This window comes from Loxodonta africana, chromosome 4 (genome assembly GCF_030014295.1).
Source record: "Loxodonta africana isolate mLoxAfr1 chromosome 4, mLoxAfr1.hap2, whole genome shotgun sequence".
NCBI classification, from domain to species: Eukaryota; Metazoa; Chordata; class Mammalia; order Proboscidea; family Elephantidae; genus Loxodonta; species Loxodonta africana.
In genome coordinates, this window is record NC_087345.1 from 103,507,473 (window position 1) to 103,579,561 (window position 72,089).

Consider the following 72,089-nt stretch of genomic DNA (forward strand, 5'->3'; position numbering starts at 1 on the left):
TTTAAATTTTCCTTGGATTCTGTATGAAAGTCCCAGTATGTTGTCATTGCTTTTAGTTGTGGTTGAGTTGGCTCCTACTCCTGGCAACCTTATACGTAACAGAACAAAATGTTGCCCAGTCCTATGCCGTCTTCATGATTGGTGTAAACCCAATAAAAACCAAACCCGATGCCGTCAAGTTGATTCCGACTCTTATCGACCCTATAAGACAGAGTAGAACTGTCCCGTAGGGTTTCCAAGGAGCAGCTGGTGGATTCAAACTGCTGACCTTTTGGTTAGCAGCCAAGTTCGTCCCAGTATTAAAAAAACAAATCAAACCCATTGTTGCTGAGTCTATTCTGACTCATAGTGACCCTATAGGACAGAGTAGAACTGCCCCATAGGGTTTCCAAGGCTGTAATCTTTACAGAAGCAGATTCCCACATCTTTTTCTCAATGAGCGGCTGGTGGGTTCAAATTGCCTACCTTTTGGTTACTAGCTGAATGCTTTAACCACTGTGCCACTAGGGCTCTTTAGTCCAGCTATAATGTCCATAAATTCCCATTTAAAACTGCACATATCCTAAATATCTATCAATACAATGAAGCTGCTACGAAATCAGGTAGACCTCTAAGTTACTTTTTAGTACTGTCTCAGAAAGTTGTCTATGAAATGAGAAAAAAGCCACCGGAAGAGCAAAATAGGTAGTATCACCCCATGAGGTGAAAACCTGTGTGCTGGGTATATGTGTATGTGGGCTTAAAATCTGAAGTAATCCAGACCCAAATTTTTATACTAGTTACGTTCTTTGGAATTGAAATTGTAGAGTAAATATTTAATATCTGTTTTTAGAAATTTTTTTTTCAAAATTATTCCCTTTGATTTTAATGTAGCTTGATTTGATCTCTCTGACTTGTAACCCAAAGAATCTTCACACAACAGTTAAGACATGGAGATACAAAACATCAGTATACACGTGAATATTCATTAACTATTTAGTGGGAGATGGGACATAGAAGAACATTTGGTTAGAAGGGCATTGATTTGGAAGGATAATCAAATACCACATCGTGGTGGATCCGGTATGTATCCAGGCTCACCTCTCTCTGTATAACCTCAGGTTCTGGGAATAATTGAGGGCAAATGATTATTCCTGTGTATATGCAGTAATTCTGATGATAAGGCCTCCATTTATAATAACATAAAAGACTGTTTTGAATATTTAAATTATTTTAAACTGAAATTTTAAAATCTAACCTGGATTTAGTGGGGGTAGGTAAATGTGCTAACTTGACCTTAATAAATGCCTCCAGTTGATTCTTACCAACTTATCAATCTATAAACATGTCCATTCACCATTTAATTGGCATGATGTTTAAAAGAAAGTGACGGCAAACTCAGCAAAGATATTTAAAACATTCAGCCACTTATAAAATAAAAATGTGTCATCTAATTTATGCAAACCCCCAAGGAATAAGAAAGTGACATTATTTTTGTGTAAGACTGTATATAGGCGGGGCCAAGATGGCTGACTAGGTACAAGCTACCTCGGATCCCTCTTGCAACAAAGACTCGGAAAAACAAGTGAATCGATCACATACATGACAATCTACGAACCCTGACCATCAAACACAGATCTAAAGAGTTGACCTGAGTGACAGAGACTGAGAACGAACAACCACGGGCAAGCAGCGACTGTTTTCGGAGCCTGGAGCCAGCGTCCCAGTCAAGAAACCTTGGCGCCAGGCTTTGGACTGGGCACAGGGGAGCTGAGCACGGCATCCTGAGATGGCGCAAACACAGGACACAGCCCTAGCCCCCAGAAGTGACCTCGGGGGAAGCCCAGCCAGTGCATGCAGACAGCACAGCAACGCAGCTGACAGGAAGAAAAGTCACCAGGAGGCAGCAACTGGTTTTGGAGCTGGGAGTGCAGCGTCCCAGCCGGGGAACCTTGGCGCTGGGCTTTGGACTGGGAGCGGAGGAACTAACCACGGCTTCTGAGACAGCGCAAGCACGGGACACGGGCCTGACCCTCTACCCAGCCAGGGCACACAGTCAATGCCCCCCTCGGGAATCTCAGATAAAACAGTCATCCCAAGCAAGATAAGTAACTTTGTCTATATTCCGGGGTGCTACTCTCTCCTATTTATCTGAATCCTCACCTCCCCTTCCCAGGCAGCTTCATTAACATTGGAATTTCCTGAACCAGAGAGTGAACAGAGCTGCGGTTTTTCTTTCTTTCCTTCTTTTTTTTTTTTTTTGGTCTTTTCCTAACCCATTTTCCTGGCCTGAGAGAAGCAGTTACAAAAAACCCAGGGACCAAAAATCCTTCCCTAACCGGACTAAAAACACAGAAACAGCTCCAGCCACGTATATGTGATCCACAGGCTTAGGCTTTCATCCCTACAGGGAACAAGGTGGCTATTATAATGCAAAGGCATTTCTGATAGGGATCTGACTGTAATTGTTTTAGCGCATTACTGGAAAGACAAGTTTCCCAGGTCTGATATCTCTGAGTATTCGACAGAGCCCTCACTGACCCACAAAAGGGAACTGAGGGCTGAAGCTCCACCCAGACAACCTAGCCTCCTGCCTTAGGAGTCTAAGGAGGGTGACACCTACCAATCTATAGAGGTACTTGTACTGGGGGCCTAAGGTAGAGCTGCACAGCCCACCCGCCAAAGTGCTTTAGGAATAGAGACACACCGACCTCACTGGCATTTGGCGGAAGCCTGTCAGCATCCTGCCCGCCCCCCAGAGTGTGAACCCCTGCTGCTACTAGAATCTGGTGCACACAACTATCACCACTACTTCTCTAGGTGGATAGATGACAGTCTGCACCACACACTTGATGACTGAAAATCGGATTCTACTCAAGAATAGTGAATGGACTCTTAGGCTTATATATCTGGTAACAGCCCAAACCAGCTGGTAATAGGACATAAGTGATTCAAGGGCCACAACAATCAAGACAGTGCAATCCAGCAGCCCATCTATGTATATTGAAGGAAAACAAAACAAGATAAGACTCAGTGAGCAAATATAGAATAAATCACTACAATATCTTAGAGATGGCTTGGAGACAGCAGTCAATATCAAACCACATAAAGAAGCAGACCATGATTGCTTCTACAACTCCCCAAACTAAAGAATCAAAATCTTTCCCAAATGAAGATACAATCTTGGAATTGCCAGATACAGAATATAAAAAACTAATTTACAGAATGCTTCAAGATATCAGGGATGACCTCCGAAATGAAATAAGGCAATCTACAAAAAAGAAAAAAAAATTTCTTTTTTGTAGATTGCCTTATTTCATTTCGGAGGTCATCCCTGATATCTTGAAGCATAGGAACACACTGATAAAGCAGTTGAAAAACTCAAAAAGATTATTCAAGAACATAGTGGAAAAATTAATAAGTTGCAAGAATCCACAGAGATAGAGCATGCAGAAATCCAAAAGATTAACAATAAAATTACAGAATTAGACAACAAAGTAGGAAGTCAGAGGAGCAGACTCGAGCAATTAGAATGCAGACTGGGACATCTGGAGGACCAGGGAATTAACACCAACATAGCTGAAAAAAAATTAGATAAAAGAATTAAAAAAAAATGAAGAAACCCTAAGAATCATGTGGGACTCTATCAAAAAGAATAACTTGCATGTGATTGGAGTCCCAGAACAGGGAGGGATAACAGAAAACACAGAGGGAATAGTTGAAGATCTGCTGACAGAAAACTTCCCTGACATCATGAAAGACGAAAGGATATCTATCCAAGATGCTCATCGAACCCCATTTAAGATTGATCCAAAAAGAAAATCACCAAGACATATTATCATCAAACTTTCCAAAACCAAAGATAAAGAGAAAATTTTAAAAGCAGCCAGGGAGAAAAGAAAGGTCTCCTACAAAGGACAATCAATAAGAATAAGTTCAGACTATTCAGCAGAAACCATGCAGTCAAGAAGGCAATGGGATGACATATATAGAGCACTGAAGGAGAAAAACTGCCAGCCAAGGATCATATATCCAGCAAAACTCTCTCTGAAATATGAAGGCGAAATTAAAATATTTACAGATAAACACAAGCTTAGAGAATTTGCAAAAACCAAACCAAAGCTACAAGAAATACTAAAGGAAATTGTTTGGTCAGAAAACCAATAATATCAGATACCAGCACAACACAAGGTCACAGAACAGAACATCCTGATATCAACTCAAATAGGGGAATCACAAAAACAAATTAAAATTAATTTTAAAAAGAAAAAAACCCTCAAAACAGGGTATCATTGAAGTCAATATGTAAAAGATCACAATAATCAAAAACAGGAACTAAATACAGGTGGCATAGAACTGCCATATGGAGAGGGAAACAAGGTGATATAGGACAATACAAGTTAGGTTTTTACTTAGAAAAATAGGGGTACATATTAAGGTAAACACAAAGACGTATAACAACTCCATAACTCAAAACAAAAACCAAGAAAAATGTAACGACTCAGCAAACATAAAGTCAAATACTGTGAAAATGGAGAACACACAAGTTACAAAGAAAAACATCTCAGCACAAAACAAGTAAGTAGAAAAATGAAATTGTCAACAACACACATAAAAAGGCATCAAAATGACAGCACTAAACACATAAAAAGCACATACTTATCTATAATTACACTGAATGTAAATGGACTAAATGCACCAATAAAGAGACAGAGAGTCTCAGACGGGGTAAAGAAACATGATCCGTCTATATGCTGCCTACAAGAGACATACCTTAGACTTAGAGACACAAACAAACTAAAACTCAAAGGATGGAAAAAAATATATCAAGTAAACAATAAGCAAAAAAGAGCAGGAGTAGCAAAATTAATTTCCGACAAAATAGACTTTAAAGTTAAATCCACCACAAAGGATAATGAAGGACACTACATAATGATTAAAGGGACAATTGAGCAGGAAGATACAACCATATTGAATATTTATGCACCCAAAGACAGGGCTGCAAGATACATAAAACAAACTTTAACAGAACTGAAAAGTAAGATAGACACCTCCACAAGTATAGTAGGAGACTTCAACACACCACTTTCAGAGGACAGGACTTCCAGTAAGAAGCTCAATAGAGACATGGAAGACCTAATTGCTACAATCAACCAACTTGACCTCATTGACTTATACAGAACACTCCACCCAACTGCTGCAAAGTATACTTTTTTTTCTAGCGCACATGGAACATTCTCTAGAATAAACCACATATTAGGTCATAAAACAAACCTTTGCAGAATGCAAAACATCGAAATATTACAAAGCATCTTCTCAGACCACAAGGACATAAAAGTGGAAATCAATAACAGAAAAACTAGGGAAAAGAAATCAAATACTTGGAAACTGAACAATACCCTGCTGAAATAAGACTGGGTTATAGAAGACATTAAGGAGGAATAAAGAAATTCGGAGAATGAAAACACTTCCTGTCAAAACCTCTGGGACACAGCAAAAACAGTGCTCAGAGGTCAATTTATATCGATAAATGCACACATACAAAAAGAAGAAAGAGCCAAAAGCAGAGAACTGTCCCTACAACTTGAACAAATAGAAAGTGAGCAACAAAAGAATCCATCAGGCACCAGAAGAAAACAAATAATAAAAATTAGAGCTGAACTAAATGAATTAGAGAACAGAAAAACAATTGAAAGAATTAACAAAACCAAAAGCTGGTTCTTTGAAAAAATTAACTAAATTGATAAACCATTGGCCAGACTGGCTAAAGAAATACAGGAAAAGAAACAACCCCAATAAGAAACGAGATGGGCCACATCACAACAGACCCAACTGAAATTAAAAGAATCATATCAGATTATTATGAAAAATTGTACTCTAACAAATTTGCAAACCTAGAAGAAATGGATGAATTCCTAGAAAAACACTACCTACCTAAACTAACACAATCGGAAGTAGAACAACTAAATAGACCCATAACAAAAAAAGAGATTGAAATGGTAATCAAAAAACTCCCAACAAAAAAAAAAAGCCCTGGCCCGGACGGCTTTACTGCAGAGGTCTACCAAACTTTCAGAGAAGAGTTAACACCACTACTACTAAAGGTATTTCAAAGCATAGAAAATGATGGAATACTACCTAACTCATTCTATGAAGCCACCATATCCCTGATACCAAAACCAGGTAAAGGCATCACAAAAAAAGAAAATTACAGACCTATATCCCTCATGAACATAGATGCAAAAATCCTCAACAAAATTCTAGCCAATAGAATTCAACAACATATCAAAAAAATAATCCACCATGACCAAGTGGGATTTATACCAGGTATGCAAGGCTGGTTTAATATTAGAAAAACCATTCATGTAATCCACCATATAAATAAAACAAAAGACAAAAACCACATGATCTTATCAACTGATGCAGAAAAGGCATTTGACAAAGTCCAACACCCATTTATGATAAAAACTCTCAGCAAAATAGGAATTGAAGGAAAATTCCTCAACATAATAAAGGGCATCTATACAAAGCCAACAGCCAACATCACTCCAAATGGAAAGAGCCTGAAAGCATTTCCCTTGAGAACGGGAACCAGACAAGGATGCCCTTTATCACTGCTCTTATTCAACATTGTGCTAGAGGTCCTAGCCAGAGCAATTAGGCTAGACGAAGAAATAAACGGCATCCGGATTGGCAAGGAGGAAGTAAAATTATCTCTATTTGCAGATGACAGGATCTTATACACAGAAAACCCTAAGGAATCCTCCAGAAAACTACTGAAACTAATAGAAGAGTTTGGCAGAGTCTCAGGTTATAAGATAAACATACAAAAATAACTTGGATTCCTCTACATCAACAAAAAGAACATCGAAGAGGAAATCACCATATCAATACCATTCACAGTAGCCCCCAAGAAGATAAAATACCTAGGAATAAATCTTACCAAAGATATAAAAGACCTATACAAAGAAAACTACAAAGTTTTACTGCAAGAAACTAAAAAGGACCTACTTAAGTGGAAAAACGTACCTTGCTCATGGATAGGAAGACTTAACATAGTAAAAATGTCTATTCTACCAAAAGCCATCTATACATACAATGTACTTCCGATCCATATTCCAATGACATTTTTTAATGTGATGGAGAAACAAATCACCAACTTCGTATGGAAGGGAAAGAAGCCTTGGATAAGTAAAGCATTACAGAAAAAGAAGAAAAAAGTGGGAGGCCTCACTCTACCTGATTTTAGAACATATTATACAGCCACAGTAGTCAAAACAGCCTGGTACTGGTACAACAGCAGGCACATAGACCAATGGAACAGAATTGAGAACCCAGATATAAATCCATCCGCATAGGAGCAGCTGATATTTGACAAAGGACCAGTGTCAGTTAATTGGGGAAAAGATAGTCTTTTTAACAAATGGTGCTGGCATAACTGGATATCCATTTGCAAAAAAATGAAACAGGACCCCTACCTCACACCATGCACAAAAACTAACTCCAAGTGGATCAAAGACCTAGACATAAAGACTGAAACGATAAAGATCATGGAAGAAAAAATAGGGACAACATTAGGAGCCCTAATACAAGGCATAAACAGAATACAAAACATTACCAAAAATGACGAAGAGAAACCAGATAACTGGGAGCTGCTAAAAATCAAACACCTATGCTCATCTAAAGACTTCAACAAAAGAGTAAAAAGATCACCTACAGACTGGGAAAGAATTTTCGACTATGACATCTCCGACCAGCACCTGATCTCTAAAATCTATATGATTCTGTCAAAACTCAACCACAAAAAGACAAACAACCCAATCAAGAAGTGGGCAAAGGATATGAACACACACTTCACTAAAGAAGATATTCAGGCAGCTAACAGATACATGAGAAAATGCTCTCGATCATTAGCCATTAGAGAAACGCAAATTAAAACTGCAATGAGATTCCATCTCACTCCAACAAGGCTGGCATTAATCCAAAAAACACAAAATAATAAATGTTGGAGAGGCTGCGGAGAGACTGGAACTCTTATACACTGCTGATGGGAATGTCAAATGGTACAACCACTTTGGAAATCTATCTGGCATTTTCTTAAAAAGTTAGAAATAGAACTACCATACAACCCAGAAATCCCACTCCTCGGAATATACCCTAGAGAAATAAGAGCCTTTACAGGAACAGATATATGCACACCCATGTTTATTGCAGCTGTTTACAATAGCAAAAAGCTGGAAGCAACCAAGGTGTCCATCAACGGATGAATGTTTAAATAAATTATGGTATATTCACACAATGGAATACTACACATCGATAAAGAACAGTGACGAATCTGTGAAACATTTCATAACATGGAGGAACCTGGAAGGCATTATGCTGAGTGAAATTAGTCAGAGGCAAAAGGACAAATATTGTATAAGACCACTATTATAAGATCTTGAGAAATAGTATAAACTGAGAAGAACACATACTTTTGTGATTACGAGGCGGGGGAGGGAGGGAGGGAGGGAGGATGGGAGAGGTCTATTTACTGAAGAACTACTTTACGTGAAGAGAAGGACAATACTCAATACACGGAAAGTCAGCTCAACTGGACTGGACCAAAAGCAAAGAAGTTTCCAGGATAAACTGAATGCTTCAAAGGTCAGCAGAGCAAGGGCGGGGGTTTGGGGACCATGGCTTAAGGGGACTTCTAAGTCAATTGGCAAAATAATTCTATTATGAAAACATTCTGCATCCCACTTTGAAATGTGGCATCTGGGGTCTTAAATGCTAACAAGCGGCCATCTAAGATGCATCAATTGGTCTCAACTCACCTGGATCAAAGGAGAATGAAGAACACCAAGGTCACACAATAACTATGAGCCCAAGAGACAAAAAGGGCCACAGGAACCAGAGACTCACATCATTCTGAGACCAGAAGAACTAGATGGTGCCCGGCACAACCGATTACTGCCCTGACAGGGAGCACAACAGAGAACCCCTGAGGGAACAGGAGATCAGTGGGATGCAGACCCCAAATTCTCATAAAAAGACCAGACTTAATGGTCTGACTGAGACTAGAGGAATCCCGGCAGTCATGGTCCCCAAACCTTCTTTTGGCCCAGGACAGGAACCATTCCCAAAGACAACTCATCAGACATGGAAGGGACTGGACAATGGGTTGGAGAGAGATGCTGATGAAGAGTGAGCTACTTGTATCAGGTGGGCACTTGAGACTGTGTTGGCATTTCCTGTCTGAAGGGGAGATAGTAGGGTAGAGAGCGTTAGAAACTGGCAAAATTGTCACGAAAGGAGAGACTGGAAGGGCTGACTCATTAGGGGGAGAGTAAGTGGGAGTAAGGAGTAAGGTGTATATAAGCTTATATGTGACAGACTGACTTGATTTGTAAACGTTCACTTAAAGCTCATTAAAATTTATTAAAAAAAAAGAATGTATATCATAACCTACTACCAACATTTTTAAATTAAGGATTTCCTCTCATCACTAAAATGTGACAACCTTGTTTTCTCACTAAAGATTTGTACGCTCATATCTAGACTCCTTGCAGTTATGACTAATCCCTCAGTTGTATCGGTTTAAAAAAGATTTGATAGTTCCAAGGAGGTAGAGAAGTCCAATTAACTATGACAGTGATTTTTAAGCCCATTTTTATTGTAAAATGTAACACACATTCAGGAAAATTTATAGAAAAATGTACAATAAAACAAAAAATTACAAAGTGAACACACATGTTACCACAACACAGGTTAAGAAATAGGACTTGCCAGCAACCCAGAAGCCCCCTATGGATGGGTTCCTTCCAAATTGCATCCTCTCCCCTCCTCTCTAGACGTAACCACTATTATGACTTTATGATAATTACGTCCTTGACTTTGTTGTAGGTTTTTATTTATTTATTTTTACCACCTCTGTACACATCCCTTTTTCTGGACTTTCTATAAATGGATTTATACTAATCGTGTACTTTTGTGTCTTAATTCTTTTGCTCAACATTATGGTGATAAAGTTTATCTGTGTTCGTTACCTGTAATTTGTTCACTTTTATTGCTGAGTAATGTTCCAGTGTAAAACATACCACCATTTATCCAATTCTCTACTGACAGACAAGAACGTATAAAGCCTTTTTAAGGCCTAAGGGGGAAATATAACGTGGTGTGAACCTAGTAACTCTGCCCAAAACGTTATTTGAAACTGTATTTTTAGGAAAGAGGAAGCCCCAGGACAACATTATCCAATACAACTTTCAGTGAGAATAGAAAAAATAAGGCTCAGAAAATCACTTTTCTCTCTGTCCTTCTTTTTCTCTCATTTTTGCCCTGTTCTTAATTTTCATTCTGTGGAATATTTTATCAGGTCTTCCTGCATTTAGAAATCAGCCACTCTTTATTACTTTCCACAAATTAAAAAAGATGGCAGGAGGAACAGAATCTCTCACTTACAGGAAAACACATTGAAGGCATCGCTAGACCTGATGCTTTCCATAGGAATCCTTGAAACAGCAGCGCATTTACACTTGGTGTGAGAGAAACAACTGCTGAGCACACTCCCTGCGTGCTTTGTCCCTGTTAGGCTGTCACTACAGCTGGGCAACAGGTGCATAAGCACCTCTTTTTTTTTTTTAAACAATTGCAAATAGAGTTCCTGCCCTCGCCCACTTCTCAGTAGGTGGTCCTGAGCCTTAAACAGAACAATGCAGTAAGAATGTTGTCTCCTCCGTGACTAAACTCTGCAAATTAGGAATGATTTCTTTCCAGGATTAGTTAAACAAAAACAATTGCCATTTTCTAGCGTTGCAAAGTTGAAACATAGGATTGACTGCTTGGTGCTTGGGCAAAAGTGAGTGAACAAATGCTCAAAATCTTGAGAGTATTTGTGTGACATTCTACTTTGAGTGTTAATTAACACTGGAAGAAGAAAACTTTATAAACTTAGCAAAAGAATAAAATATATTTGACTAAAAATGTTAAATTCCACATTGATAAAGGGTACAAATATATTTATTACATAAGGAGGAATTTTAAACCAATTTATAAAAATGTTAAATAATAAATGGTTGTAGACACTTCCCAAATTATTAAAAATATCTAAAAATACCAAATACCTCCTCTCACTCGGCCCCTCACCTGCTTAAATTAGAAAAGTCTTGGGGAATGACTACCATTAGCCTGTCTTGGCCCAATCTTGGGGACTGGTGGTGGATGGGTAGTAAAATTGGCAGCTTCTCCTAGGAACAGGTGGTTGGGGAGAAGTCCTACCAAAAAAAAGCTTTTTTGCATTTACCAAGTAATATAAAATTTAGATCAATTTGTTTGCTTATCAAGAACAGATCATATAAAAAATAGTAAAAAACCACTGCAGTCATGTCTATCCCAATTCATAGCAACTTTTCTATAGGACAGGGTAGAACTGCTCCCACAGGGTTTCCAAGGAGCAGCTGGTGGATTTGAACTGCCAACCTTTATGGTGAGCAGCCAATCTCTTAAACTCTGCACCATCAGGTCTCCTAAGAGCATAACAGAGGGGTCTAATTTATACTGAGAAGGCAGAGAGGGACTTTTTGAAGAAGTAATGTATTTAAACTGAGACTTAGAGGATAATAAGAGTAAGGTATAGTAAATCTATGCCGGCAAGAGGAAACGAAATGTATAAAAGCCCTAGAAAGCAGAAAAGGGACTGACACGCCAAGGAAAATGTGTAGCATGGTAAGAAAGGGAGAATGATACTAGAAGAAATTAGAGATGTAGCCAGGGGCCAGATTACACAGCATTTTGGTTAGCAGCCTGAGCTCTTAACCACTGTACCACGAGATTTCCATATTGGAAAAAATGAAGTAATTGGCTATAATGTTATTTCCAAAATTTTGTGGTTCTATTAATGTGGTTTTTTTTTTATTAATGTGAGTAACAAGAATTTTCTGTAACTATAAATTTACATCCCATCTTGCTAAAAATTTTATAAGACAAATGGAAACATAAAATTCCAGGTTCTATTGGGATGAAGATACAAAGCATGGAAAAAGTAAAAAATCACAGCTTATAAAAATAAACATTTTTAATTTATAGGACAGGAATCAAGTGTTTTGTATTTAGGCATCTAGTGTGTTTTACTGCTTGTGTTTCAATCCCATTGAAATATTTGGAAGCCGTTCCCACCAAGCTGGCCAGTTCCCCTGTAGAGGATGAATAGAACCATCCAGCCCTGACTGACTGGGCACAGTGGTTTCCAAAACAGGAAACAATCTCACTGGGACATATCAACACCTGACACAGCAATTTCCTTTTCTGAATACACATATTTGTAATAAACCCAGGAACATTTCTGTACCCAGTTCACTAGCTAGAAAACCATGCTTTCGATGTTTTCACATTAAATAAGAGCAAACATGAGTTGCAAATTCTATTTCAACTTGATCCTTTTATCTCATCTGCAGTATTTCTGAATAATTAAGGAAAATGTTTATGTCCTAACTTATCTTGATTTTCATCACTAAGAATAAATATGTACAGAAATTCTACAGATTTGTTATTAAATACATGCCAATACTATGAATTGAAATTGATTGTATATTAGAATGGGTGGTTCTTATAGACCTTATTAAAAAAAAAAAATTGCTGTGGAGTTGACGCGGGCTCATAGTGACCCCATAGGGTTTCTAAGGAGTGGCTGGTAGATTCGAGCTGCTGACCTTTTGGTTAGCAGATATCCTACAAGGTATACGGAACCCCGGTGGCGAAGTAATTAAGAGCTTGGCTGCCAGGCAGTTTGAATCCACCAGCTGCTCCTTGGAAATAATACGGGGCAGTTCTACTGTGTCCTATTTGGTTTGACTATGAGTCGGAATCAACTCGATGGCAGTGGATTTTTGTTTGTTTACGTATATTACAGTGATGGTTCTAAGAACACTTCTTTCTATTCAAATCTTTCCTCTATCACTCGATTAATAAATTGCAGCTATTAAAACATTAAATTTATAATTTCAGACATTGATTTATAAGAGGTAATTCATTCTGGGTTTTGGCACAAAATTGTACTACTAATGTAATGCACAAAACATTTACTAATAAAAGGGCATATTTTCTTTCCCTCTCAGCTTCCATGAGGGAAAAAAAGTAAATCACTGTATACTGAAGAATATAGACATTTTCATTTACTTGCCAAGGAAAAACATATTGAACCTCAAACCAGATTACTTATTATGCTAATGACCTAGGAAAATTGGCAAAATTATGTGATCTAATGAAACTTAATTAAATTGGATAAATAATAGTTCATTTCCATCCAGGCAACCAACACCATGAATATTCAATGGTTAAACAGTATGGACAAACACTATTGCCATTGGAAACCCAGGCATAAGTATAATTGTTAATTAGGTTGCCTTGCCCTTCTTAAGCAGCGTGCCAGGCCAGTGGGGAATTGTGTGTGAGTGTTTGGATAACGCATCTTATCACAGTACAGGAAGGTGCTCCTGTCTCTTTGGACAGATGCTCAGTAAGGTACTGTTGAAACCCCATTGGAGAGGAAATCAGTCAATGAAAGAGTCCTTTCTTTCAGTGTCTCAAAGTGTTGGTAATCAACTTTGTTGGCTTCCACATCCAGATTTTCCATTGCTTTGCTCTGTGATAAAACATTTAGCCCTCAGTTCAGCAGTCTAAAATAAAGGAAGCTTGGTTGCAGGAATGGCAGCAGGTTTAATTAATCTTAAGGCACTCTGAAATCTCTGGCTAGGTGGCTGAGAAAATTGCACATAATGAAAGGTTCTGATCTTTCAGAAAGGGCAAGCACTAGGCTGAAAAGTCTTACCATGATGAGCACATGCCAGAAATGTGATAACTAGATAACTAAGAGTTACATACAAAAAGTTAAAAGAAGGTAAGTTAGCCTAGAAAGTAACACTAAGAAAATACAACCACCTAGTAGTCAGCAGAAGATCCGGTCATCTGAAATGTGAAGATCTGTAAGTACCTGAAGAATTAGAAGAGGGGAGTGTCTTGTTTGCAGGGTAACTATTTCTTCAGAACCTGTTGTGTTTTAGGCGGGGCTCTGAACTTGTTCATTCTGGCTGAGAATTTACATTTCCACCCCAGATATACTAAATCAGAATCTAGCTTAACAAGATCCCCAGGCGATTCTTACATATAACTTCCTCGAAACTTGTTAGAAATGCAGATTCTCAGTAGGGGTTTGAACTGGAATGAACAGGTTTGAAGCCCTGGTTGTAAGCATTCTATGGAGGAAGCTTATACATATTATTTTGTATAATTGTTGTAATACCCTTAAAAGGTAGGTATTATTTTCTTCTTGACAGATCAGCAAAATGTGGCTCTGCAAGTTTCCCTTACTTGGGAAAGGTGACAGCTATTAAACGGCAGAGTCGGTATTTAGTTTAAGCTCTATTCTGACTCCAAACTCTATGGTTGTCGCCGTAGGTTGCAGAGAGGATGAAGTAGTCTGAGTCTCAATTCTATTCCAAGAGGAGGGCTTGCTTGATACAGCTGTGTACAAAGAAGACAAATTATTCCCTGGAAGGCTTCACCCTGTGAGATTTTGCTTGTCTCTTAGGCTGAGGTGTTCAGATGCTGTTCAGAAGTGAAGAGCCCTAGAGAATTCCAAGAGAAAGGTAATAATTTCAGAGGCTATACTTGTTGGGTTGGTGGTTTTTTTATACTTGTTAAAGCAGAGAAAAGCATTGTGAACCTCACAAATGCTATATTATGACAATCACATGGAAGATGCATTGACTCCATTGTGGAAAATCTTAAGAATAATATAGCAACTCATTTGATGACTAAGACTGGACAAACTGCTTAAGAGGAATAGAATTATATTTGTATTACCAGCAGGGATGGATTATTAAATACACACACAAAGTAAGCAAAGTACTTATTTTGCCAACCAAATCATCTGTACTGAATGATTTCACTAAAGGTTAGTAAGTAAGCACAAATAAACTCATGCTTACCTTGCTTACTGGGTCATCTGCCCCTGTCGGGATTACATAATTGAAAAGAGGATTTGATTCTATAGGAAGGTGCTTTGTGGTTGGGAGAGAGACATATGCCAACCATACCTAGAAGCAGAATCTTTGATGTGGTGAAAAAATGTGAAATTGTTCACTACAGATGATTTGGTAAGCAACGTAAGCACTGTGTTTACCTTGCCTATTGGATAATCCACCCCGATTACCAAGACAAACCAAACCAAACCAAACTCACTGCTGTCAAGTCGATTCACTACCAGGATAGTCAATGGAAAAGAATGAAATCATTAAGATTACTGCATAATGAAACAGTTACCTATGATGTTTTTAAAAAAGTAGATGTTTTTTAGTGTCCATATATTTTATGCCTAAATCTTACTTTACCGTATAGATATTAAACTACACTTCCAAAGTGAATAATCTGACGTCCTTTAAGTGGCACTAGTTTCACTTAGTTTTAGTATTTTTTCAAACTTACATGTAACACAGTTTTGCCAGAAGACAATTTTCCTAGAAGAGAGAAAATCTGTGGATTTTTTAAACACATACTTTAAAAAAGTGAATAGATACTATAGCAATAAAAACATAGAACTAAAAGACTTTCTGGCAGAGCAAGTGCTTGAAAAATGCATTCCTAATTATACTACAGAAGCAACAGAAAAGGTGCTTTTAAAAAAAAGTCACTTATTTTTAAATAATTAAGAATTGGTATCAGATAATAGGAACAGCAGGATACCTGGATTTTAGTTCCAGTTCTTCCACCAACTACATCTTGGGTAAGTCGCAAACACAAAGGGATTGGATTGGGTGATCTCAAATGTCTTGTGCAGCTCAAAGACTCAATACTTCTAGATTTCCTAAGAGCAAGATGAATAGCTTATAAAATGTTTTCTCAAGCAAATGTAGGATCATTGCTGCTTGAGTCACTGAAATGTTCTCTGGACAAGCTACTCATGGAGGCACCGTATGATAAAATCCTTCCTTGGCTCTGTGTATACAGAGTGATGTCATGTTTTAACAGGCCCCACCTTGTCTGGTGGAATCACTTTATCAGCTGAGTTCTGGGCTGGCAGCTCTAAGAGGAGTACCAAAAGTAGGCCCTATATAAGATTCAAAGTTCTTTTGTGATGCTTCTTGAATAATTTGGAAAATCAACATACCCAAGCATTCATAATGAAAACCATCACTATCTACACCCATTTCATTTATGGCAGGGTCTGTGCTATGTAAGTAGCCCTGGTAGTGCAGTGGTTAGGAGCTTGGCTGCTAACCAAAAGATCAGCAGTTCAAATCACCCGCTGGTCCTTGGAAACCCTATGGGGCAGCTCTCCTCTGCCCTGTAGGGTCCCTATGAGTTGGAATCGGCTAGGAGGCAGCAGGTTGGTTTGGTTGGTGCTGTGTAAAACTTGCAGCTGTACAGATAAAGCTTTATTTAGCAAGGAATTTATAATCACTAAAAAAAAAAAAAAAATTTTTTTTTTTTTTAAAGTAGGGGGAGGGCTCTCATTGATGTTAAACCAAAAAAATGAAACCGGTGGTGGTTCAGCTGATTCCGACTCATAGTGACTCTACTGGACAGAGTAGAAGTGCCCCATAGGGTTTCCAAGGAGCACTTGGTGTATTCGAACTGCCAACCTTTTGGTTAGCAGCCACACTCTTAACCACTACAGTACCAGGGTTTCCTCATTGATCTTATAACTTTTATTATACTTATGCATTTACCCAGCGGCTTTCTTTTAGGAAGCCTTCTTGAAACCCTGGTGGCAGTGGTTAAGAGCTATGGGTGCTAATCAAAAGGTCAGTAGTTCAAATCCACCAGGTGCTCCTTGGAAACTCTATGGGGCAGTTCTACTCTGTCCTACAGGGTCGCTATGAGTTGGAATCTATTTGATTGGAATGGCTTTTTCTTTTTTTTGGAAATGTTGGCATTTAACCATGGTTGAAGAATACCAAAGTTTTCTATGTGGGTGGGGGAAACTGCTTTGCTACACAAACAACTGGAACATTCCCTCAGTGTAACAATAGGATGAACATAAGTAAATAACTTCACGTTTCCCTGGCACTACCCTATCTCTCTTCCTGCTCATCTTTTTTTATCTGTTGCTTTTAAGACCAAGAAGTATATGCAAGGAAAAAAAAAAAAAAACTGACAGACATGCAGTTGTCCTTGCCTAGCTTTTCATCCAATTTTGATTTTCTCACTTTGAAGTTATAAACTAATTATTCCCCATTTAAAGGGCTGAGCATTTAATTTTTAGTTTAGAAATAAATACAAGGTGATCAGCATTTACAGTTCATAAGCCAAATATATTGTTTCTTCCCTATGTTGCCCTGCAAAAAAATCAGGAAAATGAAGAACACTTATCCTTTACATTTATATCTGTACATTATAAATACAGTTCAGTTCAACAAACATGTACCATATACTATGTTAGTTACTGGGGATACAAAGTGAAAAGAAATAAGATTATTGCTCTTATGGAGCTCATAGTTAAATACAAATACAACTACAGTAGTAGTAATAGTAATAACAATAACATCTAACATTTATTGAGTCATTCTTATGGTGCCTCGCAGCAGAATACTAAGTGTTTTAGATGAATTACTGTAATCCTCCCTGGTGGCGAAATGTTTAAGAGCTTGGCTGCTAACCAAAAAGCTGGCAGTTCAAATCCACCAGCCGCTCCTTGGAAACTCTATGGGGCAGTTCTATATGGTTGCCATGAGTTGGAATCCACTCATTAGCAGCAGTTTTTTTTATACCCCTCTAGGAAGCCCTGGTGGCACAGTGGTTAAAGCACTCACCTGCTAATCGAGAGGTCAGTGGTTTGAACCCACCAGCCGCTCTGTGGGAGAAAGATGTGACAGTCTGCTTCCAAAAGGATTTACAACTTTGGAAACCCTATGGAGCAATTCTACTCTGTCGTATAGGGTAACTACGAGTTGGAATCCACTCGCTGGCAGTGGGTTTGGTTTTGGTATAGCCCTCTGAGATAGGAACTATTACTAACCCCATTTTGCAGATGAGGAAATTGAATATTGGAGGAGGTTTGGTAACATGTCCAAGGTCACACTGCAATGAAAGGCAAAGCTGACTTTAAACCTTGGCCTGACAACTCCAGACAAAAATAAATCAACAAAACCCTGCAAGTCTCTGGGCAAAAATATACAGGCATAACAACTCTTACTGCCTTCTTTATTATAAATATTTTATTGAAGTGTTTGTGCTCTTTGGAGAAAAGATCCTGAGAGTATGACTTTACAGAAAAATGAAGAGGTAGATTGAGATACATCTCAATACATTTTAATGACTTTGACAGTATTTAAAAAATAATAAATAAAAAATAAATAAGGAAAAATATTCTTTTAATTCTGTAATTTTATTGTTAATCTTCTAAATTTCAGATTGCTATCTCTCCATGGATTCTTGCAGCTTATTAAATTTTTCGTTATGTTCTTGCATAACCTTTTTAATTTCTTCAACTGCTTTATCTGTGTGTTCCTTGGCTTGTTCTGCGTTTTGCCTGAACTTGTTCCTGATGTCTTAAAGAGTTCTTTATATTCATCTTTTGTATTCTGCATCTGGTAGTTCCAGGAATACACCTTTATCCGGAAGATTCCTTGATTCTTTGTTTTGAGAGCTTGTTAAAGTGATCATGGTCTGCTTCTTTATGTAATTTGATTTTGACTGTTGTCTCTGAGCCATCTATAATTTATTTTATTGGTTTATTTTATATTTGCTTACAGTATCCTAGCTTCTTGCTCTTTTTTGAGGCTGCTTGAGTGAGTTAGCTTATTTTCACCTTTGAAGCTGTAACATCCTGTCATCAGACAGCTAGAGCTATTATCAGGTGTATGAGCCTAGGAGCCCGTTCACTTTTCATATATGGATTCAGCTCAGGTGTACAGGTAGTTGGTCACCAAGGGTAGGGTACAGACTCTGTCCTAGAGTCTTAGAGGGGCAGAGGTGATTGGTGTGGGTACAGGTATCTGGTTGTAGTAGGGGAGTCACGCTTTCAACAAGGCAAGAGGCTGACAACTGTCCTCCTAGTGTCTGTGAGGAAAGCATTCACACAGGTGAGTGGGTTCTGCAGATGGACTATGGTCACCCAGTGCTTTTGGTTGTAAGGACTGGGAGGTACCAGTTATCCTTGGACCCTTGTTGTGGATGGCTGGGTGATATGGGTGGAGCCACCAGTCCTTAGTCCCCTGATGTGGGTAGGTAAGGACCCTGTTTAATAGGCAAAGCAGTGTCAAACATCAAACACCCACCTCTCCACCACACAGCTGAAACAGTTGCAGTCTGCCAACAAGGGCCTATTCTCCTGAAATGGGCCCACGCAGGTCCATGCAGTGGTGAAAGGTATTCAAAGTCCATGGACCATTTGTGCCTGGACAGGAGCCGCTTCTGTCTTGAACTACCCAGCTTAGTGGAACTGGAAGATTATCTTTTCCCCCAATTGTGAATTTATTCCTTCTCCAAGGCTGGGAGAATGGCTCAGGGTACAAAGCAGAGCCTATCTCAGGCCCAGGGAAATCAACAGCCACCGAAGCTGGCTTGGGGGCTGGGAGTGTGGTAAAATAAATGCAAGTACTTAGCTTTTGCCAAGAATGCCGTTCTTCTCTGGTTCCAGAGGTGGGAGTAGGCTGTGCAGCTCACTGTCTCTCCTTGAGAAAACCACATCCAGAATGCTAATGCCAGCCCTGCCGAGGTCGCTCCAAGGAATGGTGCCTGAGGGTTTCCGGTGATCAGGTCCAGCAACTTGTCTCTGCTTCTGAACTGTCTCTCCCTCCCCCTGCTGCTCAGTCCATTTTCTAACTTTGCCTTTGATGTTCAGGGCTCCTAACTTGTCATATACATAATTGTTTCACTTGTTTTTTTCAGGTCTTTGTTGTAAGAGGCATCACTGGAATCGTCTGACTATTCTTTTAAAAAAAAAAAACTTATCAGAGCTTAAACATCCAATACATATTTTTTCTCTTTCACATGATCACTGCATATAATCAAGTTTGATCGCTTGCTACACCATGGCTACTGTTCCAAATAATTTTAGAAACAATCTTTTGAGAACAGCCTTCAAACTCTGCTTTACATTTATTTAAATTTACTTTATGTCAAAACTTCACCCTTTGATGGTGGGTTTAATTTTAGGGGTATAGCTGAAATCATTGAGCCACATCTAGTAAGAATTACTTATAATGCAAAATAAGCTATGTCTCTAATGTAATAAGGCTAATTCTGATATAAGGCTTATGGCAAGCAGAGAGTGATGATAGCAGACATGTTGCAACAATGATTTGCTTGGTTAATAATCCTGAAAGGTTGATCAGCTAGACAGCCAACTGAGGGTACAAGAGATTTGAGTAACCTGTTCACAGTGAACTCAGAAGAACAAATAGCATGCTCACTCAGGTGGAGCAATCATTGCTTGTCTGGGCTGGACTAACCAAATGGCAGGTTTATAATGGGAGAATGAAGAAAGAGAAGAATGAGGGATTATGGTGGTGGTGGAGAAGATTCTGTGTATTTTTAGATTAAATGGATAATGTAAAATGTCACTGGAAAGTCTGAGACCAAAAAACATTCTGCTAAAACCAAAATAGACAATTTAATTATGTTAAGTGATTAGGAAAAATGAAGGATGATATTCTTCCTTTTTTTCCCCACCTTTGTCATAAAATTAAGATTCACAAAATAAGTAATTGAAAAAAATTGTTCAACCCTTCCCCACTATCTTCCCTCTGAAAGCTGGCATGTCTGTTCAAACTATTATTTACGGTGTATTTTTACAAGAAGAATTTTATAGAATCATATGAAAGATACATTTGCATTCATCAAATTAAAATACATTCTTGAGACACATTTAGGATGATGATATTTTCTGTGTGATAATCTTTCTATGTGTGCACATCTCAACTATCCCCCTTACATAGCCTGAGTTCTGTTCTTTCCATAAAGTCCTCGCGAATTAAAAAAAAGAATTGTAGAGCATTAGCTTAGAGATAATTCAGCCCAACTACCTTTTTCCATTTCACACAGATTTCCTATAAAAATTTTGAAATTGAACTCTTTGGTCTTAGGTATTTTTATGCATAGTACCCTTATAGTTTCATTTCCATGAAGATGTTTTTATAACTATTTACCTTTAGTATATTCATTTACTTTTAACAGCAAAACTCTAAGAAATAATATAACTTCCTATGCAGCCCAAAGTGTCATTATTAATCATCAAAATTTAGATTATTTTTTCTTGGTCATTACAAATTTTGGATATATTGCTGAAGGTACAGAAACAATGTCTGACTTTAATTATTCTTGTCACAACCATTGCAGAATATGGCTTAGAACAGAAAACAAGAAGGAAAGTTAGCAGAATTCTGCTAACAAGTTGAATTAATTGAACTCTACATTATAGGCACTTCTGTTCACTTCTGAAAAGGCTCTCTGTTCAATCTCCTGCCTGAACTCATTGAGACTCTACTTTGTTGTGAATGACATGCATTCAGGTTGGGAAACACCCCTTTTGACTGGTGCCTGAGAACGTTTGGGGATTCTGGACTGAGCAAAAGGGTTTTCTCCAAATACAAAGGCTCAGATGTGTGTTGCTCTCTCTCAGCCCCTCATGAAACATCTATTATTCTACCAATAAGCTTTTAAACTCTTGAATCTTGTTAGTGAAATAGTAAGAATTATATAGGATTCGTTATGCATAAAACTTCATTTTACATTGGCTTTGTTCACCAATGAGATGTGGCAAACCGATTTTAAATTTTGAATTTAAAAAATTATTTATACGATCTCTCATAGAAAATGTAACATTTAAAATTGAAAGTGATATTTAATGAGATGAATTCAGCAATTGTATGTACAAGGCACTATTCTAGGAAAGGTACATAATTAAGTTTTCAATGCCTATGTACAGTGGTTTTTATAATTAAATCAAGAAAAAATGATTTCATATTTATTACAACCTGAAGTATAGAGCAAAAGAGCTCAGAGGAAAATAAAAGAATGAAAGAAGAAGAAAACGATTTTCCAGAATTCATAAGAAAACAGAGTGCTAAATTCAACAACATGTTGTTGTTAAGTGCCATCAAGTTGGTTCCAACTCATAGCTACCCTATAGGACAGAGTAGAGCTGCCCCATAGGGTTTCTAAGAAGTGGCTGGTGGATCCGAACTGCCAATCTTTTGGTTAGCAGCTGAGCTCTTAACCACTATTGCCACCTCCAAATTCAACAGCATAAAGATCTTAAACTTCTGTACAACAAAAAAACCCATGAGGAAATTCAAAAGAAAACAACAAAGAAAAATATTTATAACATACACAACTGACAAAAAGGAGATTTTCTTAATATGCAAAGCCCTCTTTATAATTAATAAGAAAAATAAATAATTCATTAGAAAAACCGACAAAGATTATGAGGAAAAAGCTTATAGAAAAAGAAATATAAATGTTTGATAGATGTATAAAAAGATGATCAGCTTCAAAGACATTATAGAAAGGTGAAACACAACAAGATATTTTTACTTAGATCGGTAAGGATAAGAAGTTTAATCCTACCCTGTATTGGCAAGGAATACTTAAACACTATTAAAAATTATATGTATGTATATAATCTTTGAGGATAATTTAGTAATATTTCTCAAACTTTTAATTGCAGATTCTATTGAACCCAGCATTTCTGCAATTAACAATGTATACTATGAATATACTTAAACATGTATATAAACATATATTTTCAGGAATGTTTACTGTGGCACTGTAATGTGTATAAGTTGTAAAAATCTAAATGTCTATCAAAAGGAGTGGCTGGTGGATTCTGGAACTATCGACCTTTTGTTTAACAGCTGTAGCTCTTAACCACTGCACCACCAGGGCTCCAAGTAGGGGTAAAGCAGTATCTTATTGTGGTTTTGATTTGTATTGTACATACAGTAAGATCCTATGAAGTCATAAAAGAAAATATAGGACAGATAAAGAGATATGGAAAACTGTCCAAGAATTATTGTTAAGCTAAGAAAAAAGCAAGTTGCTTTCATTATTTAAAAAAAAAGGTGGAAGCAAAAGGAGAGAGGGCAAAAGAAAAAATAGGAAAATAAGACTTTATTGAAAGCAGCAACTTCTGTGTTTGAAAGGATACTATAAAGAAAGTGAAAAGACAATCCACAGAATGAGAGAAAATATTACCAAATCATATATCTGATAGGGATTATGTTAGCAAATCATATATCTGATAGAAATTTAGCATTCCCTAAAGAACTCTTACAACTCAACAACAAAAGACAACCCAAATTAAAAACAGGCAAAGTATTTGCGTAGACATTTCTTCAAAGAAGATATGCAAATACCTAATGTTGTTGTTAGGTGCCATCCAGTTGATTCTGACTCATACTGACCCTATAGAACTGAACAGAGCTGCCCCATAGGGTTTCCAGGGAGTAGCTTGTGGGTTCAAACTGCCGACCTTGTGATATCAGCCAAGCTCTTACTTAACCACTAAGCCACTAGGGCTCCAAACAGCTGGTGGTGCAGTGGTTAAGAGCTACAGCTGCTAAACAAAAGGTCGATAGTTCCAGAATCCACCAGCCACTCCTTGTAAACCCTATGGGACAGTTCTACTCTGTCCGTTGTGTCACTAAGAGTCAGAATCCACTCAACGGCAATGGGTTTGGTTTTGGTTTCTAGCACTACTTAAACAAAACAAAACAAAAAAAGTTGCTGTCCAGTAAATTTTGACTCATGATGACCTCACGTGTTACAGAGTAGAACTGCTCCATAGGGTTTTCTTGGCTATAATCTTTATGCAAGCAGATCACCTGGCCTTTTTTTCCAGGCACTTCGGGGTGAGTTTGAGCTGCCAAGTGTTGAGTAGATATGGAAAAATTGGAAGGCTTATGCATTGCTCCTGCAATTATAAAATGGTGCAACCACTTTGAAAAAACGTATTGGCAAGTCCTCAAAATGCTAACATAGTTACCATATGGCTCAGCCATTCTACCTTTACGTATATACCTGAAAGAATTGAAAGCATATTTTCACACAAAAATGTGCACACAAATGTTCCCTGCAACATTATTCACAGTAGTTAAAAGGTGTTAACAAACCAAAAGTCTATCAACAAATGAATGGATAAACAAGATGTGGTATATCCATACGATGGAATATTATTTGGCCATAAAAAATGAATCAGTGATACATGCTATAACATGGATGAACCTTGAAAATATCATGCTAAGTGAAAGAAACCAGATAAAAAAGGTTACACATTTTATGATTCAATTCATATGGAATGTTCAGAACAGGCAAATCCAGAGACAGAAAGTAAATTAGTGGTTGCCAAGGGCTGGGGTGAGAGGGAGATAGGGAGTGACTGCTAATGGATATGGTGTTTCTCTCTGAGGCGACGAAAATGTTCTGAAATTAGATAATGGTGATAGTTGCACAACCTGTGAATGTACTTCAGGCAATTGAATCGTACACTTTAAAAGGATGCTATTATCTCTATAAAGCTATTATTTTTTTTTAAATTTTTATTAAGCTTCAAGTGAACATTTACCATTCCAATCAGTCTGTCACATGTAGGTTTACATACATCTTACTCCCTTCTCCCACTTGCTCTCCCCCTATTGAGTCAGCCCTTACAGTCTCTCGTTTCGTGCCAATTTTACCTTCTTCCCTCTCTCTCTATCTTCCCATCCCCCCTCCAGTCAAGAGTTGCCAACACACTCTCCCGTGTCCACCTGATTTAATTAGCTCACTCTTCATCAGTATCTCTCTCCCCCCCCACTGAACAGTCCTTTTCATGCCTGATGATTTGTCTTCGGGGATGGTTCCTGTCCTGTGCCATCAGAAGTTCTGGGGAGCATTGTCTCTGGGATTCCTCTAGTCGCAATCATACCATTAGGTGTGGTCTTTTAATGAGAATTTGGGGTCTGCATCCCATTGGTCTCCCGCTCCCTCAGGAGTTGTCTGTTGTGTTCCCTGGCAGGGCAGACATCGATTGTGGCCGGGCACCAACTAAAGCTATTATTTTTAAAAGCTGGATTGACATTTATGTGAAATCTGCATTTGGTAGTTTATTGAACTTGGTAAAGTGCAAATGGGAAAGAATTACTTTTTCTCCTCAGTGGGCTTCATACAAGCTCTATAAAATCTTACTTTTGGAAAATATCCTAGGCAAACCCCCTTAACTTTTTCCTGTCACTTTCACAAATTAACAAAAACTTCATTTGTAGGCATTAAGGTGTCCAGTCCAGTCTGATATGAAGAATTTAGTCTTCCCCTGAGGGAGCAGGAGAGCAGTGGGTGCAGACCTCAAATTCTCATAAAAAGACCAGACTTAATGGTCTGACTGAGACTGGAAGGACCCCGGAGGTCATGGTCGCCAGACATTCTGTTAGCCCAAGACAGGAACTATTCCCAAAGCCAACTCTTCAGACAGGGACTGGACTGGACTATGGGATAGAAAATGATACTGGTGAGGGGTGAGCTTCTTGGCTCAAGTAGACACATGAGATTATGTGAGCATCTCCCGTCTGGAGGGGAGTTGAGAGGGCAGAGGGAGTCAGAAGCTGGCCGAATGGACATGAAAATAGGGAATGGAGGGAAGGAGTGTGCTGTCTCACCGAGGGGAGAGCAACTAGGAGTATACAGCAAGGTATATATAAATTTTTGTATGAGAGACTGACTTGATTTGTAAACTTTCACTTAAAGCACAATAAAAATTTTTTAAAAAAGCATTTAGTCTTATCTGGAAACCCTGGTGGTATAGTGGTTAAGTGCTATGGCTGTTAACCAAAGGATCAGCAGTTCGAATCCCCCAGGTGCTCCTTGGAAACTGTATGGGGCAGTTCTACTCTGTTCTGTAGGGGCTTCTCCCCAACCCACCCCCACTCTTCTTCTACCCTGACCTTCTATCCTTTCATCCCTCCTCCAACTTCTATCTCTAGGGCTTGCTTGCATGGTACAGTCATCATAGACAGATGTTCAAATGCTGGCTCTTCTCTCTTGGGTTGCTTTGTGGCCTCTTTTGGAGACCTTCCCCTGACCCCCATGTGCAGAGAATGTGCCGCTGCACAGCACCCTCACTCACACTGCCCTCTTGAGCAGGCTGCAGCTTCTCAGCAACTCCTCACACTGACTCTTCCTGTTAGATCACCCCACTCTGATGGTGGATAGGATCCTGTCAAGATGATTCAGCCCAGCTACCTTCTCTGGCACCCACAGAAAACTTTAGATGTACAGGTGTCTCTTCCAGTGCAGTGATTGTCTCTTCATTCAGCTTTCAGAAGCCAGCCTCAGTCTGGTAACCTTGTTAAAATTGTAAAACATAGCATACTCAAAAGCCTATATATAGTGGATACATACATTTCAGAGAATAACAATACTAATAATAAAATTAACATTCACATTATCTCAGTTATCTAGTGCTGCTGTAACACAAATACCGCCAGTGGGTAGCTTTAAAGAATGGAAATTTATTTTTTCACTGTTTTGGTGGCAAAAAGTCCAAATCAGGGTCCTGGCCCTGTTGATTTCTTTCTTGCAGGTAGCCCAGGCATTCCTTGGTTCCTTGGAGTTCTTTGGCTTGTAACTGATTTTCACATGGCATCTGTCTCCCTGCATGTGTGCATGTTTCTGGGTCTAATCGCCTTTTTTTCATAACTCAGAATTCATTAGGCTTAGAACCCACCCTATTAATGTATGGTCTAATTAACACAATAAAGAAAATCCTACTTCCAAACAGGATTTCATCCACAGATTAAAAAAAAAAGTTCCCATCAAGTCGATTCTGACCCATAGCAATCCTACAGGACAGAGCTGAACTACCCCACAGGGTTTCCAAGGAGTGCTTGGTAGATTCGAACTACTGACCTTTCGGTTAGCAGCCACATCACTTAACCACTGTGCCACCAGGGCTCCTTCACAGGTATAAGGGTTAGGATTCCAACACATATTTTGGGGAGACACAATTTAATCCATAACACATATAAGCACTTCGAAGCTCAAGAAAGAGAACACAGCCAGTTACCACTGTGCCACCAGGGCTCCTTCACAGGTATAAGGGTTAGGATTCCAACACATATTTTGGGGAGACACAATTTAATCCATAACACATATAAGCACTTCGAAGCTCAAGAAAGAGAACACAGCCAGTTTCTTTGCATCCCTCTGCAGATTGCATGCTCATCTGAGGTCACAAATGAATACATTTTTTATATTATCTTCTAAAATATAGTTTTACAACACACAATATAGGGAAAGTCAGCACAACTGGACTAAACCAAAAGCTAAGAAGTTTCCTGAACACAACCAAACACTTCAAGGAACAGAGTAGCAGGGACGGGGGTCTAGGAATCATGGCTTCAGGGACATCTAGGTCAATTGCCATAGCAAAATGTAGTAAGAAAATGTTCTGCATCCCACTTTGGTGAGTAGCGTCTGGGGTCTTAAAAGCTTGTGAGTGGCCATCTGAGATGCATCAGTTGGTCCCAACCAACCTGGAGCAAAGGAGAATGAAGAACACCAAAGACACAAGGTAAATATTAGCCCAAGAGAAAAAGATCCACATAAACCAGAGTCTCTGTCAGCCTGAGACCAGAAGAACCAGAAAGTGCCTGGCTACCACCAATGACCACCCTGATAGGGAATACAACACAGAGTCCCTGGTGGAGCAGAAGAAAAGTGTGGTGCAGAGCTCAAATTCACGTAAAAAGACCAGACTTAATGGTCTGACTAAAACTAGAGGAACCCCAGAAGACATGTCCCCTGGACTGTCTGTTAACCCAGAACTAAAACCATTCCTGAAGTCAACTTTTCAGACAAAGATTAGACCAGAATATAAAACATAAAATAATACTCGTGAAGAGTGTGCTTCTTAGTTCAAGTGGATACAGGAGACTAAATGGGCAGCTCCTGTGTGGAGGCGGGACGGAAAGGTGGAAAGGGATATGAGCTGGTTGAATGGACACAGGAAACCTCGGGTGAAAAGGGGGAGTGTGCTGTCACATTATAGGGATTGCAAATAGGGTCACATAACAATATGTGTATAAATTTCTTTATGAGAAATTAACTTGAGATATAAACTTTTACCTAAAGCAAAATAAATAAAGATGGATTGATAAACTTTATAGAACACGTTTTCTGCATTTCTATGATAATATAGCTTCTCTACATTGAATTTTAATTAAAAAAAAAAAACCAGGTTTCCATCAGTCATTTCCGTTGTTGCTGTTAAGACGGTTGTCAGTCTAATTGTCATCCCTTTATAATCTGGTTTGTCTTTCCTCTATTTTTAATACCATTTTTTTTTATCTTTGGTATTCTTTAGACACTAAGAAACTCGAGATGGGGAAATAATTCCAGAAATGTCTGAGATGCAGAACATTGATGAGCAAAGGAAAAGGTAAACATATAAAAGCTTTATATATTTTTTAAATAATAATAATCAGTGGGACTTAAAAAAAAGTCAAGATGGAATTAATTTCTTATATTGCATTTTCTTATTATAATGCAATTGAGCATAAAATAATAGCAGAAAGAGCATTAAAGTAATTCCAAATGTTTGGAAGTTAATAAAAGCACTTCTGGTGGAAATTAGGAAATATAATACTATAATACTTAACAATGAAGAATAAGATAAATCCTATTTATCAAAACTGTCAAGGTAAATTTATAGCCTTAAATGCTTATTAAAATTAAGAAAAGTTGAAAATTAATGAAATAAACATCCAATGTAACAAATTAGAAAAAGAACAACAAAATAAACTCAAAGAAAGTACAAATGAATATAATAAAGGTAAAAGTAGAATCAAATGAAAATAAAAAACAAAAGTATAATAGAGAATATCAACAAAGAAAAACAAATGGATAATATAACTGACAAACTAGCAAGAGTGATCAAAAAGATAAAGTCACAAATGAAAAGTAATAGGAAGAAATTAACAAAATAACACTGCAGATATTTTAAAATATTGTAAACGACCTTGTGGCAACCATTTTAAACATAGGTGAAATTAAGAATTCTCTAGAAAAATATAAATTACTAACTTAAAATAGAAATTTGTACGGTTAAATAGCAAGAAATAGGGCATCTGTATGGTCACATAGCAATAAAACAAATTAAAAGCCTAGGTCACAATATTCCCATAAAGAAAACTCTAGGCCCAGACAGCTTTATGAGTTCTACTAAATATTAAAGAAATGTATAACCTCGATTCCAAATTCTGTCAAGAAGAGTACAAAAATAGGAAATTATAGCTCACTTACTATTGTGGTAAGCACTATGAAATGCAAAGATAAATAAAACTCTCAAAGAGAACTTATTATAAATAAAATAAAATTGTCAAGACTTTCTCCCTCATGAATGTGCCACACAGATGTCAACATTTCATTTGCATTCGGTAAATCAGTAATTTCATTCAATACTCTCCACATCAGTGGTTTCATTCAACCACAAATCATTGCTCTTTGTGATGATATTGATGTTTAGTGACATTTACTTTCGTTGTTTTCAAAATAATTTTCCAGTAATTCATGGTCCATTGTGTTTGGTTTTGTAGGTTGCTCAGCAAAGGTGTGACATAAATATTTTGAATTAGAAAGACAACTTTGAATTTTAGTTGCCTCTGAAGTTTTGCTCTCTCCTCCACAATTAGAAACATAATATATGTTTAATAGTGGAAAATACAAATGTTGCCCTTTTTTCTGTGAAAACCTAATTTTTTTTAATCAGAGAAGTTATTATTTTTTAAAAATGATGTGAAACATTTTTTAACAGACTAAGCACTGGTACCTAGATGTATATCAATAGCTGGAGTAGTACAATTCACTTTTCACATATTTATTATTGAAATTTTTATTCTCACTTTTAAATTTTAGCTGCTGGTGTGACCATCACGCTCTCAGATTTATTCATCCCAGTGTATAAAAATCCACATTCTAAAAGAGTAATTTAGGAGATGTCATTTCAGGTTTTTCTCTATTAAAGCTAGTTTAAAACACAGATAATCTAGAGAATCCCTTCTGACACCTCACTTTATGAATCATTATCTGATTTTTGGATTAGTGTTCATTCTTCTACTCTTATTTCTGACTTCTCCTTGCAGCTAGAAATAATAGCATGAGCCCTTTGTGCCAGGCCCTGAGTGAGTTAAGTATTATACTTACATTAATTTAATCTTCAAGATATCCCTTCCTGGAGGTGGTGTGAGTTCTATTTCACAAAGAAACTGAAGAGAGCCAGGATCTTGTCTGACACCCATAGCCTTCTGCTCTCAAGGTCTTTACTGTAATTTATCTTTTGCTTCCCCTATGTTACTGCAAGCTCCCTTACTTGTTGCTCTACTCTTTTGCAAATGTTAAACTCTTGCCTATGTTCAAGTTGAATAACCCCAAGAAAATGGTGAACTCTGAAGGAAAAGCACCGTCAGCCTTCTTTCTTTGTTATCCACTACTCCTCATGCTCGATTCTTTGTTTAGCACTTGGTTCTAAACAAATGTTGCTGAACAGCTCCAAAATCTGATTTTTGTTTTAACTGCCTGTTAAAACCTGTTGCTGTCGAGTCAATTCCGAATCATAACAACCCTGTTTTAACTACAGAAGCTCATCAAATTTAAAAAGACTACTTGTTTTCCGTTAAAATATTTTTATTTAGTAAACGCAGAAACACAAGCACCAGCAAACGGTGCTTCCTTAAAGTCCAAACATTAAGTAAAATGACAAGTATTTTACAAAGGATTTTTAATATATGTTATCTATTTTAATTATCTCAATAGCCCTGTATAGAGAGAATTATTACAAGGATTTTACAGAGGAAAATGCTGGGCCTCAAGAGAAGTGAAGCAAATTACTCACATTCATATTAATATGAATGTGAGTTTCAGACTCTAAACTTAGTCTTCTGATTCCAAATCCCAGACTACTCAAGATTTGACAGTTTGTTTGTCTATATGTATGCTCATTTAAAAATTTTCTTTACAGCTAGTTTGCCAGCCAGAGAAGTTATTGCCAATTTACAGGCGGATCATGTAATGGTCAAAACTACTGACTCTGGAGTCTCTTACTAATTGTGGGACCTTGAGATAAGCCACTTAAGAACTCTGTGCCTTAGTTCCACTGGAAAATGGGAATGACAATACAGCACCTACCTTATAGGGTTGTTGTGAGGATTAAATTAATTAATATATGCAAAGAAGAGGAAAGAACCTGACACATTGCAAGAAGTGTTTAAGATCGCCAAACCTTTGCCAACAATTGATATTATATCATTACATCATTAACAACCTGGGGGGTAAAAAATGCTATTGGCTTATTGTTTTATTTTGTATTTTCCTAGTTACTAGTAAGGTTGAGCATCTTCTTTTGTTTTTGTTGTTGTTGCTGCTGTTGTTTTGTATTATCGCTTCTGCAAATGATCAGTCCATATCCTTTGTTCATTTTGTAAAATGTCTTGTCTTTTCGTATTGATTTGTAGAAGTTTTAAAAATATATAATCCTTTGTAATATATGACAATTAAAAAATTTTTTTTATTATCTTTGAACTGCTTAAGATGTCTTTTTTAAAATTGCAGTTATAAATTTTTATGTAATCAAATTCATCAAGCTTTTTCTTTATGACTTTTGAATTGTGTCATATATTTTATATTTTATTTTAATACCGGGAGTCCCTAAGTGGTGCAAATGGTTAATGCACTTGGAAGTTTGGAAGGTTAGAAGTTTGAGTCCACCCAGAGATGCCTCAGAAGAAGGACCTGGCATTTACTTCTAAAAATCAGCCATTGAAAACCCTACAGGAACTAGATCATAGATAAGAATCATTTTAGGTGGCGGGAAGGACAACACACAATACAGAGGAAGTTAACACAACTGGACCAAAGCAGAAGCTAAGAAGTTTCCTGAACACAACCAAACACTTTGGGGTTGGGGCCTGGGGACCACAGTTTCGGGAAACATCTAGGTCAATTGGCATAAAAAAGTTTATTAAGAAAATGTTCTGCATTCCACTTTGGTGAGTGGCATCTGGGGTCTTAAATCTTTCAAGTGCTGGGACTTGAGGGACCCTGGAGGCCATGGTCCCCAGAGCTTCTGTTAGCCCAGGACAGGAACTATTCACAAATCCAACTTTTCAGACAAGGATTGGACTGGAATAGGGGATAGAAAATGATACTGGTGAAGAACGAGCTTCTTGGATCAAGTGGTCACATGAGGCTATGTTGACGTCTCCTGTCTAGAGGGGGGACGAGAGGGCAGAGGGGTCCAGAAACTACCCAAATGGACACGAGGAGAGAGAGTGGAGGGAAGAACTGTCCTGTCTCACTGGTGGGAGAGCAATTAGGAGTGTATGGCAAGGTGTATGTAAATTTTTGTATGAGAGACTGACCTGATAGTAAAATTTCACTTAAAGCACAGTAAAAATTAATTTAAAAATAAAAATAAAAAAAGCTTTCAAGTAGCCATCTAAGATACATCAATTTGTCCCAACCCACTTGGAGCAAAGGAGAATGAAGACACAAGGAAAATATTAGCTCAAGAGACAACAGATCCACACAAACCAGAGACTCCATCAGCCTGAGACAACAGAGTGTCCCCGGACGGAGGAGGAGACAAGTGCAGAACTCAAATTCATGTAAAAAGACCAGAGTTAATGGTCTGACAGTGACTGGAGGAATTCTCAAAACTATGGACCCCAGAGGTTATGTTAACCCAGAACTGAAACCATTCCCGAAGCCTACTCTTCAGGCAATAATTAGACTGGAGTATAAAACATAAAATGATACTCATGAAGAGTGTGCTTCTTACTTCAACCAGATATACGAGACCAAATGGGTGGATCCTGTCTGGAGTCAGGATGAGAAGGCAGGAAGAGACAGGAACTGGTTGAATGGACGTGAGAAACCCAAGGTGGAAAGGGGGTGTACGCTGTCACATTGTAAGGATTGTAACTAATGTCATAAAACAATACGTGTACGAATTTTTGTATGAAAAATTAACTTGAGCTGTAAACTTTCACCCAAAGCACAATTAAAAAAAAAAAAGAAAGAAAATCTTATGGAGCACAGTTCTACTCTGACACACATGGAGTTGCCATGACTCAGAATCAACTTGACGGCAACTCTTATTTTTCATTCTAATACTTACATAGTTTTGATTTTTATATGTGTGTGTTTGATCCACTAGGAATTTATTTTTGTGCATAGAATGAGTGAGGGAGGGAGGGATCTCACTTTCTTTTCTTTTCTCCAAATAAGTAAACATCTACACATAAATAATTTAGAGTTTGATCATCTGTTCAGGCTTGAACATTTGCACCCTTCCTCCCCAAATCTGCTCTCCTCCTCCATAGTGGCTTTTTTAAGAAATGGGGGGGTAGATAGTCTGATCAGCTCTTTCCTGGCCTTAGTTTCTCAGTTTTGAAACAGGTCTCAAAGGTTCAGGGCAGCAGGTCACATACTGGTTGTGCTTTCCATCCGACAGCCTTCAAGGCTAGGCTGAGTTTCAAAGGAGGCGACAAAGGTTAACTTGACCTTTCACAGCAACCTTGTACAGACTGGCCATGCTGTCATCATCTGACCAACCTAGGGTTAGCCCTTAAGAAAGCAGAAGCTGTCTAACTTTGGTGTGTCTACTGTATTTGACCCGCATAGTTAATAGTACTAGAGTGAGTTTGGGTATCCCATTAGCTCTGCTTTGCAGCCGGAATGACATACAGCATAGTGACCATTGTGAATGCAATAGTGAGGAGTTGTGTAGCCAGCCAGATAAGGCTGACTGGGGCCCATTGCTGTTCAAAGTTGGTGACTGGGTCCCCCTTTCCAAGTCCATCTACCCCAGCCTCTGATACATGCTGGTTATCATACCCTGATGAGAGCAGCAAGGGCCCAATGTACAGAACCTGAGAACTACCATTCTGACCTTGGCTTCCACCTCAGGCTTACTGTCCATGGTGGGAGGTGGGAAGATGCAGTCTGTCAAGACATGACATTTTTAAAGCACCCCACCCATCTACCAGCAAAAAGAAGACAAACAAAAAAAACACCAAAATTATTTGGTATTTAGATTAATTAGGAAATTAAAATAATTAGTAAATAAATGTTATCAATGCATGATGATGCCAAATAAATGCATTAAATAGGCATTAATGAGTTTAAGGAGCTCTGAGAAGCAATCAAAGATAATAATGCATCGTGTGTCACATGTTAGTGCTCTTTTCTATGCTTATCCATGGAATTTTTTAATTTATGTTTAGTATTTGCTTCTGAGTCTAAATCTTAGTCCAGAATATGATAGATATTTGGCATGGTGAAATGTTCCATTTTCTCCTGTATGTTACCCTCAGTAATCTCCCAAGTCTAAAAACAGCAGGATCCAAATAAAAGCATAGGCTCACCTATATACCCTGTACATGCAGTAAAAAGTGCTACAATTGAATTGATAAAGCTATGTTCCATAAAGAACAGCCAGTGTTTCCCTAACTAAAAGTCATGTTATCTAGTATGTGGGCTTGAAGAAGTTTCCATTCATTCATTCTTTTGTTCAGTAAATATTTATTGAGCATCTATTTTGTGCTCTGGCACTATGGTGGGCATTGGGAAAAAGTAATAAACAAGACATATGGCTCTTGCCTTGCGGGAGTTTATAGTCAAAGTGAATGGAGCCTACAGCCTAATAGGAAAGAAAGAATGGAATACGGTGAGAGGACATGGATTAGATCAAGAACAAAGACTATAAAAGTAATTTAGGGGGAAATAATTTTTACAGAGGCTTAGACTGTGCCAAGGCTATAGAAATTCTGAAAAGCACATGGAAATTTCAGGTGTAGAGATGGCAAATCGAGTGTCTTAGAAACATAGATATCAAATTATTCTTTGGAAACTACGCTATTCTGTAGAATCCTTGTCGGGTTAATAGGAACAGTGAAAATTCATTTTTTGAAATTGAGATTTTAGAAAAAAAAAAAGCTTGTTGCAAAGCTCATACTATAGCACATGACGCTATTAGTATTTTGCTTTTATATATTCACTAAATAAGTTTTTACTATTTTTACCAAACACTCAAAAAAAATTTCCAAAATTTTAGTATTATAAAATGAATTCACAAATAACAGCTATTCACAAATAGCTGTCCTGGTCCTCAAAATGCCTAATTTGTAAGCAGTCAGGCTTGGGTCAGTTTAGTGCAGCTTCTGGTTTATGTGTCTACTGTTCATACTGACCACATCTCTTACGACTACACACTGAGGAATGGGTAAAATTTGGACACGAGGAGGACAGTCCAGATGCTGGCAATGGTGTGAGCAAAGGCAGCGAGACAGGAAATCACTAGTCCTGTTCAGGGAGGCCTCATTTGATCAGCCCCACTGAAGGTAGAATGTGTAGTGTGAGGAGCATGAAATAAGGTTGGAAAGAAAGTTGGGGCGAGACTGGGGAGAGACTCAATGTCATTCCAAGGAATTTAGACTTTATTTGAGAAGGACTGGACAGCCAAGGAAAGTTTTTGAGCAAGAGTGTCACATGATCAAGTAATGTGGTTTATGAAGATTAATCTGATACCGATGTGTGAGATGAATTGAAGAGAGGACAGGCTGGAGTCAGGGGCACCTTTTGCGGAGATAGTGCAATAGTTTCAAAAACTGCTTGAAATTTGAGCTAATAGTTCCCTTTGATTAATGTTTTATGAATACAGAATTTCTGTTCTTTATATTTTAATGTTAAAAAACCAAATATGTAGGTACCTTAGAAAAAGTTTCTAAAACTCTAGTTTATTTTTTTAATAGAATACTTCTCATACATAATTTTCTATAGTTTACAATGTCTGAAATATAAGTAACACAGTGACTTTGGGTCTGTGTCAGTAATATTTTGAGGAAAGACCAGCATTCCCCCTCTTCTTTCCCTCCCTTTTTTCTTCTTTTCTAATGGATTATAACACATAGACTAAAATAAATATCTAGGAGTCCACACTGATATAAATAAATAATCGAAGAAATAAATAAATGGGAGAAAGGACAGCTATCCGTGATAGTAGAATTCCAACGAATAAGTGTAGAAATAGAAAATCACTATTAGGTAAACACCCCAGTAATAATTCTTGCAGGCAAGAAATCATTGATGGATACTAAAATTATTGGGTGTAAATATTTTCATACTCTCAATGTATCCTCCCATTAGATACTTATTAATTTTAAAGGGCAAAATAATAACTTTACAATAAAGAAATTTAGCAGATACCACCTCAACCACATGATCAAAGTTAACGTCACTGGTAATAAGGCATGTGGACATAATGTGCCTCCTGATATAAAGCTCTTAGAAGGGCACAGTATCACTTCTCTGGTACTCTTGCCAAAAATATACAACTTCCATCAAAACTTGAGAAAACATTAAACAAACCCAAATCGAGGGCCATGCTACAAAATAAATGTCCAATTATCTTCCAAAGTGGCAAGATCTTGAAAGACAAAGAACATTCACAAATTGGAAAAACTAAGTGACATGACAGCTAAACGGAGTGTGGGATCTGGATGGAATCCAATGGAATAGAACAAGGACATTATGGAAGCATACTATTCCCTGGTTTTGATAACTATACTATATATGTTATTAGTATTAGGGAAAACTGAGTATATGGGAACTCTTATTTTGGCAACTTTTGTATAAGTCTAAAATTATTCAAAACAACAACAACAAAAACACCCTAAAATCAAATCAATTGCCATCTAGTCGATTCTGACTCATAGTGGCATTATAGGACAGAGCAGAACTGCCCCATAAGGTTTCCAAGAAGCTGGCTGGTGGATTCAACTGCTGACCTTTTGGTTAGCAGCCAAGCTCTTAACCACTGTGTCACCATGGCTCCAAGGATAAAAAGTTAAATATAAATAAATACACCTTTGTTTCCTCAGGTGCATTGATATTCATGTTCACATTTCCCTAACTCAAGTTCTCCTACTTCTCACTTTCTCCTTCATCTTCTACCAAATAATCTTCCCCTCACTCCTACCCCAATTGCCAGTTCAGAAAATAGTAACACCATTATTTTCTTAATTGCCTGATGCTAGTAACATCATTAATTTCTTAATTGCCTAGATTTAATGATATTTCTAACACCTTCATAAATTTATAGTCTCTAGTTGGAAGGACTCAGGGAAGCCCTTTAGTTCACAACGTCCACCTCCCTCTTCCTAGTTGACTTTAGCCATTTTTTTTTTGGTGGTATCTCCATCAAGTGGTTTTCTAGCTTATACCTGAACATTTCCAATGACAGATGCTTACTACCTTAATCCCTTGTCATTCTTTTCCCATAATCCTAAATTCTATTAATTTTTCCTTTGGAATGTCTCTCAGTTATAGTCCTTCTCCTTTTTCACTAGAGCATATTAGGATGCCTAGTTCAGGCCCTTACCATGTTATAACTAAATTAATATAAAATAGATGCCTGACTGAATCTTCCCAATCCATCCCGAAGTCTTGAACTGGACTGATCATCCTTTTTAAAATTTTATTTTACTTTATGCATTTTAAAATACTGCCTTTATCATATCACGCTTTCATTCACAAAGTTTAAATAGTTCCCTATATTCTACTCTATCAGTCTGAACTCCTCTGCTTTCAAGACCATACCCACCTTATTGCTCATTGGTATCCAAATGCACCTTCTTTTTTTGTGGAATATACATAAGCAGGTGCATTGTCTTCTTGCTAATTTATAACCTGTCAACTTCTTATTGTATCCATATCCATTTTTATCTTTATTTTTAATGTCAGCAATAAAGTCTTTTAGTCATTTAAATAGTCTTTTAAACAGCAATTTTCTTATCAGGAATGGTTTCTCCCTCTGCATTCCTGCAGAAATTAGAGGAGTGCCTTGGTGTCATAAAATAAATACAAATGTCACCAGTTCCTCCTTCTGGGAGGCCTTTCTTGGTTGAGTCTACCGTGAAGAAACTGGTCTCAGGATCAAGGAGGTGAGAGTGGAATTCCATACTGATTTAGGTAACCAAACCAAACCAAACCTGTTACCGTCAAGTCAATTCTGGCTCATAGCTATCCTGTAGGACAGAGTAGAACTGCTCCATAGGGTTTCCAAGGATTGGCTGGGGGATTCCAAATGCTGATCTTTTGGTTACCAGAAGAGCTCTCAATGACTGTGCCACCAGGACTCCGATTTAGGAAAAGAATCCTATAAAAATAAGAGGCATGTTTTCTCTTCAAAAGCTCTGATTCTGATTCTATCAGAAGGACATCTGTATAGGAAAACTGAGAGGCCTAGATGTTAATGCTTGATGTGCTAGTCCTTATTATTACTGTATATGTATATATATATATGTATCTATATACACAAACACATATATATGTGCGTGTGGGTGTGTTTTTTTAATGAGGGATGGTAAAATGGACTCAAACATACTAACAATTATGAAGATGTGTAGGGCCTGCCAGCGCTTGGCTCTGTTACATATAAGGTCATCATGATAGGAGTCTACTGGAAGACAAGTAATATCAACAACAAATCTAAGCACATGTTCGTTACAGATGTTGGTGAAATATTTATTATATTGTCCCAAACTTAGAAAGACAACTTTAACTTTGTATTTTTAATTACTATAGGTTTTATGAAATAGAATAAGGATGAAAAATTCAGAGCTTCATTAATCATTTGGCTTTCTGGTCTCCAGAGCTATGAGAATTTAAAGAATGTCCATGTGGAGATAACAAGAAAAGAAAATACGGCCACTCTGACATGGATCACAAAAGAGGGTGCCAGACAGAGTGGGAGAAAAACATAGAACAAAATTCAAATTCACAAAAAAATACCAGACTACTGGTCTAACAGAGGCTGGAGAAGCCCCCAAGACTATGGCCACTGGACACCCTGCTAACTCGGAACTGAAGCTACTCTGGAAGTCCACTTTTCAGACAAAGATTTGACAGGTCTATAAAACAAACAATAACACACGTGAGGAATGTTCTTCTTAGTTCAATCAAATATACGAGACCAAATGGGCAACTCCTGCTCTAAAGTAACATGAGAAGGCAAGAAGGGACAGGAAAACTGGATGAATGGACATGAGGAAACCAGGGTGGAAAGGGGGAGAGTGCTAACACTTTGAGGGAATTTCAACCAATGTCACAAAACAATTTGTGTATAAATTTTTGAATGAGAAACTAATTTGCACTGTAAACTTTCACCTAAAGCACAACAAAGTTAAAAAGAAAGAAAAGAATTGGGAAAAAGAAAAATGAAGATAGATAGTGCAAGGGAGAAACTACAGTCAACAGATAAGGAAGAAGAATGTGGGTATTTATGCATAAATAAAAGAGGAGGGGGTAGTAAATCTTGCAACATTCTCTATTAAAAATGACTGATAAAATTACCTTTTGGTGACTTATGCAAAGAAAACTACAAGACACTACTGCAAGTAACCAAAAGAGACCTACATAAGTGGAAAAACATACCTCACTCATGGATAGGCAGACTTAACATTGTTAAAACGTCTATTCTAACAAAAGCAATTTATAGATACAATGCAATTCCGATCCAAGTTCCAATGGCATTTTTTAATGAGATGGAGAAACAAATCACAAACTTCACATGGAAGGGAAAAAGGCCCCAGATAAGTAAACCATTACTGACAAAGAAGAACAAAGTGGGAGGCCTCACAATACCTGATTTTAGAACCTATCATACACAGTAGTCAAAACAGCCTGGTACTGATACCGGTACAACAGATACAAAGACCACAGGAACAGAATTGAGAATCCAGACATAAATCCATCCACATAGGAGCAGCTGATATTTGACAAAGCCCCAAAGTCAGTTAAATGGGGAAAAGATAGTCTGTTCAACAAATGGTGCTGGCATAACTGGACATCCATCTGCAGAAATGAAACAAGGCCCATACCTCACACCATACACAAAAACTAACTCAAAAAATGGATCAAAGAACTAAATATAAAATCTAAAATGATAAAGATCATGGAAGAAAAATTAGGGACAATGTTAGGAGCCCTAATACATGGCATAAATAGTATACAAAACATTACTAACAATGCAGAAGAGAAACTAGATAACTGGGAGCTCCTAAAAATCAAACACCTAATGCGCATCCAAAGACTTCACCAAAAGAGTAAAAAGATTATGTACAGACTGGGAAAAAGTTTTTAGGTATGACATTTCTGATCAGCGTCTGATCTCTAAAATCTACATGATACTGCAAAAACTCAACTATGAAAAGACAAAGAACACAATTAAAAAATGGGCAAACAATATGAGCTTGCATTTCACTAAAGAAGACATTCAGGTAGCTAATAGATACATGAGGAAATTCTCACGATCATTAGCCATTAAAGAAATGCAAATCAAAACTACAATGAGATTCCATCTCACTCCAACAAGGCTGCCATTAATCCAAAAAACACAAAATAATAAATGTTGGAGAGGTTGTGGGGAGACTGGAACATTTATACAGTGCTGGTGGGAATGTAAAATGGTACAACCACTTTGGAAATTGATTTGGTCCTTCCTTAAAAAGCTAGAAATAGAACTACCATACGATCCAGCAATCCCACTCCTTGGAATATATCCTAGAGAAATAAGAGCCTTTACACGAACAGATATATGCACACCCATGTTCACTGCAGTACTGTTTACAATAGCAAAAAGTTGGAAGCAGCCGAGGTGCCCTTGAATGGATGAATGGATAAATAAATTATGGTATATTCACACAATGGAATAGTATGCATTGATAAAGACCAGTGATGAATCCGTGAAACATTTCATGACATGGAGGAATCTGGAAGACATTATGCTGAGTGAAATTAGTCAGTTGCAAAAGGACAAATATTGTATAAGTTAAGGCCACCATTTATAAGAACTGGAGAAATAGTTTAAACTGAGAAGAAAATATTCTTTGATGGTTATGGGGGGGAGGGAGGGGGGTATTCACTAATTAGATAGTAGATAAGAACTATTTTAGGTAAAGGGAAAGACAACACACAATACAGGGGAGGTCAGCACAACTGGACTAAACCAAAAGCTAAGAAGTTTCCTGAATACAACTGAACGCTTCGAAGGCCAGAGTAGCAGGGATAGGGGTCTGAGAATCATGGTTTCAGGGGACATCTAGTTCAACTGGCATAACAAAATACATTAAGAAAACATTCTGCATCCCACTTTGGTGAGTGGTGTCTGGGGTCTTAAACGCTGGCATGCAGCCATCTAAGATGCATCAATGGGTCTCAACCCACCTGGATCAAAGGAGAATGAAGAACACTAAAGACACAAGGTAATTATGAGTCCAAGAGACAGAAAGGGCCACATGAACCAGAGTACATCAGCCTGAGACCAGAAGAACTAGATGGTGCCTGGCTACAACTGATGACTGCCCTGACAGGGAACACAACCAAGAACCCCTGAGGGAGCAGGAGAGCAGTGGGATGCAGACCCCAAATTCACATAAAAAGACCAGACTTAATGGTCTGACTGAGACTAGAAGAACCCCGGTGGTCACAGTCCCCAGACCTTCTGTTAGCTCAAGACAGGGACCATTCCAAAAGCCAACTCTTCAGACAGGGATTGGACTAGACAATGGGATAGAAAATGATACTGGTGAAGAATGAGCTTCTTGAATCAAGTAGACACACAGGACTATGTTGGCATCTCCTGTCTGGAGGGAAGATGAGAGGGCAGAGGGGTTCAGAAGCTAGCCAAATGGACATGAAAAGAGAGTGTGGAGGGAAGGAGTGTGCTGTCTCATTAGGGGGAGAGCAATTAGGAGTACATAGCAAGGTGTATATAAATTTTTGTATGAGAGACTAACTTGATTTGTAAATTTTCATGTAAAGCACAATAAAAATAAATTAAAAAAAAATTACCTTTTGGTGATTTGGCTCTGTAATATTCCAACACACACACACACACACACATGCACACACAGAGGAAGAATGAACTTCTAATGAATGACTATCCTAAACTGCCTATCAAGTTCAGTCATGCACAGTTAAAAAAACACACTCCTCTTAGGAACTTGGCTCAAGACTTTGGCTCAAGACCAGCATGACTTAATAGCTGTAATTTGCATTTGAATGCAATTAACTGGGCCAGTACTTTGGGATAATCAAGCTGTCTGCAATAGGCATATGCTGCAACCTCAACTAATGTCCGAAGCACTGGTGGAAGGAGTCTTTTTTGTTTGGATTTCCCTTTGATATGAAACTCAGGGCCAGAATCTTATACAATTTTAAATTTCAAACTCTGTTTTTGTTAAGTGTGAATAGGACTCAAACTTTTATCAAATAGTTTATTCTTAATAAAGAGAAGTTTGGCTACCTGCCATTTATTTCCCTTGGAAAACTAATTTCACCGTCTTTGTAAAAGTGATTTATTTTATTGTCAGAATTTCAAGAAATAGGAAAAGATACAAACAAAACAAACAAAAAAACTCCTCCTCAAACTCTTACTTTCTACCCAGAAAGAACTTCCACCAATATTCAAAATAAAAATTAAAAAATGTGAAGAATTTTATATATATATGGAAAACTTGATTTTCTAGTAATGTCATTTAAAAATAAGTTTACAAGATGTTAATAAACTACTTTTATTATAAGGTTAATTACTACTAGAAGTATTATGATCACAGTGTTACTTTTCTGCATATATTCTAGCGTATGCAAACACTTGTAGTGTGGGATGAGATTTTCTAAGCCCAAATTATAAAACATATGGTAAAACTAATAATGGAGAGCAGAGCTCAGAGCTAGTGTCAAAGAATCTAGATTTTAGTTTAGCTCTCTCACTAACTTACTGTATAATGTGTGTTTGTGTGCTGGAGGGGTATAGGGGTGGTGGTCAAGTCTCTTCTCTGGTCTCCTGTTTCCTTACCTGTAATGCTGCAAAGCTGGAAGCATTCACTTGTCTATACCAAGAAATTTGGAAGACATCTGTCTACCTGACCAACCGACTAGAAGAGATCCATATTTGTGCACATTCAAAAGAAAGGTGATCCAACAGAGTATGGAAATTATCGAACAATGTCATTAATATCACACCCAAGTAAAACTGTGCTGAAGATAATTCAAAAATGTTTGTAGCATTACATTGACAGGGAACTGCCAGTACTTCAAGCCGGATTCAGAACAGGATGAGAAATTGTTGGTGATATCAGATGGATCTTGGCCGAAAGCAGAGAATACCAGAAAGATGTTTCCCTGTGTTTTATTGACTGTGAATGCAAAGGCATTCAACTGTGTGAATCATAACAAATTATGGATAACATTGCCAACAATGGGAATACCAGAACATGTCATTATGCTCATGAGGAACCTATGCATATGCCAAGAAGCAGTCATTTGAGCAGAGCAGGTAATACTGCATGGTTTAAAATCAGGAAAGGTGTGTGTCAGTGTTTTATCCTTTTACCGTACTTATTCAATCTGTATGCTGAGTAAATAATCCAAGAAACTGGACTATATGAAGAACGGGGTATCAGGATTGGAGGGAGGCTCATTAACAATCTGTGTTATAAAGGTGACACAACCTTGCTTTCTGAAAGCAAAGAGAACTTGAAGCACTTATTGATGACGATTAAAGACTACAGCCTTCAGTATGGATTACACCACAACATAAAGAAACCAACCCCCCCCCACAACTGGACCAATAACCAATGTCACGATAAACAGAGAAAAGGTGGAAGTTATCAAGAATTTCATTTTACTTGGATCCACAATCAACACCTCTAGAGGCAGCAGTCAAGAAATCAACAACATATTGCATTGGACAAATCTGCTGCAAAAGACCTGTTACAACTGTTAAAAAGCAAAGATGTCACCTTGAGGACTAAGGTGCTCCTGACCCAAGCCATAGTATTTTTGGTTGCCTCATACACATGCCAAAGCTGCACAATGAATAAGGAAGACCGAAGAAGAATTGATGCCTTTGATTTAGGTTGCTGGCGAAGAATACTGAGTATACCATGGACTTCGGGAAGAACAGGAGCCCTAGTGGCGCGGTGGTTAAGAGCTACGATTACTAAGTAAAAAGTTGGCAGTTCAAATACACCAGCCATTCCTTGGAAACCCTATGGGGCAGTTCTACTGTATCCTATGGGGTTGCTATGAGTCTGAATCAACTGGATGGCAATGGGTTTGGTTTGGCCAGAAGAACAACCAATCTGTCTTGAAGAAGTAAAATTGGAATGCTCCTTAGAATTGAGGATGATTAGACATCATCTTGCATACTTTGGGTATGTTATTAGGAGGGACCAGTCCCTGGAGAAGGACGTCATGCTTGGTAGAGAGTCAGTGAAAAAGAGGAAGACCCTCGACAAGATGAACTGACACATTGGCTGCAACAATGGGCTCAAACATAGCAACGATTGTGAGGGATGGCACAAGACTGGGCAGTGTTTGGTTCTGTAGTATATAGATTTGTTACTGGAGAATGGCCTCGGTTCTTGTCTTTGGTGTAGGAAAGAATTCAAACACTAAGACAAATAGTGCCAAGCAAGCAGAGGTTTATTAGCAAGCAGGGGGTTATGTTATAGGTGGCATTATTTTCTAGGTTTTCCCAGAAGATCATTCTGTGGATGGATTCTATGAAAACCTTTTCTTTGGCAGTTTCATATATCAAGGTGCAATTATTTCTGTTGTCAGATTTCCATGTGGAAGTGGCCAGAAGGGCCAAATGGTTGCAACCCAGTGGTCTTCCCTGGCAAAACCCTCCAGTGTAGTCTGTGTGTCTGAGGAGGTATTGGGAGGGAAGGTTAACTATATAGATGAAGGTAGAGGATCAGGGAGAAATGTAGTTTGGTTTCTGAGGTTGTGTGTTATTGTGACGGTTATATTGCAATGGGAATGCGTTAGACATCTTACTTGATAAGAGTATCTTTGGAGGTCCGGTGAGTAAAAACACAATGGGCTTTGCCCCCTCTTATTTGTATTCCTCAGTACACAGCTCCCGTGATAGGGAGTACAGTTTGGTTATTGTGACTTTTGAACACCCCCTGTGTTCTGGTAGAGAAGGTATAGTGAAGAAAGCCTGATATTTGAGCCCAGACCTGTCAAGAGGCAGGCCAGCCTTCTGTGGACTGTCTCCAAGCCTGTAGACAAATCCAGCAGGAGCAGTTGTATTTGGTAAGTGTAAGTGCCTTTATGACTCCCTGTAATGGTTTAATAAAGAGGGAGATAGGCTCGGGCCATGTTAGTTGGATAAGTGAAAACTTTATGGCACAGAAAAGAACACAATGTATTTTGACTTATCTGTTGTTATTGTCTTCTTTCTTTTGAACAGGTACTTCAAGTCTTCTATGGGTTCACTCGGCTACTCTTGATGTTGGCTCTGGGTTTCTTCAAATGCATCTTTACTGTGGTAGAGTTTCACCCTGGAATGATGTATCTAGCTAGAAATTCTGGGCACCTTTACAGATGTGGGAGTAGAAAGCATAACAGTATATGGTCCCTTCTATGTTGGGGCACACTGGGATGTCAGGGACCCATCCTTCTATGTTTTGACTAGGACTAAGGTCCCTGGCTCATATAAAGGGACTGAGCTATATAACAGAGATTTTGGTACTCCTAGTTCTTGAATAGCTTGTTGGAAACTTCCCAGGGAGGTTACAAAATGTACTAGTTGTTTGGTTTCCTCATCTAGGACCAGATCTGTTCTAAGGAAGAGTCTGTCATACAGAATTTCAAAGAGGCTAAGCTTTAAATGAGAAGTAGGACTTATCCTCATGTGGAGCAATGCTATAGGGACAGACTGGATCCAATTTTGGTGGGTTTCCTGGCCCAGCTTGGCTAAAATTCTTTTTAGTGTTTAATTTGTTCTTTCTACCTTTCCTGAGGATTGAGGCCTCCAGGCCGAGTGTAAGTTCTACTTGATTCTAAGTGCTGTACCTACACTTTGACTTATGGTTGAAATGAATGCTGGGCCATTATAACTCTGTAGAGACCTAGGAAGTCCATACCTGGGGATGATTTCTTTTAGTAGTTTATTTACAACTTCTTGGATTTTTTCTATTTTTGTGGGAAATGTCTCTACCCATCCTGTGAAGGTGTCTATGAAGACTAATAAATATTTGAAGCCTCGGCATTTTGGCATCTGGGTGAAATCTAATTGTCAATCTTCTCCTGGATATGACCCAGTTCATCTGACAGGTTTTACTAGCACAGGTGGCGGATGGGCACCTTGAAGGGTGTTTATTTTACAAAGGGGGTACCCTTGGATAATTTGTTTAATAGTTTCATGAAGCCCTTTACTTGAAAACAGGCAGGAGCAAAGCTAAGTTGTTTTATCTTGGCCAAAGTGTAATGAATTATGCAGACCCTTTAGGACTTTGCATTGACTATTTTGGGGCAGAAGAATGACTCTTTCTCTATAATACTACCCATCTTTATCTTTGGAATAACCGTTTTTCTCAGCCCACTGGTTTTCTTCTTTGTTGTTCTGTGGAGTAAGGCATTTTAAGTTGGCTGAAGGAAGTAGGGCACCTACTAATGGGTCTTTGGGTACTGTAGCTGTCTTTGCCATCTGATCAGCTAGTTGGTTACCTAGGGCTGTTTTACTATCTCTGTTTGGTGTCCTTTGTAATGTATTGTGGCTACTTGTAGAAGCACGTGGACTATCTTCAGAAGCCATAAAATATGGGGCCCATATTTTATGGGACTATTCTTAGTTAGATACCCTCTTTCTTTCTATAAAGCCACATGGGCATGAAGTATAAGGAAGGCATATTTAGAATCTGTAAAAATGTTCACCTTCTTTTTCTTTCCCAGCTCTAGGGACCGAGTCAATGCAATTAGTTCTGTCAACTGTGCTGAGGTTAAAAGATTTAGCCTCTATTGCCTGGTGTAGCCCCCACGTGTCTGTCAGTTTGTCATACTGTGGGGGCTTGTGTGTTGCTGTGATGCTGGAAGCTATGCCAACGTTATTCAGATACCAGCAGTGTCACCCAAAGAGGACAGGTTTCAGCTGAGCTTCCAGACTAAGACAGACTAGGAAGAAGGACCTGGCAGTCTACTTCTGAAAAGAATTAGCCAGTGAAAATCTTATGAATAGCAGCGGAACATTGTCTGATATAGTGCTGGAAGATGAGCCCCCCAGGTTGGAAGGCACTCAAAAGATGACTGGGGAAGAGCTGCCTCCTCAAAGTAGAGTCGGCCTTAATGACGTGGATGGAGTAAAGCTTTCGGTACCTTCTTTTGCTGATGTGGCACGACTCAAAATGAGAAGAAACAGTGACAAACATCCATTAATAATCAGAACCTGGAATGTACGAAGTATGAATCTAGGAAAACTAGAAATCATCAAAAATGAAATGGAATGCATAAACATCGATATCCTAGGCATTAGTGATCTGAAATGAACTGGTATTGGCCATTTTGAATCAGACAATCATATAGTCTACTATGCTGGGAATGACAACTCGAAGAGGAATGGTGTTGCATTCATCATCAAAAAGAATGTTTCAAGATCTATCCTGAAGTACAACGCTGTCAGTGATAGGATCATATCCTTACGCCTACAAGGAAGATCAGTTAATACGACTATTATTCAAATTTATGCACCAACCACTAGGGCCAAAGATGAAGAAATAGAAGATTTTTATCAGCTGCTGCAGTCTGAAATTGTTCGAACATGCAATCAAGATGCACTGATAATTACTGGCGATTGGAATGCGAAGTTGGAAACAAAGAAGGATCAGTAGCTGGAAAATATGGCCTTGGTGATAGACACAATGCTGGAGATCGAGTGATAGAATTTTGCAAGACCAACGACTTCTTCATTGCAAATACCTTCTTTCACCAACATAAATGGCGACTATACACATGGACTTTGCCAGATGGAACAGACAGAAATCAAATTGACTACATCTGTGGAAAAAGACGATGGAAAAGCTCAAAATCATCAGTCAGAACAAGGCCAGGGGCCAACTGTGGAACAGACCATCAATTGCTCATATGCAAGTTCAAGCTGAAACTGAAGAAAATCAGAGTAAGTCCACGAGAGCCAAAATATGACCTTGAGTCTATCCCACCTGAATTTAGAGACCATCTCAAGAATAGATTTGACGCATTGAACACTAGTGACCGAAGACCAGACGAGTTGTGGAATGACATCAAGGACATCAACCACGAAGAAAGCAAGAGGTCACCGAAAAGACAGGAAAGAAAGAAAAGACCAAGGTGGATGTTGGAGGAGACTCTGAAACTTGCTCTTGAGCATTGAGCAGCTAAAGAAAAAGGAAGAATTGATGGAGTAAAAGAACTGAACAGAAGATTTGAAAGAGCCTCTTGAGAAGACAAAGTATTATAATGACATGTGCAAAGAGCTGGAGATGGAAAACCAAAAGGGAAGAACATGCTTGGCATTTCGCAAGAACTGAAAAAAAATTCAAGCCCCGAGTTGCAATAGTGAAGGATTCCATGGGGAAAATATTAAATGACGCAGGAAGCATCAAAAGAAGATGGAAGGAAAACACAGAGTCATTATACCAAAAAGTATTGGTTGATATTCAACCATTTCAGGAGGTGGCATATGATCAGGAACTGATGGTACTGAAGGAAGAAGTCCAAGCTGCTCTGAAGGCATTGGCGAAAAACAAGGCTCCAGGAATTGATGGAATATCAATTGAGATGTTTCAACAAACAGACACAGTGCTGGAGGTGCTCACTCATCTATGCCAAGAAATATGGAAGACAGCTTCCTGGCCAACTGAATGGAAGAGATCCATATTTATGCCTATACCCAAGAAAGGTGATCCAAGCGAATGTGGAAATTATAGAACAATATCATTAATATCACACTCAAGCAAAATTCTGTTGAAGATCATTCAAAAAGGCTGCAGCAGTATATTGACTGGGAACTGCCAGAAATTCAGGCTGGTTTTAGAAGAGGACATGGAACCAGGGATATCATTGCTGATGTCAGATGAATCCTGGCTGAAAGCAGAGAATACCAGAAGGATGTTTACCTGTGTTTTATTGACTATGCAAAGGCATTCAACTGTGTGGATCATAAAAAACTATGGATGACACTGGGAAGAATGGGGATTCCAGAGCACTTAATTGTGTTCATGAGCAGACAGAACAAGGGGATACTGACTGGTTTAAAGTCAGGAAAGGTGTGCTTTGGCGTTGTATTCTTTCACCATACCTATTTAATCTATATGCTGAGCAAATAATCCCAGAAGCTGGACTATGTGAAGAAGAATGGGGCATCAGGATTGGAGGAAGACTCATTAACAACCTGCGTTATGCAGATGACACAACCTTGCTTGCTGAAAGTGAAGAGGACTTGAAGCACTTACTAATGAAGATCAAGGACCACAGCTGTCAGTATGGATTACACCTCAACATAAAGAAAACAAAAATCCTCACAACTGGACCAATGAGCAACATTATGATAAATGGAGAAAAGACTGAAGTTGTCAAGGATTTCTTTTTACTCGAATCCACAATCAACAGCCATGGAAGCCCCAGTCAAGAAATCAAAAGATGCATTGCATTGGGCAAATCTGCTGCGAAGGACCTCTTCAAAGTGTTGAAGACCAAAGATGTCACCCTGAAGACTAAGATGCGACTGAGCCATGGTATTTTCAATCACATCGTATGCATGTGAAAGCTGAACAATGAATAAAAAAGACTGAAGAAGAGTTGATGCCTTTGAATTGTGGTGCTGGCGAAGAATATTGAATATACCATGGACTGCCAAAAGAACGAACAAATCTGTCTCGGAAGAAGTACAACCAGGATGCTCCTTAGAAGCAAGGATGTCAAGACTGCATCTTACATACTTTGGACATGTTGTCAGAAGGGATCAGTCCCTGGAGAAGGACATCATGCTCGGCAGAGTACAGGGTCAGCAGAAAAGAGGAAAACCTTCAACAAGGTGGATTGACACAGTGGCTGCAACAATGAGCTCAAGCATAACGATTGTAAGGATGGCGCAGCACCAGGCAGTGTTTCGTTCCATTGTGCATAGGGTTGCTATGAGTCTGAACCAACTCGACGGCACCTAACAACAACAACCTGGTGTAGAGACAGGATCGCATACCCTGTGTGTCATTTCCCTTTTTTGAACAAAACTGTTGCCATCAGTAAATCATTCCTCATCAGGATTTATGAGAGGTTGGTCAGTAAGATCTTGTCGACTGGCATAGATCTGACTAATGACTTCACAGCAGTTGTGAAGATTTGGATCCTTAGGATTGGGGGTAGGTAACAGGGAAGTGAGGTTTAGAGTGGAGTATTCTTTTACTGTGACTTGTGGATTTTCTATTAAAACTGCTTGGTATCTTAGGATTCTGGTATTTGTTAGCCACTGAGGGCCCTTGTTGTTTAACAAGGGGCTGATTTGGTGTGAAGTATATAAATCAATTTTCTGCCCTAGCATTAATTTTAGAGCCTCTTTTTCTACAAGAGCAGCTGTGGCTGTCATCACTCAGAGACAGTGAGGCCACCCCTGAGCTACTCTATCAAGTTCTTTAGATAGGTATCCTGCTGGTCTCTTATTGGGCCCTAAGGTTCGGATGAGGACTCCTAGGGCTGCTCTTTTTCTCTCTGTTACATATAGTTGGAAGGGTTTTTCTGGGTTTGATAATTCTAAGGCAGGAGCTTGTAGGAGGGCCTTTTTTTAGGTTTTCGAAGGCATGTTTCTGTTCTTCGGTCCACATTAATTCGTTAGTTCCCTGTTGGTTGTTTATTTTGAGGACATTATATAGTGGCCTGGCTTTTTCACCATACCCAAGAATCCATAGCCTGTAAAAGCCCGTTAAACCTAAAAGGATCTGAGCTGTTTTGCGGTGGTGGGCTCGGGGATGTTTGTTATGGCTAAAACTCGTTGAGGAGATAAATGTTTTTCTCTTGGCGCCAGCCTTAGTCTTAGATATTCCACTTTTAGTTGTGAAAGGTGGATCTTTTCCTTTAAGACTTTGTACCCCTTTTCTGTCAGGTGATTTAGAGTTTGAATAACATGTTGGCATCCCAATTGATCTGTGGGGGAGCAGATGAGCAGTTCATCAACATATTGAACAGCTTGCCTGCCCCCCTCAAGTGTTAGGTCTTCTAAGTCCTTTGTCATAAAGCTTGGCAAAAAAGGTGGGGGCTGTCCCTGAATCCTTGGGGTAAAGCTGTCCATGTTAATTGTTGTTTGTGATCAGCAGGGTCAGACCATTCGAAGGCAAAAAGAAACTGACAAGCCGGGTCTAAAGGGATGCAAAAAAATGTATCCTTCAAGTCTAAAACAGAAAACCATTGGGTGTTAGGTGATATTTCTCTCAAGATGCTATAAGGGCTAGGAACCACAGGGGGAGAGGAATTACAGCCTCATTAACAATCTTAAGGTCTTGTACTACCCTACATTTCCCATCTTTCTTTTTGGCAGGGAGAATGGGAGTATTGTAAGGGGAGTTGCAGGGAATTAATATTCCATGTTTTAAAAAGGTAGTAATTATGTTTTGTAATCTCTGCCTAGCTTCTAAGTTAATGGGGTATTGTTTTTTTCTTGGAAATTTGTTGGGGTCTTTAAACCTTGTCATTACTAGGGCAGCATTATGTGCCCATCTTGGTATCTCAGTAGATCATACCTGGGGGTTTAACTCTTTTTTTCATCTATATCTATGCAAGTTCCATTTCGGTTAATTTGTCAGGTCATTATTTGATTAAGAGTTAGATCTTCTGTTGAGAAGATCACTGGAGTTTTTACCTTACTGAATATGTCCCTCCCTAGAAGTGAGGCAGGACATTCTGGGAGGATTAAAAATTGATGTGAGAAGCTTGTTGCACCCCACACACAGTGCAATGATGGAGTAAAATATTTTACTGTGGGTTTCCCTTCAACTCTCTGAACTGTGTTTTTGTTAGAAGAAAGGGGCCCCGGATAGGAGGTTAGTAAGAAAAAGGCAGCTCCCGTGTCCAAAAGAAAAGTTACTGACCTTCCTGCTACATCTAGGGTGACCCTCAGCTCCTCTGCACCGATGTTGATGCTCTTGGTGTTCTCGCGGGGAGCCTCTTGGAGCCCAGGGTCCTGTCAGCTTAAGGCCATTTCTAGCGAGGGATTGGGCCTGGGAGTCTTTTGACCCACAGAGCAGTCTTGCCTCCAATGGCCATGCTGTTGGCAATTGGGACAGGGCTTCTGGGGTGGTTTGTTTTGGGGGCAATCCCTTTTCCAGTGGCCAACTTGACCACATTTGTGACATGCACCGGGTGGAGTATCTTTGGGTCTTCCTGCCAGCAGCGGGTGGTGTTTGCCCTGTAGGGTGACTAGGAGATAGGCCTGTCTCTTCTCATCTTTTATCCTCCTTTTCTCGGGGCTTTCTTCTTGGTCTCTATTTATAGAATACTGAGGAAGAGACCTTTAACAGTTCGTTTTAGGGAGTTTGAGGTCTTAGCCCTTGTTTTTGAAGTTTACGCCCAATGTCTGGAGCAGTTTGAGTTAGAAATCTATCTTTTAAGACTAGTTCTCTTTCTGGTGATTCTGAGTCTAAATTGGTATATTTTAAGAGGGCTTCTTTTAGTCTTTCTAGGAAGGCAGTGAGGTTTTCTTGGGGCCCTTGGTTGATGGTGGCCAGTTTATTAAAATTGGTAGCTTTTATCCTGTAAGCTTTCATTCCCTCAACCAGGCACACTAACATGTGGTCTCTGGCCTGTCTGCCTCCTTGGATATTATAATCCCATCCCAGGTCTATGCCTGGGACTGCGGCTGTGCCCATGGGATAGGCCTGTTGGTTTTGTATATATAGCCCATCTGCAAATTGTCTGGCTGCCTCGGTGAGATTTAATCTTTCTCCCTGGGTGAGTGTTTGGTTACAGATTATCATTATGTCTTTCCAACGACTAATCTCTTTCTCTTCAGGGTTTGAGGGTCAAACCTGTCCCAATTTTTGAGGATACATCCCAGAGGCGAGGCTGGTGGTACTGAGTTTTGGTTTCCCATCCGGAAAGGAACAGAGTGAGTCATAGGGGGTAGGACTTCTCCTGTGTCCTGTATGTTAAATCACTGTGCAGAGAAGGCATCCCTTCTCAGGCCTGGGCTTCCAGAATTAACTAGCCCGCACCTGAAGTTTCTTGTCTGGAAACTTTCTACTGCCTCTGTCTCAGGGGTCCTTGTTCTTGTCTATGTCTGTGGTCTTGGCAGGACATGAACCTGTATATTTGTTGATGTCCTTTTTTTTTTGTTCTGCCAAGAACCTAATTATTGCATACCCTGCTAGCCATTTTAGGGTGGGGGCCCTTTGTGCCTCTGTCTGGGAAACCTTCATTTTACTGGCAAACTTTGCTATCTACTGAAGCTGACACCTTGATTGCCTCGCCCTCTGACATACCACATAATCTTGGGGGTCCCTTGGAATTGGGCGTAGAAGATGATTTAGCATTTGTGGGAGCCCCTCTTCTGTCCATACCCAAGGGGGGGTAATCTTATTATTTTCTGGGCCCCACCCTTCCTTTTCTCTGATGAACCAGAAAACCCGTTCCTCATGTCTGCCCCTCTCTGTATACTTTATGAATTGTTTCTGTACACTGAAAGAGGGAATCAGGGCATGGAGGGCTGTCATAAAGTAGACTCTTGTAGCCCACTTCTTTGTATAATTTCGGACATTCAAATTCTTTGTAAGGGGGGTAACAGATATAACTTTAGTTAGTCTAATGAATAACCTTAAGGTTCTTGATTCAATGAGGCAGACCAGAGTGTCCCTATTCATTCTTCTATAACATGAAAGCAGGAGGAGCTGATCAAGGAAAGGCCACCTCTGTTTAGCTTCACAATGGCAGTATAAACAAGAAAGGGAGAGAGGCCCTTCACTGGAACAATTATCCCTTAACCTATCACAAATACAGTACTGATCCCTTTTGCAAAGCATACACGGAGGATATAGATGTAAGTAGGTTAGCCAGAAGTTGGATGGGGCTGAGAGGTGCAAAAGGTAAAGAGACTCACTGACTTGGCATGACTGTTGCTGAGGTTAGTGGGGGTCAGGTGTTCTGGGTTGAAAATGTGCTGCTTTGTAAGCCGGACTCCTAGACGACGGTGTAGCCCCTCTAGTCCACTGGCGCTTCTCTTACTGTCTTTCTCTCCCGGTTGTCCAAGGCAGTCAGGGGGCTCAGAGCACTGGATGACCAATCCTTATGTGTGCTCCCCGGATGAGCCTGATTGTTAATTAAGTGAAGTTGGAAGTCCCTGTGAGGCCCCTGTACATCTTGGGTTTGACCCAGACACCTCTGCAGCAGAGGGAGGAAGTGCCTCTTTTCTTCAGAGTCTGAAAGAATCAGACACTCATTATTACCATATTCTTGTTAATAGTCAGACCAAGTACAAACAAATCTTTCTAGCACCTCTCAGACCTCTCTCTCAAGAAGAAACAAAACACCCACACACGTAGAGGTAGGGATACCTTGGCACTAGGCTGGAAAGAAAGAGAACCTACCTCTGAGGTGGACTCACCACTTTCCGGATGAAGGAGGAGGAAGCTTGTTGTCCGAGCCACGGCACCAGGATATGTTACGAGAGAATGGCCTCGGTTCTTGTCTTCGGTGTAGGAAAGAATTCAAACACTGAGACAAATAGTGCCAAGCAAGCAGAGGTTCATTAACAAGCAGAGGGTTAGTAGTAAAAGTACACTTGACTAGGAAGTGTCAAGCAGGCTACTCAGGCTACTCAGATATAGAGGGAATCTGAGAGCCCCATAGTCCTTTTCTTAGGGTTTTATATCTTTCTTGTCTCTTATCTGTCTCTGTTAACATTTAAAAGCCAGAACAGGATCCCCTGTGAAGACTATTTCCTTGGCTTAAAGTTTAATTACCAAGTTAGAGATCTTTTCAAGTTAGGGACTTTATCAAATCAAAGACCCCTGGCTTAAAGTTTAACTATGTAGGGACCGTCTTATTGAAGAATGTCGCCACCCCCGTCTCTTCCTTTGTAGGGATTGTCTTATTGAGGAATGTCACCACCCCTGCCTCTTCCTCTTCCGAGTAAAAGCTCTCCCCCTCCCCCTTACAGATTCACTGTGAGTTGGGACCAACTTGATGGCACCCAACAGCACCACCAACAAGATGAAGTGGGTGGACTAGAATATCTGTAAATGTCTTCCATCTCCAAATTTTAGGAGCCTGGCTTGGAAACCCTGGTGGCGTAGTGGTTAAGAGCCAGAGCTGCTAACCAGAAGGTTGGCAGTTCGAATCCACCAACCGCTCCTTGGAAACTGTGAGGCAGTTCTACTCTGTCCTATAGGGTCGCTGTGAGTCAGAATTGATTTGATGGCAGTAGGTTTGGCTTGGGTTTGGCTTACATTTGCTGGTTTACAGAATCTTAGGTGCTCTGTGTTCCTTCCCAATGGTTTGAATGCCACCTTTAATAGACACTGCAGTTTGGAAATATTCTTTCTGAGAACTAAAGCCTTTTGGCAGCAAATTATCTACAAGAGAAACTTGTTTTGTATGGCAATGAAAGTATAGCATGCTATTTTTCTGGTAATCACAGATTTATGTATTTAACAAATGCGTGCTGGCTCTTGCGTTTTCCACAAATTCTAACCTTTAGGGATTTACAATCTGGTTGAGTTAGAATGATCACTGCTGCAATAGCAAAGACTTGAGCAAAATACTATGGAGATTCAGCAGAAGGAAAAGTCACACATCTGGTCCAGGGGAGGAATGAAATCAGGAAAAGTTTGAAGAAAGAGATAGTGTTTTAGTTGGGACTTGAAACAGAGATAAGATTTTAACAGAACTTGTAGGGAAGGCATTGCAAGTAGAATAAAAACATACCTATAAGTGTAGACGTGGGAATGCATGTAATATATAGACATTAAAATACAATCCAATTGGTTGAAATATATGTATTTGGAAGTAGACTGAAAAGATATATGTTGGAGGCAGATTATGATAGGATGGTGGAGGACCTCAAATCCAGAGGAAATATTTGTATTTTATTAAGCAGGTAATGTGCTACTTTGCTGAACAGGGGTTTGGAGTCATGTCCTGAGGTTTGGTTTTGGAAAATGAATTTGGTTTGTGGATATAGGGAAGCATCCATTTAAAAAACTAAAAAGAAAGTAAATTTAAAAAATAAGCATACACTAGATCAGGAACCATAAAAGTTCATCATTTTTGTAAATTAAAAAAAAAAATTTAGACACATACAAAGTGATGGTGTTAACAACTGAATTATATAAAGCACAGCATTAATTAACCTTATGAATGAACTTTTGAACACCTCAGACAGAGCTTCAGTGTTTGGGTTGGCATCCTCGCTCCAACATTTACTTGTCACATGACTTTAATCTAGTTACTTAACATCACTAAGCTCTGTTTCCTCATATGCAAAATGGAGGTAATTGTACCCACCTTCTATGGTTGTTGAGAGAATTAAGTGAAATAACACATGTCAGACACAGCGCAGTGCACTGGTATGGTAAAAACAAACAAACAAACCCACTGCTGTCGAGTTGATTCCAACTCGTAGTAACCCTATAGGACAGAGTAGAACTGCCCCATAGGGTTTGCAAAGATCAATTGGTGAATTCGAACTGCCAATCTTTTGGTTAGCAGCTGAACTCTTAACCACTGAACCACCAGGGCATGGTGGAAGAGTCCTATAAATGTTATCCATTATTATTAATGGCAAAAATATATAAAACAAATGAAATCACTGAAGAAGAATTAATTGTATCATTAAGGGTTAGCTTCCTAAAGATTTTTTTTCAAAATATTTCTCAGGAGGTGGTGATTGTCTAGGCATGCTCTCCCAAAGCCAGCTGTTTGCATATGGAATTAAAATCAGAACTTTTTTCTTTTAATCTGTCAGCTAGCAGCAAAAAGGAAGAGCTGGATAACTTTTAATGACTGATTAGGATGTAGGAATCAGAAAAACCCAGGATAGGTGGCCTAGAGGAAGAACGAGTTGTGAGATGTCCTAGTACATGCTGTAGCTTTTTTGGCTGCCTGTTTAGGGTGGCCTAGAATGTACCGTTTTCCCAAACGTACCTTAGGCAGGTGCAGCTAAAGCATCAGGACCTGCTTTTTGAAACCGTTTGTATTTACAAAGATATTTATAACAAAATTTGCTAGCTTTTTTGAGCACTTATTATGCATTAGCTTTGTGATTAACATATGATATACAAAGCTCTCGAAATCCCTAAAACAATTCAGTGAGGTAGGATATACATTATTTGCAGATAAGAAGCTGAGGCTTAGAAAGTTCTTACCTAAAATGATTAAGCACTGGAGTGCAGTGCTGGCTTCCTGGGCACGCGACTTGTGTAATCACTAAGGGTCCTGAGCTCAGAAGGGGCTGCTCTTCGTTTATTCTCTGCTGTCACCGTCTTGAAATTCTTAGTAATTTTATCTTCAGACTTGTGTTTTGTATGTGGGGCCTAATGAGACAACAGAGCATGTGTATGAACAGAGGAGACATGGACAATAAAAATGTTTGCAGTTCCTTGCAGCCCCATTAGCATATAGCATTCACAGCGCCCCATGAAAGGGGAATTTTGGTTGACCTGTGATGAGTGGGAGTTCAGTGAGATTCAAGGGAAGTATAATATGAGCATGTTATGTCTATGTCTGAGTAAGAGGGATGTTGACAGCCTGGAGAGCCCATGGTTTCCTTGAAACCAGAACTTGCTTTGAATGCAAAAATAAGGCAGTAGTGCTCTAAGAAATGACCAGGGAATCCTATCAGATCCTTACTGGCATTAGAGGCAGTCCCTGGGTTACAAATGAGATCGGTTCCTAAATCTGTTTTTAAGTTGAATTTGTAGATAAGTCAAAATAGGTATATGAGGTTCTTATTTAGCATCAGTTAGTCAAATGTTTATCTTAGTATATAGTATATATTTCACCTCCCTATGCATATAAAAGTGGGGCCTGGTGGTGAAGTGGTGAAGAGCTCAGCTGCTAACCAAAAGATCAAAAGTTCAAATCTACCAGCCACTCCTTAGAAAGGCTATAGGGCAGTTTTACTCTGTCCTATGGGGTCGCTATGAGTCAGGATCGGCTCCACAGCAATGAGTATGCATATAAAACACTTAAGAAACACAAATCATGCAAAGTTTTAATAAGCATCACAAAGTAGTGCATGCTTCCTTATTACAAACCCTTGTATGTATTTAACTCAAATATTTAATAGGCTTTATGGCTGTCCACTCTTAAGTACAAGTTGTCAGTAAGTTGGATATTTGTAACCCAGGGACTGCCTTACTTCTCCGTAGCAGCCAACAAAGGAGCCCTGGTGGTGCAATAGTAAAGCACTCGACTGCTAACTATAAGGTCTGTGGTTCAAACCGGCCAGTTGGAGCACCATGGGAGAAAAGATTTGATGACTTCCTCCCATAAATATTATAGCCTAGGAATCTCTATGGGGCAGTTCTACTCTGTCTTATAAGGTCATTAGGCATTGGAATCGACTCAACTGTACACAGCAACAGTAGCCAACAACTGATTGAAAATGATGGCATAAAAGGAAAGGGAAAGGCGGAGCCAAGATGGCGGACTAGGCAGATTCTACCTCGGATCCCTCTTACAACAAAGACATGGAAAAACAAGTGAATCGATCACATACATAACAATCTACGAATGCTGAACAACAAACACAGATTTAGAGACGGAGAACGAACTAATACGGGGAAGCAGCGATTGTTTCCAGAGCCTGGAGCCAGCGTACCAGTCAGGTACGGCACAAGCACAGAGAGCTGCTCCACCCCCCTGAACTAACCCCGGGACGGGGACCAGCCGGTTCCATGGGCAGTGTGGGACGCAGCTGGTAGGAGAAGTCCCCCGGAGGCAGTGACTGGTCTTGGAGCAGAAAGAGCAGTGTCCGAGCCGGGGAACCGTCCCGCAGGGATTTGGACTGGACGCAGGTACGGCATAAACACGGAGAGTTGCTCCACCCCCCTGAACTAACCCCGGGAAGGGGCCCAGCCGGGTCGCGCGGGTGGCGTGGAGTGCAGCCGGTAGGAGAAGTCCCTGGGAGGCAGCGACTGGTATTGGAGTGGGGAGAACAGCGTCCCAGCCGGGACACTCGGTCACGGCACAAGCACGGGGACCTGCTCCACCCATCTGAACTAACCCCGGGAGTAGGCCCACCTGGTTCTCGGGGGCGGCACGGCCACGCGGCTGGAGGGACGAGAAGTCCCCGGGAGGCAGCGACTGATTTTGGAGTCGAGAGTGCACCGTCCCAGTAGGGGAGCCTTGACGCTGGGCGTGGGGCTGGAAGCGGAGGATCTGACCATGACTCCAGCGGGCCGGACCCCCCGGGGGCAATCTCCACACAGCCAGCACACATAGGCGACGCGCCCCGCGGGAATCTCAGATATAATAGTCATTCCAAGCAAGACAAGCAACTCTGGCTATATTCTGAGGTGCTACTCTCCTATCTCTCTGTTCCCTCCCCCACCCTCCCCAGGCGGCTTCATTAACATCTGAATAGCCTGAGCCAGAGGGAGAACTCTGATAGGGATCTGACTGCATTTTTTTTTAGCAGATTTTCTGGAAAAACTAGTTTCCCAGTGATGGCTCGGAGACAACAATCCATATCAAACCACTTAAAGAAGCAGACCATGACAGCTTCTCCAACCCCCCAAACAAAAGAATCAAAATCTTTCCCAAATGAAGATACAATCTTGGAATTATCAGATACAGAATATAAAAAACTAATTTACAGAATGCTTAATGATATCACAAATGAAATTAGGATAACTGCAGAAAAAGCCAAGGAACACACTGATAAAACTGTTGAAGAACTTAAAAAGATTATTCAAGAACATACTGGAAAAATTAATAAGTTGCAAGAATCCATAGAGAGACAACATGTAGAAATCCAAAAGATTAACAATAAAATAACAGAATTAGACAACGCAATAGGATGTCAGGGGAGCAGACTCGAGCAATTAGAATGCAGACTGGGACATCTGGAAGACCAGGGAATCGACACCAACATAGCTGAAAAAAAAATCAGATAAAAGAATTAAAAAAAATGAAGAAACCCTAAGAATTATGTGGGATTCTATCAAGAAGGATAACCTGCGGGTGACTGGAGTCCCAGAACAGGGAGGGGGGACAGAAAACACAGAGAAAATAGTTACAGAACTCCTGATACAAAACTTCCCTGACATCATGAAAGACGAAAGGATATCTATCCAAGATGCTCATCGAACCCCATTTAAGATTGATCCAAAAAGAAAAACACCAAGACATATTATCATTAAACTTGCCAAAACCAAAGACAAACAGAAAATTTTAAAAGCAGCCAGGGAGAAAAGAAAGGTTTCCTTCAAGGGAGAATCAGAAAGAATATGTTCTGATTACTCAGCAGAAACCATGCAGGCAAGAAGGGAATGGGACGACATACACAGAACACTGAAGGAGAAAAACTGCCAGCCAAGGATCATATATCCAGCAAAACTCTCTCTGAAATATGAAGGCGAAATTAAGATATTTACAAACAAACACAAGTTTAGAGAATTTGCAAAAACCAAACCAAAGCTACAAGAAATACTAAAGGATATTGTTTGGTCAGAGAACCAATAATATCAGATATCAGCACAACACAAGGTCACAAAACAGAACGTCCTGATATCAACTCAAATAGGGAAATCACAAAAACAAACAAATTAAGATTAATTAAAAAAAAAAATACACATAACAGGGAATCATGGAAGTCAATAGGTAAAAGATCACAATAATCAAAAAGAGGGACTAAACACAGGAGGCATTGAACTGCCATATGGAGAGTGATACAATGCGATATAGAACAATACAAGTTAGGTTTTTACTTAGAAAAATAGGGGTAAATAATAAAAAAAAAAATAATAAGGTAACCACAAAAAGGTATAACAACTCTATAACTCAAGATAAAAACTAAGAAAAACGTAACGACTCAACTAACATAAAGTCAAGCACTATGAAAAAGAGGATCTCACAATTTATTAAGAAAAACGCCTCAGCACAAAAAAGTATGTGGAAAAATGAAATTGTCAACAACACACATAAAAAGGCATCAAAATGACAGCACTAAAAACTTATTTATCTGTAATTACCCTGAATGTAAATGGACTAAATGCACCAATAAAGAGACAGAGAGTCACAGACTGGATAAAGAAACACGATCCATCTATATGCTGCCTACAAGAGACACACCTTAGACTTAGAGACACAAACAAACTAAAACTCAAAGGATGGAAAAAAGTATATCAAGCAAACAATAAGCAAAAAAGAAGAGGAGTAGCAATATTAATTTCTGACAAAATAGACTTTAGACTTAAATCCACCACAAAGTATAAAGAAGGACACTGTATAATGATAAAAGGGACAATTGATCAGGAAGACATAACCATATTAAATATTTATGCACCCAATGACAGGGCTGCAAGATACATAAATCAAATTTTAACAGAATTGAAAAGCGAGATAGATACCTCCACAATTATAGTAGGAGACTTCAACACACCACTTTCGGAGAAGGACAGGACATCCAGTAAGAAGCTCAACAGAGACACGGAAGATCCAATTACAACAATCAACCAACTTGACCTCATTGACTTATACAGAACTCTCCACCCAACTGCTGCAAAATATACTTTTTTTTCTAGCGCACATGGAACATTCTCTAGAATAGACCACATACTAGGTCATAAAACAAACCTTTGCAGAGTCCAAAACATCGAAATATTACAAAGCATCTTCTCAGACCACAAGGCAATAAAACTAGAGATCAATAACAGAAAAACTAGGGAAAAGAAATCAAATACTTGGAAAATGAACAACACCCTCCTGAAAAAAGACTGGGTTATAGAAGACATCAAGGAGGGAATAAGGAAATTCATAGAAAGCAACGAGAATGAAAATACTTCCTATCAAAACCTCTGGGACTCAGCAAAAGCAGTGCTCAGAGGCCAATTTATATCGATAAATGCACACATACAAAAAGAAGAAAGAGCCAAAAGCAGAGAACTGTCCCTACAACTTGAACAAATAGAAACTGAGCAACAAAAGAATCCATCAGGCACCCGAAGAAAACAAATAATAAAAATTAGAGCTGAACTAAATGAATTAGAGAACAGAAAAACAATTGAAAGAATTAACAAAGCCAAAAGCTGGTTCTTTGAAAAAATTAACAAACTTGATAAACCATTGGCTAGACTGACTAAAGAAATACAGGAAAGGAAACAAATAACCCGAATAAGAAATGAGAAGGACCACATCACAACAGAACCAAATGAAATTAAAAGAATCATTTCAGATTATTATGAAAAATTGTACTCTAACAAATTTGAAAACCTAGAAGAAATGGATGAATTCCTGGAAAAACACTACCTACCTAAACTAACACATTCAGAAGTAGAACAACTAAATAGACCCATAACAAAAAAAGAGATTGAAACGGTAATCAAAAAACTCCCAACAAAAAAAAGCCCTGGCCCGGACGTCTTCACTGCAGAGTTCTACCAGACTTTCAGAGAAGAGTTAACACCACTACTACTAAAGGTATTCCAAAGCATAGAAAATGACGGAATACTACCCAACTCGTTCTATGAAGCCACCATCTCCCTGATACCAAAACCAGGTACAGACATTACAAAAAAAGAAAATTATAGACCTATATCCCTCATGAACATTGATGCAAAAATCCTCAACAAAATTCTAGCCAATAGCATCCAACAACACATCAAAAAAATAATTCACCCTGATCAAGTGGGATTTATACCAGGTATGCAAGGCTGGTTTAATATCAGAAAAACTATTAATGTAATCCATCACATAAATAAAACAAAAGACAAAAACCACATGATCTTATCAATTGATGCAGAAAAGGCATTTGACAAAGTCCAACACCCATTCATGATAAAAACTCTTACCAAAATAGGAATTGAAGGAAAATTCCTCAACATAATAAAGGGCATCTATGCAAAGCCAACAGCCAATATCACTCTAAATGGAGAGAACCTGAAAGCATTTCCCTTGAGAACGGGAACCAGACAAGGATGCCCTTTATCACCGCTCTTATTCAACATCGTGTTGGAAGTCTTAGCCAGGGCAATTAGGCTAGACAAAGAAATAAAAGGTATCCGGATTGGCAAGGAAGAAGTAAAGTTATCACTATTTGCAGATGACATGATTATATACACAGAAAACCCTAAGGAATCCTCCAGAAAACTACTGAAACTAATAGAAGAGTTTGGCAGAGTCTCAGGTTATAAAATAAACATACAAAAATCACTTGGATTCCTCTACATCAACAAAAAAGAACACCGAAGAGGAAATAACCAAATCAATACCATTCACAGTAGCCCCCAAGAAGATAAGATACTTAGGAATAAATCTTACCAAGGATGTAAAAGACCTATACAAAGAAAACTACAAAGCTCTACTACAAGAAATTCAAAAGGACATACTTAAGTGGAAAAACATACCCTGCTCATGGATAGGAAGACTTAACATAGTAAAAATGTCTATTCTACCAAAAGCCATCTATACATTTAACGCACTTCCGATCCAAATTCCAGTGTCTTATTTTAAGGGGATAGAGAAACAAATCACCAATTTCATATGGAAGGGAAAGAAGCCCCGGATAAGCAAAGCACTACTGAAAAAGAAGAAGAAAGTGGGAGGCCTCACCTTACCTGACTTCAGAACCTACTATACAGTCACAGTAGTCAAAACAGCCTGGTACTGGTACAACAACAGGCACATAGACCAATGGAACAGAATTGAGAACCCAGACATAGATCCATCCACGTATGAGCAGCTGATATTTGACAAAGGACCAGTGTCAATTAACTGGGGAAAAGATAGCCTTTTTAACAAATGGTGCTGGCATAACTGGATATCCATTTGCAAAAAAATGAAACAGGACCCATACCTCACACCATGCACAAAAACTAACTCCAAGTGGATCAAAGACCTAAACATAAAGACTAAAACGATAAAGATCATGGAAGAAAAAATTGGGACAACCCTAGGAGCCCTAATACAAGGTATAAACAGAATACAAAACATTACCAAAAATAATGAAGAGAAACCCGATAACTGGGAGCTCCTAAAAATCAAACACCTATGCTCATCTAAAGACTTCACCAAAAGAGTAAAAAGACCACCTACGGACTGGGAAAGAATTTTCAGCTATGACATCTCCGACCAGCGCCTGATCTCTAAAATCTACATGATTCTGTCAAAACTCAACCACAAAAAGACAAACAACCCAATCAAGAAGTGGGCAAAGGATATGAACACACATTTCACTAAAGAAGATATTCAGGCAGCCAACAGATACATGAGAAAATGCTCTCGATCATTAGCCATTAGAGAAATGCAAATTAAAACTACGGTGAGATTCCATCTCACACCAGCAAGGCTGGCATTAATCCAAAAAACACAAAATAATAAATGTTGGAGAGGCTGCGGAGAGATCGGAACTCTCATACACTGCTGGTGGGAATGTAAAATGGTACAACCACTTTGGAAATCTATCTGGCGTTATCTTAAACAGTTAGAAATAGAACTACCATACAACCCAGAAATCCCACTCCTCGGAATATACCCTAGAGATACAAGAGCCTTCATACAAACAGATACATGCACACCCATGTTTATTGCAGCTCTGTTTACAATAGCAAAAAGTTGGAAGCAACCAAGGTGTCCATCAATGGATGAATGGGTAAATAAATTGTGGTATATTCACACAATGGAATACTACGCATCGATAAAGAACAGTGACGAATCTCTGAAACATTTCATAACATGGAGGAACCTGGAAGGCATTATGCTGAGCGAAATTAGTCAGAGGCAAAAGGACAAATATTGTATAAAACCACTATTATAAGATCTTGAGAAATAGTAAACCTGAGAAGAACACATACTTTTGTGGTTACGAAGGGGGGAGGGAGGGAGGGTGGGAGAGGGTTTTTTACTGATTAATCAGTAGATAAGAACCGCTTTAGGTGAAGGGAAAGACAACACTCAATAAATACATGGAAGGTCAGCTCAATTGGACTGGACCAAAAGCAGTTTCCGGGATAAAATGAATGCTTCAAAGGTCAGCGGAGCAAGTGCGGGGGTCTGGGGAACATGGTTTGCGGGGACTTCTAAGTCAATTGGCAAAATAATTCTATTATGAAATCATTCTGCATCCCACTTTGAAATGTGGCGTCTGGGGTCTTAAATGCTAACAAGCGGCCATCTAAGATGCATCAGTTGGTCTCAACCCACCTGGAGCAAAGGAAAATGAAGAACACCAAGGCCACACGACAACTAAGAGCCCAAGAGACAGAAAGGGCCACATGAACCAGAGACGTACATCATCCTGAGACCAGAAGAACTAGTTGGTGCCCGGCCACAATCGATGACTGCCCTGACAGGGAGCACAGCAGAGGACCCCTGAGGGAACAGGAGATCAGTGGGATGCAGACCCCAAATTCTCATAAAAAGACCAAACTTAATGGTCTGACTGAGACTGGAGGAATCCCGGCGGCCATGCTCCCCAAACCTTCACTTGACACAGGACAGGAACCATCCCCGAAGACAACTCATCAGAAATGAAAGGGACTGGTCAGCGGAGGGGAGAGAGACGCTGATGAAGAGTGAGCTAATTATATCAGGTGGACACTTGAGATTGTGTTGGCAACTCTTGTCTGGAGGGGGGATGGGAGGATAGAGAGAGAGGGAAGCTGGCAAAATTGTCACGAAAGGAGAGACTGAAAAGGCTGACTCAAGAGGGGGAGAGCAAGTGGGAGTAGGGAGTGAGATGTATGTAAACTTATATGTGACAGACTGATTGGATTTGTAAACGTTCACTTGAAGCTTAATAAAAGTTATTGAAAAAAAAAAGGAAAGGGAAAGGTGTGGCAAAGAGTTTCTTTTCCTTGCAGCCTTTTCTTACTTATCTGTAAACCAAAGGTAGAGAGTGTTGGTAGAATGTGCACATATCAAGAAGTGAAATAAAAACAAGTGATTTAGTTTTGTGCAGTATTTCTACATTTTAGTTAAGAACAAAATACATAAGCATGTCTGAAAGATAAAATAGAAATCGTGAAATTTCAATGATCCCAAATATGAATTAAATGCTCTATTCACATTTAAAGCTGGTGTTGCACAATACAAAGATGAATGGTAAATTTCATGCTAATTATTTAAAATTTAATTTTTCTTTCCAATATCACTAAATAGGAAATAACACCATGACAAGCTGAGAAAGACAATGCTGAAGAAAGGAAAAAGCTTTATATTGTAGTACCTTAAATGGCACTTTTTCCTTGCTTTTCAAACAAAGGGCCCTGCGTTTTCATTTTGCACTGGGCCCTGCAAATCATGTGACTGGTCCTTAGGGATACTACTTTAGACTGAGTGATCAGGAGAGGTGTCCGAGGAGATGAGTGTTAAGGAAAGAGGTTATATGATTGGTGTCCTTATAAAAGAGGAAAAGAGACGATATGGAGAAGGAATCTGAAATAAATAAAAAACAGGTTGTCAATTAAAAAAATTCTTGAAATTTGGGAGAAAATTACTGACATCAAGGGGGAATTTGAATTTTTTATATTACCTTTTCCTGAAAACATGCCATGTGCAGTATGTTACCTGCATTATTTCCTAGGGCTGTTACAACAAACTGCCACAAACTAGATGGCTTAACACGTCAGAAATTTATTGCTTAAGAGTTCTGGAGGCTAAAAGTCTGAATTTAGAGTGTTGGCAATTCTATGCTGTCTTTGAAGTCTCTAAGAGAAGATCCTTTCTTGTCTCTCCCAGCTTCCGCTAGCCCCAGGCATTCCTGGAAGCTTACTTACAGCTGCAATTTCTGCCCCCAAGGTCACTTAGTGTTCTTCACTCTGCGTCTCTTCACACCGCCTCTTTTCCTCTTTCATAAAGACACCAATCATATTAGACTAGGACCCATCCCACTCTTTTATGACTTCATGTTAACTGTTAATATCTTCAAAGGCTCTATTTCCAGGCAGGGGAGAGGGGTTAGGACTTCAACATCTTTTTTGGGAGCAATATCCAATCTATAAAAATACCCCAAACCACAGATGTTATTGTTGCTAATATTTTAGCCATAAGTTCCAGAGTGGTGGCTTGGGACCAAAGTTGGCTGGAAACGTATTTTGATTGGTTTGCCTAATATGTCTCTGTTGTGCTTAAGTAGCAGCTGATATTTGAAATGAAGGTGGTTTCACATAAAGATCTGATATTTCCCTTTCTCCTGAGAAGCAACAAACACGCAAGCAAACAAAAACTCTGGCAGCATTGGGTCGACATTCCAGCAGGGCAGCACTCAGCCTGAGCTGAGGATGGCATCTGCCTTTGCAAGGAGCCTCGTTTTGTCGTAGTTCTCAACCTGCCTGTTCCACACACTTAAGTTATCTGCCTGGTTCCTTGAAGGCATCTGTGTTTGTGACACCTCCTACTGAGATATATATGCAGTAGTGTTTTATTATTCTTATTCTTTTTTTATTATTGTACTTTAAGTGAAAGGGTACAATTCAAGTAAGTTTCTCATACAAAAATTTACACACATATTGTTATGTGACCTAGTTGCTCTCCCTACAATGTGACAGCACACTCCTCCTCTCCACCCTGTATTTCCCATGTCCATTCAACCAGTCCCTGTCCCCTTCTGCCTTCTCATATTGCCTGTGGACAGGAGCTGCCTATTTAGTCTCATGTAAAAAAAAAAAGAAAAAAAAAACCAAGAAGCACATTCTTTACCAGTATCATTTTATGTCTTACAGTTCAGTCTATGTCTGAAGAGTTGGCTTCGGGAATGGTTTTAGTTCTGGGCTAACAGAGTCTGGGGGCCATGTCTTCTGAGGTCCCTCCAGTCTCAGTCAGACCATCAAGTCTGGGCTTTTTACTAGAATTTGAGTTCTGCACCCCACTTTTCTCCTGCTCCATCAGGGACTCTCTGTCATGTTCCCCGTCAGGGCGGTCATTGGTGGTAGCCAGGCACCATCTAGTTCTTCTGGTCTCAAGCTGACGAAGTCTCTGGTTTATGTGGCCCTTTCTGTCTCTTGGGCTCATATTTTCCTTATGCCCTTGGTGTTCTTCATTCGCCTTTGCTTCAGATGGGTTGGGACCTACTGATGCATCTTAGATGACCGCTTCCTAGTTCTGAAGACCCCAGATGCCACTCACCAAAGTGGGATGCAGAACATTTTCTTAATACATTTTGTTATGACAGTTGGCCTAGATGTCCCCTGAAACCGTGGCCCCCAGATCCCTACCCCTGCTACTCTGTCCCTCGAAGTATTTGGTTGTATTCAGGAAACTTCTTAACTTTTAGTTTAGTCCAGTTGTGCAGACTTCCCCTGTATTGTGTGTTGTCTTTCCCTTTACCTAAAATAATTCTTGTCTACTATCTAGTAGTATCTAGTTAGTAGTATCTAGTTAGTGAATACACCCTTCCTCCCTCCCTACCCTTGTAACAATCAAAGAATGTTTTCTTCTGTGTTTAAACCTTTCCTTGAGTTCTTATAACAGTGATCTCATACAATATTTGTCCTTTTGCAACTGACTAATTTCACTCAGCATAATACCTTCCAGATTCATCCATGTTATGAGGTGTTTCAGGGATTCTTCACTGTTCTTTATCATTGTGTAGTATTTCATTTTGTGAATATACCATAATTTGTTTATCCATTCATCCATGGATAGGTGTCTTTCTGCTATTGTGAACAGTGCTACAATGAACATGAGTGTGCATATATCTATTTGTGTGAGGGAACTTATTTCTCTGGGATATATTCCAAGGAGTGAGATTGCTGTATAGTATGATAGTTCTATTTCTAGTACTTTAAGGAAGTGCCAAATCAATTTCCAGAGTGGCTGTACCATTTTACATTCCACCAGCAGTGAATAAGTGTTTCAGTCTCTCCACAACCTCTCCAACATTTATTATTTTGTGTTTTTAGGATTAATGCCAGCCTTGTTGAGGTAAGATGGTATCTCATTGTAGTTTCAATTTGTATTTCTCTAATGGCTAATGATTGTGACCATTTCCTTATGTATCTGTTAGCCACCCGAATGTCTTCTTTGGTGAAGTGCCTGTTCATATCCTTTGCCCATCTTTTAATTGGGTTGTTTGTCTTTTTGTTGTTGAGGTTTTGCAGTATCTTATAGATTTTAGAGATTGGATCCTGATCGGATTTGTCATAGCCAAAATTTTTTTCCTAGTCTGTAGGTTGTCTTTTCACTCTTTTGGTGAAGTCTTTTGATGAGCTTAAGTGTTTGATTTTTAGGAGCTCCGAGTATCTAGTTTCTGGTGTTTGTACATTGTTAGTAATGTTTCATATACTGTTTATGCCATGTATTAGGGCTCTTAGTGTTGTCCTTATCTTTTCTTCTGTGATCTTTATAGTTTTAGATTTTATATTTAGTTCTTTGATCCATTTTGAGTTAGTTTTTGTGTATGATGTGAGGTATGGGTCTTGTTTCATTTTTTTGCAAATGGATATCCAGTTATGCCAGCACCATTTGTTAAAGAGACTGTCTTTTCCCCATTTAACAGACTTTGGGCCTTTGTCAAATATCAGCTGCTCTTAGGTGGATGATTTTATGCCCAGATTCTCAATTCTGTTCCATTGGTTGATATATCTGTTTTTGTACCAGTACCAGGCTGTTTTGACTACCTTGGCAGTATAATAGGTTCTAAAATCAGGTATTGTGGGGACTCCCACTTTGTTCCTATTTTTCAGTAATGCTTTGCTTATCCAGGGCCTCTTCCCTTTCCATATGAAGTTGGTGATTTTTTTGTCCATCTCATTAAAAAATGCTTTTGGAATTTGGATTGGGATTGCATTGTATCTATGGATCACTTTGGGTAGAACAGACATTTTCACAATGTTGAGTCTTCCTATCTATGAGCAAGGTGTTTTTTTCCACTTACGTAGTTCTCCTTTGGTTTCTTGCAGTACATACAGTCTTGTAGTTTTCTTTGTATAGGTCTTTTAGGTCCCTGGTTAGATTTATTCGTAAGTATTTTATCTTCTTGGAGGCTATTATAAATGGTATTGATTTGGTGATTTCCTCTCTGATGTTCTCTTCGTTGGTGTAGAGGAATCCAACTGATTTTTGTATGTTTATCTTGTATCCTGATACTCTGCTGAACTCTTCTGTTAGTTTCAGTAGTTTTCTCGAGGATTCTTTAGGGTTTTCTGTGTATAAGATCATATCATCTGCAAATAGAGGTACTTTTACTTCTTCCTTACCAATTTGGATGTGCTTTATTTCTTTTTCTAGCCTAATTGCTCTGGCTAGGACCTCCAGCAGAATGTTGAATAAGAGTGGGGTCAAAGGGCATACTTTTCTTGTTCCTGTTCTCAAGGGGAATGCTTTCAGACCCTGTCCATTTAGGATGATGTTGGCTCTTGGCTTTGTAAAAATGTCTTTTATTATGTTGAGGAATTTCTCTTCTATTCCTATTTTCCTCAGAGTTTTTATCACGAATGGACTTTGTCAAATGCCTTCTCTGCATCAATTATTAAGATCATGTGGTTCTTGTCTTTTGTCTTATTTCTGTGATTAATTACTGTCTTGGTCATCTAGTGCTGCCATAACAGGAATATCACAAGTGGATGGCTTCAACAAAGAGAAATTTATTTTCTCACAGTCTAGTAGGCTACAAGTCCAAATTCAGGGCATCAACTCTAGGGGAAGGCTTTCTGTCTCTGTCGGCTCTGGAGAAAGGTCTTTCTCTTCAATCTTCCCCTGGACTTAGGAACTTCCCCATGCAGGAACTGTGGTTCCAAAGGACATGCTCTGTTATCAGTGCATGTTTCTGGGTGGTATGAGGTCCCCTCCAACTTGCTTGCCTTTCCTTTTTATCTCTTGAGAGATGAAAGGTGGTGCAGGCCACACCCCAGGGAAACTACCTTTACACTTGGATCAGGGATGTGGCCTGGGCAAGTGTATTACAATCCCACAGTAATCTTTTTTTAACATAAAATTACAATCACAGAATGGAGGACAATGACACAATACTGGGAATTATGGCCGAGCCAAACAGATACATATTTTTGGGGGACACAATTCAATCCATGAAAATTACATTGATTATTTTTCTAATGTTGAACCATCCTTGCATACCTGGTGTGAACCCCACTTGGTCATGATGAATAATTTTTTTTGGTATGTTGTTGAATTCCTTTGACTAAAATTTTATTGAAGATTTTTGTGTCTGAGTTCATGAGGGATATTGGTCTGTAATTTTCTTTTTTTGTGATGTCTTTACCTGGTTTTGGTATCACGGTTATGCTGGCTTCAGAGAATGAGTTTGGGAATATTCCATTCTTTTCTATGCTCTTCAATACCTTTAGTAGTAGTGGTGTTCACTCTTCTCTGAAAGTTTGGTAGAATTCTCCAGTGATGCCGTCAGGGCCAGGGCTTTTTTTGTTGTTGTTGTTGGGAGTTTTTAAATTATCTTTTCAATCTCTTCTTTTGTTACAGGTTTATTTAGTTGTTCTACCTCTGTGTTAGTTTAGGTAGGTAGTGTTTTTCCAGAAATTTGTCCGTTTCCTCTAAGGTTTTCAAATTTGTTAGAGTACAGTTTTTCATAGTATTCTGTTATGATTCTTTTAGTTTCAGTTGGGTCCATTGTGATATCACCCATCTCATTTCTTATTTGGGTTATTTGCTTCCTTTCCTTTTTTTCTTTTGTCAGTTTGGCTAATGGTTTATCAATTTTGTTGATCTTTTCAAAGAACCAGCTTTTGGTCTTGTTAACTCTTTCAATTGTTTTTCTATTCTCTATTTCGTTTAATTCTGCTCTAATTTTTATTATTTACTTTCTTCCGATGCCTGAGGGCTTCTTTTGCTGCTCTCATTTGCTCGAGTTCTAGAGTTAATGCCTTTCTTCTTTTTGGATGTGTGCATTTATTGCTATAAATTGACCTCTAGCACAGCTTTCTATGGCTGCTAACCAAAGGGTTGGCAGTTCGAATCCGCCAGGAGCTCCTTGGAAACTCTATGGGGCAGCTCTACTCTGTCCTATAGGCTCGCTGTGAGTTGGAATCAACTCGATGGCACTTGGTTAGCACAGCTTTTGCCGTGTCCCAAAGGTTTTGGTAGGATGTGTTTTCATTCTCATTTGATTCTGTGAATTTCTTTATTCCATCCTTAATTTCATCTATAACCCAGTA